General features: G+C 34.6%; 1 long non-coding RNA gene across 2 annotated transcripts; it reads right to left on the bottom strand.

The window, feature by feature from the left end:
* Nucleotides 1–44326: 44326 nt before the first annotated feature.
* LOC149541766 (uncharacterized) lies at nt 44327–45825 on the bottom strand. Of its 2 annotated transcripts, none has more exons than XR_016355161.1 (2): nt 45050–45825; nt 44327–44824 (listed from the first exon to the last, which is right to left on the bottom strand). It is a non-coding gene; the product is annotated as an uncharacterized LOC149541766 (long non-coding RNA). The 2 variants fall into 2 exon arrangements; XR_016355160.1 differs by having other exon boundaries at nt 44327–44833; nt 45050–45823.
* Nucleotides 45826–72089: the final 26264 nt, after the last annotated feature.

Raw genomic sequence — 72089 nt, 5'->3', positions numbered from 1 at the left:
ATGGCGAGGAGTTTATTGCTAATGATGAACTTATTAAAAGTTCAAAAATTAAAATGTGTATTTACAATATGTAAAAAAATAGTTTAAAAAGAAGATTAACATACTCAATAAGGCTAAAAGGGTTGAAGCCATAAACATTTTATGGAAAGAATTTAGGAAATATATACATATAATAACCCTAGAAAAGGGTGGAAAAATATTGAGTGGTGTTGGCTTCCTAAGGTATTCATAATATTGCCAGTTAGCGCAAAACATTTAGTCATTTACAAGGCAAGGTTGGTTAGTCATCATTGTGACCAAGTCATCCTATACAAGCCAAGCCTTGCAAAGGGAGACTTGTACATATTCAATTTTTCAATTTTAACTGAGAAAGTTAATGGTCGCCGAGTACTCTATCATATACCAAGATGAGTATATATTAGTCAAGTAGTATGTATATGGTAAGTTCACAAGGATCACTATACATCAAGTCATTAGAAGGATAGTGTATGTTGAGTTCACACTTATGCCAAGCATAGAAGAAACTGAGTATCAACATATGAGATTAGTCATGGTCGAGCATCAAGATACTTCAAGTGCCAAGGAAGTGAGTTTTGACATAGTTTCTTGAAATTTCACAAACATCAAGGTAAACTATTTTTCCAATTTGGAGATTCCTTTATTCAATTGAGGAGCCTTTTACAGAGTAAAGTACACATTCAATTTAGTTTTACCAATCCCTATGCAAGTAATCTAGAAAATAAAATAAAAAGCAAGGGCTAAGAGGAAAAATAGGTGAATCTAGAATGTTGATCTTGATCTAGAAGATTCGCTAGATAACTATTTAAATAGGGTTTATGCCCTAATTGTGTGTGATGTGTGAATGTGTAGTACGAAGTGTATAGTAGAGATAATGTATATGTGAAGGTGAAACAAGTTAGGATGACCAAGTATTCCAAAATTGCAGTGAAATGCAAAGTAAAGTATACATCAGAAAAATTTACTAATTAATCAGTTGATAGAGGAGATCTGTAACTAGCATCATAGTGCAAACCATAGGATCAAGTACTAATTTACTTTAACATGTGGTCATAGTGTAAATCTCTTAACATAGTGGTCCTAATAAAACTTTGTACATCTCTTAACATGGTGCTTAGCTGTAAGTTGTAAATCCTTTGATCAAGGTAGACTAAATAAGTCTTGTAATCTCTTAAGAGGGAAGAACCCTCACATGGTACATCATTAAAAGTGATCAAAATTGTAGCCCTAATAGGAAAACTTTATTAGTGCAATAGTGACGATTTGTGGGTGCCACCTACATTGCAGTTTTACCTTCACCTTAAGGGTATTTGCAAGACTAAAATATTTGTGTTATGTGTTGATGATTTGTGTACATATTTTTTATTAATTATTATATATAATACATCACTGTAGTGAATTTTTATTTGATTCATGAGATATTGAGATAAGGGTTTTTAAGATGAAATATATTACATGTAATAATAACTTGAAGTGATTAAATTTTATAGATCCTAATTCACCCCCTCTTAGTGTCTTAATTTACCATATGACTTCCAACCATTGGTATTAGAGATTTGTCCTCTTAGAAGAAGCCTAACCACTTGAGAGTTAAGATCTTGGAGATGAAAGCTATAAGTTGGGAAAGATCATTAAAAATAAAAAGCTTGATATATAACTTCTGATGCAACAATTTTAAATGGAAAGAGAAGAACCTAAGAAATCCTTAAATAAATGAAAATAGATTGCAATCTAGGAGAATGAAACAATACTAGGATGGAGAGATTGAAGGTCTATTTGATGATGAAAATTCCAGTGAAAGTGATGCAGCAATAGAAGATCTATTGTAAAGGAACAACATACTGACTGAAGAGATAAAAGGACTAAAGATATGAAATGAGATAAGTGTAATAAAAGAGCTGAATATGAAAGATGTGGATATTGCAAACCTAAGATTAGAGAAAGGTCAACTGAAGAAAAAGTTAAGATCTGAAAAGGAGTTCAATGAAAGGATGAATAAACCCAAAGAGGCTATGAGATACTCTGAGGAGCTACTGAGATCACATAGACTATCCAATGACACCTCTAGACTAGGATATACTAAGAACCTATATCATCTACCAAGGAAGGAGAATCATCAGAGTGAAGAATAGAAGAATGCAAAGCCAAATAATATCAAACCTACATGTTATCATTGTGGAAAACCAAGCGACACAACAAATGTTTACAAAAGTAAGAATGGTAAGTCCAACCTAAGTCAAAATTCAATAGATATTTTTTAACCATAACAAGCATGGAATAAGGCCCATGAGTGTAGATTATGTTGGAATATTCAAATGGGAATAGTACTTCTGAGGGGCGGGGGGTGAATCAGAAGTACCAATTGTTATCCTTTCAAACCCTTAATAACATATAACTGAAATTAACATGTATCAAAGTAAATAAACATAAAATGAGAGCATGCATCAACACATAACACAAGAGATTTTGGTGACCCAAAAATCCTATGGTGGGGATGACACCCACAAAAATTATAAGAAGGTAAAACTAGGGTGGGGATGACGCCCACAAAAATTATTGCAGGAATGAATTCAACCACTTCTAATGGTTTTCCATGTTAAAGGTTGTAACACACTATTAAATGTGACCTGTTGAAAGGATTTACAAACACTTTACATGAAGTGTCACCCTGTTAAAGGATTTACCTGAAGGCTATTAAACCTACCTAATACATAGGATTTTCTTGTCCTTCTCCAAAGGCTCTCCTACCTAGCTGTTAAGCTAACTTATCACCATAGGATTTCAACTTCTAATAAAATTGTGAGAGAGTATTAGAACATTTAACATGATTTAATGCAATATCAAATTTCTGGATTTAAGCACTTGATCTACTCTTTCTCTTCTAATCCTCTCTTGATCTGGTCTTCTCAATATGTCTTCTATTCTATTCTGATCTACTGGATAAATGCTATCCCTTCCACTAAGTATTTTCCTGTTCACACTAAAGTTTCACTATAATCTCCCATTTTTCTAACTTTTCTTGCTCTAATACAATGCTATTTTTGTCCTCCTTATAAAGAATGTGAAGACATAGGGCTAGGTATGGATCTACAATCCAAATTGAATCTCAAATTCCCACTCGTATTTTGCATTTTCTCATTGGTTGCATGCCTTCACCATTTTTCTAATTGGTTGCATGTAGATTTCATAGGGAATACAAATGACTCATCCTTATCCTTTTTCTCCTTTGAAATTTTTCTAAGTCAGCTCCAAAAATGGTTTACATCTTAGTTTGTGCAAGTACAAACTCTTATGCTAATTCTGCATTGCTTGGCACATGAAGTATTACTGATGCTCAACACATACTATTTCTTGATTTCTTAGCATCAACTATGTTTCCTAGTTTGCTCAGCACCTGTTGTAACCTATATCACTTGGCATCTAAATGATTCTATTACTCAACACATGAATAATTCTTGGATCACTTGGCACATACTATAGTGTAATCTACTTAGCACTAACTATGACTCAGAACTTATTAAAATTTTGGCTCAGCATCTATTGTGTACTCAGCATACATAGTGAACATGGTTAAGTGTGTTGACACTCATTTGTCAATACTATTTATTTGACCAAAAATCTCCCCCTTTGACATGAGTGTCAAAAACACTTAACTAAGTATTGATGATCTTAACCTTATTGAGTACACTCTTTACTCACTCAACTTGCATGCAAAATTTCAAAAAAAATGTGAGTAGCAATATTTATGACTCTACCTTGATTGTGCCTTTGAATTTGAAATTATGTGCCAATATGCCTTATCCTTTCTATCCTTTGACTTGTTTCTACATTCTAAGCTTGGATGCTCTATCTAGTTTGTGTGATGTCCCTGTATTGCATATGAATACCAAAATTTTACTTCTTTATTCTTTGTCTCCCTCATTTTTTTTGGCTATATACAATCATTCCACTTTATTTTCAAACTGAATGAATGATCAAAATTTGTCAAAATTTTGGTAATCACCAATGTCTCCCTCTATAATATATATTATCTCCCCCTTTTTGACACTAATTTCAAAGGGTTCTATGGAGTAATTCCATGTTTAACCAAAAATAAGCTATTAACCTCAAGGAGTATCTTTAGAGCTATATCCCAATTGTTTAATGCAATATCCAATGACTTGTGTTGGATTGCAAGCTTTTCTACTAGGCCTACAAATCCTTCATGTGTAGAAAGATTGGGATCTTTCTTCAAGACTATCTCTACATACATTTTCTCCTTGTGAAGTATCTCCAAGTGAGGGGTGATGGAGGATTGAATTTGTATTAACTTAGCTTTTATATTCTCCTCTACTGATAATATAGCTAGTTCTCTTTGAGTGTGAAGTGTCTGAGCAAAATGCTTCTCACTTTGATTTGGATTTGTTGGGAGTTGCATACTAGAAATCTCTCAATTTCTCTCCAAGCTCATTATTTTCTAGCTAGTCTCATGTGTGAAGTTTGAAAAATCAAAAAATTTATTATAAAGGGAGAATATATTCCCTAGTACAATTTTGACTCTCTCTATTTTTGTAGCTAGGTCAACTTGTCCCAAAATGATAGTATTTTCTATCTTCTCATTGACCTTACCTTGAAATTTCTTCTTTGACCATTCCATTAGTTTGGCATTGGTGTCATTGTCCTCATTTGTTACCTGATCAACTATATCTGATAGTTGCTCTATTATTGGTCTTGATTCATATAGAGACTATAGGATGAAGGCATCCATGAATATGTCCTTGATTTCATTCAATGCTTTCCTGTATTTGTAGTCCTTTCTAAGTGCCTCTTCTCTCCTTCTTCTATCCAATGCACTCTAAATTTCATTCATCTTCTCCTCAGTGAGAGTACTAGATTCATAATAGGGTATCTTTATTTCTTCATCAAGCTTAGGAATTCCATAATGAACTATCCTGGCTACCCTAGTGGAGCTTGAGCCTGGTGTTCTAATTTGCAATTCTAATGTTCTAGTGCTTGACTACTGAAGAGTTTTTGTAGGAGTACCTATTTTGGGTAGTTCAACCAAAGTTTGTATTGTAGATTCCTCCTTATCTTTTGTCTCTTCTTTCTCTTCAATTTGCTTCTCTTTTTCTGTCATTCTAGTTGGGGGTGTACCTAATGACTATATTGATTTGACTTTATCATATTCTTCTACTACAATCGGCTCCTAAAGTGCAACTAAAACTACTTTTTGTGGAGATGGTAGTGGACGAAGTAGAAGTCTAGTAGATTTTGTGATCATAGGTGGTTCTTGTTTTTGTAGCTTGATTTCCTTTAATTTTGCTACTGCCTTTTGGAGTTCATCAACACTGACCAATATTGGGCTTGAACATAGCCTAGCTACTTGTGTTGATTGATCAAGGATCTTTTCTAGATCCTCTATAGTTAATGGATTAATGTGTTGACTAGAAGTGTCAATGACATAATTTATCTTGATTGTCTCTATAGGTGTGATGGTGGAATGAGGAGGGCTAGGAGGTGGTAGTTGTGCATCATGTACACTCTATTTTTGTTGCTCACATATCCCCTTTTCTTCTTCTTTGCTAATTTACTCCTCCTTTTCTTCTTCATCCTTCTTTTCTTCCTCCACTTTCTTCTCTTTTACCTTCTTTCTTATTGCTTCTTTTATTTCCTTTTCTTTGGCACTTGCTTCTGCCTTGTATTCTTCATCAAATACATCATTAATTTTCTTGTAAATGATTTTCCATACTTTTGTGGTTTTTCCCACAACCTCTTCAATTTAATTTTGTAGAATAATAAATGCCCTATATTTGGGAGTAAATCTACTACTGTGCCTTTTGATAGCATTTATTATTTGAATTTTAGTCAAATTAGGCAACATCCTTGCTAATGGCAATGAACTGTCTAGTTCAAGAGGTATATGTTTATATTCTGCCATCATATTGTAGACAGATATCTGTAATTTATTTTGCTCATCTTTTGTGAGCTTATTAAAATTTACATTCTTAAAATTTAAAACTTTGGTGGATGACTTACCACTTTAAACTGACTATGATCTTCTGATTCCATCCTTTCTTCATCTGAATCAGGTTGAGCCACAAATTTTCTTCTTTTCTTTGGCTCTTCTTCAATCTTCTTAGTGAGTTCGTTCCTCTTAGCTACCTCTTCCTTTTCCTTTTGTGTAGTAGCCCTTGTAGTAGCTCTTGTAGTAGGCTTCTTAGGTGCAGGCTTTGCCACTTTCTTTGTTTTGGACTGAGGAGTAGGTCATACTTTTTCCTTTCTCTTGGTGACCTTGGTTTGAGTGGATGATTCCTTGGCTTGACCTTCCTTATCACTTTCATCCTCATCTTCACATAGTCCTTGTGTTAATTGAAGTGGCCCTTGTTCTGACTTGTCCTCATAGTCATCTTCTTCTTTATCATCACTTATTTCTTCTACTTCTTCTATAGTACCTATCTGTTCAACACCCAATTTCCTTTTCATCTTCTTTACAAGCTTATCTTTTTTTTTTTTTTACTATTGTTCCTGTCTTGAAGTCTGTAACAACTCTTGATTTGACAATGTCATATGTTCCAAAGTGCTTTGTAGTTTTATCAATTTCCAATACAAGCAATGCTATAATAGCTATTGAAGCCTGATCCACATCAAGTTAATAGCCTAGTGGTCTAAGCCATCTGACTCTAGGGATGACTGCTTGAATGTAGGTATAATCAATGTCCACTAGAAAGAAAATGTCTTTTTCATGTTGCTCCACTAATGAGCCTGGAATTCTCATTCTCTATTTAATGGATTGTTTGAAATCTTCAAAATAACTAGTCATTTGAGCATCAAAATTTTCACCCATCTGCTCAATGAATCTGTTTATTTGTTCAACAATAGTCTTATCTGGATCCCATCTCACTTTTCCTATTGAGGGGAATTCTTTCATAATATAGAAGAACATGCAAATTAATACTACACCAAATTTGCATCGAGCCCCTTTGGATTTCCTTATGGCTCCCAAGTTCTCATTGATTTGTTGCATCATCAAATTTGCAAGATCATAAGTGTGATCCTTTTTCACTAGCTTGTAGGCAACATCTACAGCTATGCAGGGTACACTATTGAACCTACTAGATTGATAAAAATTTTGATATATGATCCTAATAGAAAAATCTAGTATGGGGTCTTTGATGGTGTCAATTGTCATACCCCTATTGTTCCACTTGGCACAGGTGTTTTTTTCAATTGCCTCCCTCTTATCACTTCTTAGGGTTTTGGGCCGATCTAGGGTTGGGATACTAGTGACCCTGTGTACAATTTTCTTTGTGAACTTTACTAGCCTAGTCTCTAGCCAAAAGGCTTCATCATGGATTCTGCTGAGCATAATGCATATCCATTCTATTTTAAAAATAATACAGAAAATTAGGGTTTTGGTCAGTCCCTTCTTTTTGACTATGGAGAATTAGTCCTTAAGTTACCCATTTTTATAGAGCGTATCAAATGCATTCAAAATCTCCAAATCTGCTATGGCTCCTATCTTGTAGTTGTAGCATTTGCGTACATCCTGAACCATAACTACTTTATTAGGAATTATGGATAGGACACCAACGGGATCATTTTTGTAAGCAACTTTAGGGATGGGTCTAAACTCTGCTTATCTAACTTCATTGCTAACCAGTTGAATTTCCAACCCTTCCTTTTCTTATACAAATTTAGAACTAGATGCCATCTTTAACTAAACTAGGGTTTACTATTTACAAATTTTTTTAACTATGTAACTCGACACTTGAATGAAATACCTGATAGATCAATGAAATGGAGATGGGTAGCTGTTGAATTGTTGTAAATTGCCTTTTGATCATTGGGAAATTGCTTAATCACTCATCTTGTCTTTTTACTTTTTTTGAATGAACGAAAAATGAATGATTTTCACTATTATTAGGCTTTAAACCTAGAATTTATTACATTCGTGCTTTACATCTGTACACTCAACTTTTAAAGGATTTTCTAGCTCAACATCAACTATATTTGGCTCACTCAATAGCTACTATCATCTCTTTACTCGGCATCCACTAGACTTTTCAAATCAACATGTGCTAGAGTTTTACTTAGCAACCAAAGGTAGCTTGACATCATCTTCTAATTTTTATCTTGGCATCTTAACTTATGCTGATTTCTTATTTGTAGTGTTCCTATGTTCTTTTGGGTTGATGTATGATACATCTTTATATGTATTAGCCCCATGTTCCTTTCTAGTGCTTAATTTGATGAGGTGTGATCACTTGACCTCTTGGGTGAAGTGATCTCTCCATTCGATGTGTTGAATTCACCTTTCTTCTACCATGTCTTCTTCATATATTCCTTGATGTGTTCCACGTTAACTTTTTCTTTGCCAATATTAACTTTAGTCTTGGGTGCCTTGGTCTTTGTTGGATAGTTCCTGCTATTATGACCAGTCTTCAAGCAACTAAAATAAGTAGTTTGATTTAACCATCTACTATAATTTCCCTTAAAATGTGTCCTTATGAAATTTTTAGGAGTGTGTCCATACTCTTGGCAATAGTGATAGCTATACCTATTGTTCTAATCCCAATTGTAGCGATTTACATGATTAATTCCTCTTGAAGGTTGATTAGGTGTCCACATGGGCTTTGATCTGCATTCAAATGCTCTATGTCCATATTTTTGTAGTTGTCGCAGTGGCCCTCAAATCTTGATGTCCTCGTGGTCTTATTTTTGTAGTCTTGTGCTAAATGTCCTTGTTTTTTGCATTTATGATAGAAGTTTTCATTTTTAGGCTTATCATGCTAATGACTATACTTGCTTCTGCATACATTAGAGGTATGTCCCTTTTTACCATAGAAATGACAAGTAGGTTTAATTTCTTACCTTTGTTTCTTCTTTGTCTTGCAATTTTGGATGGTTCTCCTTGTTTAGTGCTGATATATCCAAGTCCTATAGTGTCACTACTTGCCCTTGGTGATTGTTGTCACAAAATTTTGCACCCATGTCCAAAGTTTTTACCTAACAACAACCTTGTGAAACATGGAAACAACATCCAAGCCATGGGACTTTAACTGTGATGTTGAGTCTCCAGAGAAGGTCAGCTTCCTTTACTATCAAGGTGCACCTAACTACTCTTGGAGAGGAAAAGGGAGAAGGAATGCATAGAAGAAAATCTAACTATTCTAACCTAAGGGGGTGATGCACCAAAAACAGAGTGTTCAAACCAATCTCTACCCATATATGCACTATTGAACCATCATGACACCAAAAGATATACACATTCAGACTTGCTTTAATCTAACAATCACATGCAGATCAGGAAATCCAAATGAATAACACAAGGAAAGAGGGGATTCACTTATATACCATTTGTAGGCCAAAAGAGATACAATCATGCAAGATTGCAGATCTCTATAATACACCAATGAGAGGAAAATATTTCTTGCACTTTACATCAATGGTTGAAGGAGATAAGGTAGAATGTCATATAGTTCAGAGGCAAAGGATATTTACACTAAAGTTGCAGGGCAATATAAGAGAAAATAGAGAAGAGTCGACTAGTACAAAATCTACAAAAATTGCCTTTATAGTTCAAGTATAACTGAGATGTCCTCTAACTGAAGTTACTCAACAACCACTGCCATTAAGTCTCTATACAAAATTTGATCTAGGCACAGATTCAGATACCATGAAATCTGATATTTTGTTAAAGTAGCACCCTAACAGAAATGATGCCATTAAGCCATTCGAACCAAGTAGATGGATAAATTGGGGTGGTGGAGTGTTCTCCTTCATTTACGAAGTGTAGCATTCACTCAAGAGTGGTTGGAATCGATCATGAAGATTAGATTCTACAAGAAAACCTGATTCCCCTTGCTTCTAGCTCATCAGTCAGCAAAGTCAAAAAGTCATCCAAATCCTACCACCAGGATGAGCCACATGGACCAATGATCTTATTTCATTTTGCCACCCCACAAAGTCTCCACATGGTTGACCACATCTTCTTAACTAACTGTGCCACCTTGCAACTCTGATCCTTATGGTCTCATAACTACCAACCCTCACTACCAAAGCCCTAGCTATAATGTATATCCCTGGTCCCATAAGGACACATGTCCTTTAGGTGCTTCCCCAGAATGTTTAACTTCCTCACATCTCCAAAATGCGAGAAAGTGTTGATCATTAATCTCCATGAGATCAATGATCATGGAAGATCTTATCATTCTGTGCTTGCCATGTTAAAGTTTTTGGGCCCACGAACCACTCAACATCTGACTTAACCTGACCTGGCCCCATTTGGCATCACCCTATGGTATACAAAACCAACCTAACCCCACAAAGACACACGACAGTGAGGTGCTTGCCCGCATTCCTTAACATCTCTACACTTTCATGGGGCAGGCATGTACTAGCCATTGATCCTGGGAGATTTGATGATGTTCATAACATGTTCCCTCTAAACCTGCATGAATATCCTTTGTGATATCACTAGGACATGTGTCACTAGGGTGCTTGCCCGTATTGTCAGAATGTTTGACAAAAGACAAAATACGAGAAAGTGGGCACCAATCAAACTGTTAGCTCACCCAGTAGCTTTCCCCTTTGTGGCCCACAAGAAGAACATGGACCCAATTCCCATGTGTCACAAAGGGGCTTCCCCACATTACATAAAGGTAGTGCATTTTGAGAATGTGGGAAAGTGCCCACCGTAGATTGTGAAAGATCTGACGGCACAGAAAGTTGTGGGCTAGCAGAAACAACATAGGAAAGAAAAGAAATAACATAAAGTTTTATCCATTTTTTTTTGTATTTCTAGGGTATTTAAATAATACTAAATATGGCAAGTGACCGTTGGGTGGGTTCAAGTATTCAAATTCAAATTTTTGGAAGGAGGCAAAAATAGGTAACAGTGATTTCAGCAATTGCTTAAAATACTTGATGGCCTCATTGGGTTTATTGTAATTTTTTGCTATTTCCTTTTCTCTCTTCAATTCATTTTGTAATTTCTCATTTTGTATCTTCAAGGTGGAGATCTCAATATCCTTCATATTTATCTCATGATGAGCATTCATCATTTGGCTCAAGGTGTCTAACTGCATGTTTGAAATATTTTCAAATTCAATTGTCTTCTCTTTCATTCTATTGGTGAGATTTCTCTTGTCATCTTCTATCATGGCCTTGTCTTCAATAACTCTTTTCTTTTGTTTAGTTACTTCACAAAGCAATATAGCTTGTCTTTCTTGTTCAAGTTTTAGTAATCTGATTTCTTCAGCTTGTGCTCTATTTTTCTCCATTAATTTTGCTATTGTTACATCAAATTCCTTGGAGTCTTCATTGGAAAATACGTGTGTGGTGTCAATCTCTTTGTAATGTATGTCATTTTCAGCTATGGCTATCTCCTTTCTTCTTTTCAAAGATTTCCTCAGTTCCTCCCTGGCCTCCTATGCTTTGTGTAGAGCTAGTTGCACATCAATCACCTAATTGTCAATGATCTTCCCAAGTTTGAAGACTTCCATCTTCTAACTTTTTTTCACCTAGTTGTTAGGCTTCTCCTTATGAGAACCAGAGCTCTGATACCAATTGTTGGAATATTCAAATAGGAAGAGTACTTTTGAAGGGTGGGGGGGGGGGGGTGGGGTGGTGGGGGTGCGGTGAATCAGAAGTACCAATTGTTATCCTTTCAAACCCTTAATAACATATAACTGAAATTAACATTTATCAAAGTAAATAAGCATAAAATGAGAGCATGCATCAACACAAAACACAAGATATTTTGATAACCCAAAAACCCTCTAGAAATAATAAGGTTAAAATGGGGTGGGGAGGACACCCACAAAAATTACTGCAGCATTGAATTCAACCACTTTTAATGGTTTTCCCTGTTAAAGGCTTGCATTGTTAAAGACTATAACACACTATTAAGTGTGACCTATTGAAAGGATTTACAAACACTTTACACGAAGTGTCACCTATTAAAGAATTTACATGAAGGCTATTAAACCTACCTAATACATAGGATTTTCTTGTCCTTCTCCAAAGGCTCTCCTACCTAGCTATTAAGCTAACCTATCATCATAGGATTTTAACTTCTAATAAAATTGTGAGAGAGTATTAGAACATTTGACCTAATTTAAATCAATCTCAAATTGTTTGATTCAGGCACTTAATCTATTCTTTCTCTTCTGATCCTTGCTTGATCTGATCTTCTGAATATGTCTTATGTTCTGTTCTAATCAACTAGACAAATGTTATCCCTTCCACTAAGTCTTTTCCTATTCACACTAAAGTTTCACTATAATCTCCCCTTTTTTTCTATTTTGTCTTCCTCTAATAAAATGGTTCATTCGTCCTCCTTATAAAGAATGTGAAGAGTTAGGGCTAGGTATGGATCTACGATACAAATTGAATCTCCAATTCCCACTCATATTTTGCATTTTTCTCATTGTTTGCATGCCTTCACCATTTTTCTAATTGGTTGCATGCAAATTTCATAGGGAATACAAATGACTCATCCTTATCCTTTTTCTCCTTCAAAATTTTTCTAAGTTGGCTCCAAAAATGCTTTAGATCTTAGTTTGTGCAAGTACAAACTCTTATGTTGATCCTTTGTTTCTTGACACATGAAGTATTACTGATGCTCGACACATACTATTTTTGGATTGCTCAGCATCAACTATGTTTCTTGGTTAAACCTACCTTATCCATAGTATTTTCTTGTCCTTCTCCAAAGGCTCTCTTACTTAGCTGCTAAGCTAACCTATCACCATAGGATTTCAACTTCTAATACAATTGTGAGAGAGTATTAGAACATTTGACCTAATTTAATGCAATCTCGAATTGTTGGATTTAGGCACTTGATCTACTCTTTCTCTTTTGATCATCTCTTGATCTGATCTTCTGAATATGTCTTCTATTCTATTCTAATCAACTGAATAAATGTTATCCCTTCCACTAAGTCTTTTCCTGTTCACACTGAAGTTTCACTATAATCTACCTTTTTTTCTATTTTTTCTTCCTCTAATACAATGGTGCATTTGTCCTCCTTATAAAGAATGTGAAGAGTTAGTGCTAGGTATGGATCTACAATCCAAATTGAATCTCAAATTCCCACTCATATTTTGCATTCTTCTGATTGTTTTCCTGCTTTCACCATTTTTATGATTGGTTGCATGCAGATTTCATAGGGAATACAAATGACTCATCCTTATCTTTTTTCTCCTTTGAAATTTTTCTAAGTCAGCTCCAAAAATGGTTTACATCTTAGTTTGTGCAAGTAAAAACTCTTATTTTGATCCTTTGTTGCTTGACACATGAAGTATTACTGATGCTCAGCACATACTGTTTCTGGATTGCTCAACATCAACTACGTTTCTTGGCTTGCTCGACACCTCTTGTAACCTATATCACTCATCATCTAAATTATTTTGTTACTCGACACATGAATAATTCTTGGATCACTCGGCACATACTATACTATAATCTACTTGGCACTAACTATGACTCGACACCTATTAAAATTCTGGCTCGACATCTATTGTGTACTTGGCATACATAGTGAAAATGGTTAAATGTGTTGACACTCATTTATCAATACTATTTATTTTACCAATAGATCAAAGGGTAGTAATAGACCATTTGCTTCTAGATTTGAAGGATATTGTTACAATTGTCAAAAGTATGGACATAGAGCACAAGATTACAAATCCAATGCAAACCTAAGTAGACACCAAAGAAGCAAGGCAATGCACCTAAGAAAGGTAATACAATAAATTGGGATTAAAACACATGGTACAATTATAATTTATGTTGTGAATACATGTTCTTGTTACGGATATGTGTAGGATCATGAAGGGCCAAAAAGTGGCAATATGAAAAAATCACCTTTCAATTGAATTTGATGAAATGAAAAGGGTTTTTTAAGGACATTATCATCTTTGAATCATTATAATTTTTGTCAAAGTATGAGTTTAGTAAGTATTTTTTACTTATTTTCTAATGGAGTTACAAAAAATGTGTTGATTTATATGTTGATTGCATAAAATTTATAACTTAAAAATGGTATAACATTTTCAAAATACAAAAGATGTGTCACATTTTATTCTTTTCCTACTATGAGGAAAAAATCAAATTTTAATTTTGTATAGTTTTGAATGAGTTAAGGTGGTCAGAAACGAGAATTATTTTATTCTAATAAATTTTGTAGCAAAAAATTTAAAATTAATTATTTACTTGGAATAAAATTACAAAAAAATATGCATCACATCTAGGTATCAGTCTACTTCTTATATGTAGAATCTTTAAAAAAAATTATCATTTTATTGTGACTAAGTTGGTTAGACATACACCTACTTCTTATTTTCCCCCAAAATTTTCATACTTTTGCATTAAAATCCCAAATTTTAACCAATAATGTTTTTAAAAAAAAATAAAAAAAGGGATAGTATTTTCGAAACTAATTTTAATTTACTATAATTTATATTCTTACATTTTTTTTTATAGAAGGTATATAACTAGTTCAATATTTCATATCAAGATGACTAACACTAATTTCATAATTTTTCATTGCCACTTAAGGCCATAGTTTTGCCCACCGCAATCCTGCACATACCCTTAAAACAAATTATATAAGGACACAGTTCAGAAATAAATCCAAGAGTTGGAAGAATGGAATCATAGTATGTTATAGTTGTCTTAAGATTGGTCATTTAAGCAAAAATTGTAGCACCTGAGCACCAACACCTACCAATGGACAAAATAAAGGTAAAGAAGTTGTTGATAGTGTAGAAGTGAGAAACTATATAAACAAAACTTGGAGAAAGAAGGAAGAAGGTAGAAGAAGTGTCACAAACGAGACTAAGATCATCCAATCCATTGGATCACATGATTCCTCTACTAGAAACTAAGAAAAATGAAGGTATTTGGAACCATCATTTAAATTTCTAAATCTCACAATAGTTCCTAAGTTTGAATATATTAAAGTCCATATCAACATGATTAAAGATGCACTAGGAAAAAAATTGATGTTTTAGTATTGATATTAAGAAAAATGCTAGTATTGATTTAGTGTCAGTAATGACCATTAAGAGGCTAAGTGGTAGTGTCGACCAAGCTATGATATTGATTGAGAAATGGAATGAGGGAATGCATTAACCAATACATTTTTTATGGCTGAGATAGTTGTACATCACCCACTATGTGTACAGAAGATTTATGAGGCCCTAAAATTAAAAATTTGAAGTATATATCAAGATTATGAAGTTATTTTTAGCATAATACATTCAATTTCTCATAGAGTGAAGTGAAATTGAGCACTTTTAGCAATGATTGAAAGAATGATTAAAAGCATGTCATTGGCAGATGTTGCAAGATTATGAAGAGTTGTTATTGCCAAGTTATATAAACTATGTATTCAAACCCTAATTTACATAAATGGAAGAAAATACTTCATCAAACATGAAGAAGCAAGGAGTAGAGGTAAGGAATGTTCAATTGGTTAGGAGTGATACATGTCCATCTCCTAAATTCAAGGAAGTACCAGAAATCATGATGAAGGGTGATCCCTTAGGTGTCCTGTCATCAATTCCACCTAAGATACTTATGATCCATGATGTTAGGTCATGTTATGTGTGGAAAATTAGTGAAATAGGCTATTATAAATTGAGGGTAGCTTATGAGAAGCTATGTATAGATGGAGTACTAAAGGGGGAACATAAATATATTTCCAACAAATGGTTAACTTGTGCCCTAAATTTCCTTTGGAATTTCAAAACAAGTGGTTTAAGGTAGTTTTAAGTATATTCAATGACATGCATTTGTGGTGGGAAAATAAAATACTAAAAATCACCAAGGATATCATTCATCATGTGACTGGTTTCCCTAGTATCATTGGAAAGAAAATAAGGAGATGCAAGAGCAAAGATGTGATCAAAAAAAATATATTGGTTGTATGGAATAAGAGGGGGATAACAGTTTCAATGATTAGAGATCCTAAAATAGAGTTTGGAATGAGACTAATTACTCAAAAATTCTACCAATCAAGCAGATTGGATAGCGTCCCATGCATTGTAGACAACCAAGCTTAGAAGATAGTTAAGAAAAATCATTCTTATGATCTTTTCAAGCTTCAATTTCAACACAATTAGTAGAGAACTTATCATCATAAGGAAAGTGAAGAACACAATGTCTAAGTTTGGATCCCTAATTGTGTGTATATTCTTCTATGTGCAAAATTATTTTCCTATAATTGGAAATGTTGTTTGGGAACAAGGTAGACTGATGACACAATAGATAAATGATTTCATTCACTAGTTAAGAGAAAAAATTTACAATATAATGGATGTTTATTTTGTAGAACTCAAATAGAAGATGAGAAAGAGGACTAAGATTCCTAAACTTATAATTGAGAAGTTCTATGATGGTGTATGTTTTTTGGTCAATGCTGATTTCACATATGTACAAGCTATAATACATAGCATAGGATGGTTGAGACCTTTACCCTATGAGGTTGATATAGATAAAGTGTCAGCAACTATCATAATATTGTTAGCAGAAGAAGCAGATAAGAAAGCCAAGTACTTTGGAAAAACTGAGGATGCCAAAACCAAGATCACCATTTGATTGAAAACAACTATACATTAGGCAAGACGAGAAAGAAAGTGTTAAATAATTTTGAGAATTCAAAAAGGAAAGGTTTAGAATAAGGGATCCCATTACAAATAACACAAGGCCAAGGTGAGGATTAGTCCAGTGATGATGAAAGTAGTGAAAAGGAGGAGGAAGAGAATGCAGAGAAGAAAGGGAAATAGATAGTTGTGGCCAAGCCTATGGCCAAGAAGGGAAAAAAAATTGTGATTACTGAGGGCAAGTTCAAGGAGATTTTTAAGAAAAAACATTGTTAAACCCAAGCCTACTTCACCAAGCCAAACTAGACCAAGAACCAGGGCTACCACCACTGTAGCACTAGCTAAGCCACAAAGAAGAATGTCTTGAAGAAAGTTGGACTAGGTGAAGAATTGAGCTTAGGGAAGAGTAAGAAAATAGCAACAAAGATAGAGTAGATCTAACTAACTAATAAAACTAGAAGAAAATAGTTATGTCAAAAGGAAGAAGAGGATGAAGAAATGATTGACTCTGATGACATCAGCTAGCCTTGAGGGATTATGCAATAATGACATGTTGATGTATAATTATGCCTTGGAAGGATGTGGCTTATTTTTTTCCATAAAATAGAAAGAGTAATGGGATAGTGATGTGACAAAGTCACATCAATTAAAGGAGTGATAGGTAGGTCAGTTTCTTCATAAAATGAGAAAAACTATACAACCAAGATCATGGCACGATCAAACCTCTTAAAGATTCTATCAAAACTAGCTCAATAATTACACCATGTGTGCCATACCATATGTGGGTGATGGTAGTTCATATTGGGATCAAAGAGACCCAATTTGTTCCACATATAGTTCCAAGTTTCCCATTAACCATCTATCCATCAAAAAGGAAAAATCCATCTTTATCAAAAGCTAACTCCACCATATTAAAGTTCCCATAAATGAACCAAGTAGCAGGAGGCAAGTTATCAACAAGACAATGCCAAAGATGTGACTACTCAACAACATCATTGGGAGCATAATCATTAACATTCCCAAAAGAATGATTATTAACAGATAATAAAATCTAAACCACTCTTGGCATAGGGTTCAAACCATGATTAACCACAATAGATTACCACTATGATGAGAGAATAATAACCAAACTACCTCGACCATCTTCATGCTGGGAAGAGCAGAAAAAAAAAGATAGGAAAAATCACATCAGCAGTTGCATTGAGTGGAAAACCTATGATTTTGACTTCCTAAAGGAAAAGAACTTCTTACCAATTCTTTGACAAGTATCATGACCATAACACTATAGGTCTGTGGATGTCAGTAAGATCCCAAACATTCCATGAGAGGAATTTCATCATGAAAGCTATTTCTTGTAATCGTCATCCCCCAAGGAGAAGAAACTATTATGTGAAATTGGAGCCACCTAGTAAAGTTGCTGGAAACATCCTTACCCTCAATGACTTGATGATTATCAGATTTATTATTTGAAGACTTTGTATGCCCATAATGGCTATGAGGGTGTTTTAGAGAAGTAGACAATATAATTGTAGAAGTTGCATGAGGTGTACACACCCATGGTGGTCTCAAGTCTAGTTGTGATGAGCCATTCCTTGCACTAGAGGCTGCAAAAAGAGGTATAATCCCATATTGGACATGGCTTGAAATAGTAATTGGCTAGGAAGAAATAGGTTACTCAGGAATTACGATAGTGGTCTACATAAGAATCATGTTCAAATTAGGAGATGAAGTTTGTTTTCCTTTGTGGGCAACAATCATCCATTCTTCTTTCTTGATAGCCTTTGCAGGTCGAGGACCCAAATCCTTCACATCCTATAAAGGAGGTTTCATTTAAGGGGTAACCAATGAACAATCCTTGATCTTATTGTCAATTGATTAATAGTGATAGGAAGTGTTAGGAAGATTAAGATATAGTACTTTCCAAGTGAAAGTGTTGTCACCAACTTGAATCTTAATAAAATCTTTGAGGTCAAGAGAAAATTCAACCTTAATGAAAACCCTTCTTTGGTGACAAGTGTTAAAAAAGAGTTTGGTTCAACACAAACCACCTTGTCCATAGATTGAAAAATGTTCTACATGAATGCCCAATAAGACAATGGAAGACTAGGAAACTCTATCGACATAGGGACTTTACATCTGTTTTTGTCTGACATAGTGATGTCTCTACACTAGTGCTAGAAAGCTAACAAGGAAGTGTGGATAGACCATGGACCATTTCCAGGAACAACATTAACATGAGAAGGATTTAAGAAATAGAAAAGAAAAAAACCCTTGGTAAGGTTTTGCACAACCTTAATGCAAATGTCATGAGGTCATGTTTTGGAAACCCATTCTTGCAACATGCTTTTAGGGGGGATCCTACCCACAAAATAGCCTATCAAAATAATTTTTTCAAGTCAATCATAGGCTTTATCAAAGTCTTCTACAAGAAGCACAACATAAGGGGAAATAAGTTATGAAATATCTTTGGGACAAACTTTTAGGGATGCTTTTTCGGAGGAGGCATCATGTGCATCTAAAGAAACAACTCTAGCACCAGTACCAACAATGGAGGTAAAGCTAGCTGAAGTCATGATATAAACCTAAAAGTCCCACAATAAATTTAGAATGAAAAGGAAAGGATGCAAGCAGAAAGAGACAGTGCAAGGAAACCAAAAACCCCTAGTAGAGTGCAAGCCATTTTTTCCTTGTTCCAATCATCAATTTTACTTTATATGAAAAGTAAAAAAAATGTTTTCACATTGAAATTTTCTGAGATGATTTCCACATGAACAAAAAATAATCATTAAGTTCAATAATGAAAATAATAGTTTGTAACACATATTGAATTTCCATGAATAATAATATTACACCATTCTAAAATTTACATATTTCCAAAAGATGCCATTTTTCTCTTAAGTTGGAAGGAAAAGGAGTTATCCATACTACCTACATAAGTATCATTTATAATATTTCTTATCTTAAGTAATAGTTACATACATTGATTCACTTATTACAAAATCAAACAACATTGAATAATATATTGTTCTAATGATTTAAATGAAATAAATTAGTCTTTTATCCCTCGAAACATATCATTTTTTCAAAAGACAGAAATAAATAAATTCTAAATAAAAATATACAATCCCATTGAAAAGTATCTTCTAGGCCCATATTATTATCCACTAAAATAACACTTGCAGATTTTGGATGCTATTCATTTTATATATGAACATTTCATTTTATATTCAACATTGAAAGAATCACCATAAAATTTAATTCCCCCTTCCTAGTTAAGATGTTTCACAAAACTCATGAGACCAAAATAATTTAGGAATAAAATCACTTGAAAACAAAAATATGAAAGTTAGCTATGCCTCAACAATCCATTTAACAATTAATATTTTAGGCCAGAGATACAAGGAAATATTCAAACTAACATGTGCACCTTTGAGGGGTGGTGCAAGTGTTAAGCCCATAATATAATATATTAAATGGTCAAATAATAAATATATTTATGAATTTCTATTTCTCTGTAATCTCTTGTATATCATATCTATTTCTATCTCTATCTCTATTAAACATTATTATTAAATTTATAGAAGAATTCACTATGCCCTTGTATATTTATTTTTTCAGTTCGAAGCCTTGGCTTATATAAAGTGGATTACAAATTAAAATTACATGTTTCTATATTCAAATGGCCACTAGTAGGAAAGAATAGAGAAGAAAACCTCTAGTCTTACCTAAGATTTTTGTCCTATATGTTTTTACTATTTGAAAGGGGCATACCCCAGTTTATCTATACATCAATTTTATTTTAAATGTTCACATATTTTTTAAGAAGGTGGTAGTCCTCCTTTTCCACCAATATTAGGGGGTTTCAGAGGTGCTTGATATAATTTGTAATGACTATATCCTATCTCCTCAGGGCCTCCCATGAATAGGATCTTTCTTTCTTCCTTTCATCTATTGTCATAGTGTTGAAACTCATTTCAAACATTAGTACTATTTGGAAAATTTAACTATAGCCTTGCATTAATCCCAATATTTTCTTATCTAATGTATACCCTTGTCTAGTTTTACTAAGAAGTAAATTATAGGGTAAGTGCACAAAGTTGTGGTGCCAAAAGGGGGGTATAAGTGGACACCTTTTTCTTGAAATCTGCTAATTTTGAACTTCAACAAGAATTTGAAGATAGTTACGCTCAAAATTTTTAGATATGACAAAAAAAAAGTCGTAGTCCTTTGAATCTAGTTTCTAAACTGCTAATTTTTTTTCAAAATGGTTTAGTTTTAGGTCCTCAAAAAAGGGGGTCACAAAAAGTGGTACTGTTTATTCCAAAAAAACATAGCACAGTACAAAGTGTGGCCCCCCAAAAATTTTAATTTTTTTTTGAAATTTTTTAATCGCTCTAGTCAAAAGTTACTTAACACTATGTAGTTTATCCCAGATTTTTCAAGTAATTTTATAATGTCTATTTTTTTTTTAACGAATTTTTTAACTAGAAACATCCCAAAAATGTGAAATATCTATGTGCTCCCCCTAGAAATAATTGAAAACTAATCTAAAATCAAATTTTTTTTTTTCAAAGTGTGTAGAATGGAGTCTAGTTTTTAAAAAAACTAAGTTGTTATGAAATTCGATGAACGAGCTAAAATCTATAGCCCAATTAGTACGTGGTGGTTTTTGACAAAAAGTGAACATACATTCTAAAGAAATTATAGATGAAAGGCTTGAAAGAGTTCAAATTAAAAATAAATTATATGGTTAGATAGCTAACAGAGAGACCTATAATGCTATGTAACCTGATCTTATCGATACCCAACCATGGGAAATCTTGAAGGGGAGCACAGAAGAAAAAACAATCATTTTTTGTATGTTTTTTGGAAAACACGTCTCAGGCCTATTCATCAAATCCAAACCTTTGGGTTGGATCTCCAAGGTAAAACCAAGCCTTAGGCTTGGGTTTGATTAAGGTTTAAATAGGACGTGTGCCTTATAGTGCACATGCGCTATAGCGTGCATGTGCTATTTAAATCTCAGCTCTTAATAGCGCGTTCACACTATAGGGTGTAAGCACTATAGTGCGCACACACTATTAAGATGTAAGTTGCAAAAGAGAACTAGGTGGGTGGGGATAGGGGAATGGATATGTGTGTGCATAAAAGAGATAGAGAGAAAGTAGGGGATAGGAGAGGGGAGAGAGTACAGGATGGGAGAGAGAAAGTGAGAAAGAGTAGGGGTGGCAAAGAGAGGAAGTGTGAGAGAGAGTACGGGTGGAAAAGAGAGAGTGAGGGATTGGGGAAAGAGATTTAAAGTAGGGGATGGGAGAGAGAGGAAGTGTGAGAGAGAGTATAGGATGGGAGAGAGAGATTAAGAGTAGGGGATGGAGGAGAGAGAGAGTAGGTGATGGGAGATAGAGTAAGAGAGGAAGAACTTGAGAGAGAGGAGGATGGGAGTGCATGTGTGTGAAAGAGAGAGAGTATGGAATGGGAGAGGGGGAAGATAAAGTAGCTCAAGAGAGAGTAGGGGTTGGAAGAGAGAGTAGGTGATGGGAGAGGGAGTGGGAGAGGGGGAGACAGGGGGGAATAGAAATGTGTGTAAAAGAGAGAGAGAGAGAGAGAGAGAGAGAGAGAGAGAGAGAGAGAGAGAGAGAGAGAGAGAGAGAGTAGGGGATAGGAGAGAGTGTGAAAATTTAAGAGAGACTAGATGATAGCACAGAGAGAGAGAGTGGAGAGGGAGAGAGTAAGAGTGAGAGTGAGAGAGAGAGAGTAGGCAGTGGGAGAGGGAGTGGGAGAGGGAGATAAAGTGAGAGAAAAAGTAGGGGATAGAAGAGGAGAGAGGGGGGATGGGTGTGTGTGTCAAAGAGAGAGAGTCAAGAATGAGAGAGGGGAGAGAGATAGAGAGAGTAGGCAATGGTACTAGGATGGGAGAGAGAGAGAGAGAGAGAGAGAGAGAGAGAGAGAGAGAGAGAGAGAGAGAGAGAGAGAGAGAGTAGGTGGTGGGAGAGGGAGTGGGAGGGAGAGAGAGGTGGAATGGAAGCATTTAAGAGAGATAGAGTAGGGGATGGGAGAGAGTAGGTAGTGGGACAAGGACTCCGAGAGAGAGAGAGAGAGAGAGAGGGGAATGGGAATGTGTATTTATTTATAAGAGAGATAGAGTAAAGGATGGGAGAGAGTGTGAGAGTTTGAGAGAAAGTAGTAGGGGATGGGAGAGAGAGTGAGAGTAAGGGATGGGAGAGAGAGAGAGAGAGAGAGAGAGAGAGAGAGAGAGAGAGTAGAGAGGAAGAAAGAGAACTTGAGAGAGATAGACAGTAGGCAATAGGAGAGGGAGTGGGAGAGGGAGAGGGAGAGGGAGAGAAATAGGGGGATGGGAGTGTGTGTGACAGATGTAGAGAGTAGGGGATGGGAGAGAAGAAGAACAGTGGGGGGACAAGAGTGTGTGTATCTATGAAAGTGAGAGAGTAGGGGATGGGAGAGAGTGTGAAAGTGTGAAAATAGGGGTTGGCAGAGAGAGTATGATGATGGGGGAGAGAAAGTAGGTGATGGGAGAGGAAAATAGAGAGGGGGGATGGGAGTGTGTGTGTGTAAGAGAGATAGAGTAGGGGATGGGAGAGAGTGTGAGAGTCTGAGAGTAGGGGGTGGATGAGAGAGAGTATGACAATGGGGGAGAGAAAGTAGGTGGTGGGAGAGGGAAAGAGAAAGGGGGGATGGGGGTGTATGTGTAAGAGAGATAGAGTAGGGGATGGGAGAGAGTGAGAGTGTGAGAGAGTAGGGGATGGGAGAGGAGAGAGAGAGTAGGGGATGGGGAGAGTGTGAGAGTGTGAGAGAGTAGGGGATGGGAGATGAGAGAGAGAGCAATGGATGGGGGAGAGAAAGTAGGCAGTGGGAGAGGCAGAGAGAGATTGTATAAGATGGGAGAGAGAGAACTTGAGAGAGAGAGATAGTAGGTAGTAGTAGCGTGAGTGTGAGAGAGAGTAGGGGGTGGTAGGGAGAGAACGATGATGGGGGAGAGAAATTAGGCAGTGGGAGAGGGAGAGAGAGGGGGAATGGGAATGTGTGTAAGAGTGAAAAATTAGGGGATGGAAGAGGAGAGAGAGAGAGTAGGGGATGGGGGAGAGAAATTAGGTGGTAGGAGAGGGAGAGAGATAGGGGGGATAAGAGTGTGTGTGAGAGATCTAAAGAGCTAGGGATGGGAGAGGAGAGGGGGTGAGAGAGGTAGAGAGAGTAGGTGGTGGGAGAGGGAGAGTGAGAGAGAGTAAAGGATGGAAGAGAGTAGGAAGAGAGAGAGGGAGGGGATGGGAGAGATAGTAGGGAGGATGGGGAGTAATGTGTTTTGAGAAAGTAGGGGGTGGCAGAGAGAGATTACGACGACAGGGGAGAGAAAGTAGGCGGTGGGAGAGGAAAAGAGAGAGGGGGGATGGGAGTGTGTGTGTAAGAGAGATAGAGCAGGGGATGGGACAAAGTGTGAGAGTGTGAGAGTAGGGGGTGGCAGAGAGAGAGAGAGTATGACAATGGGGGAGAGAAAGTAGGCAGTGGGAGAGGGAATGAGAGAAGGGGGGATGGGGGTGTATGTGTAAGAGAGATAGAGTAGGGGATGGGAGAGAGTGAGAGTGTGAGAGAGTAGGAGATGGGAGAGAGTGAGAGTGTGAGAGAGTAGGGGATGGGAGAGAAGAGAGAGAGTAGGGGATGGGGGAGAGTGTGAGAGTGTGAGAGAGTAGGGGATGGGAGACGAGAGAGAGAGAGAGAGCAGGGGATGGGGGAGAGAAAGTAGGCAATTTGAGAGAGAGTGGAAGAGGCAGAGAGAGCTTGTACAAGATGGGGGAGAGAGAGTAGAGAGGGAGAGAGAGAAGTTGAGAGAGAGAGAGATAGTAGGTAGTAGTAGTGTGAGGGTGAGAGAGAGTAGGGGGTGGTAGAGAGAGTACGACGATGGGGGAGAGAAAGTAGGCAATGAGAGAGGGAGAGAAAGGGGGAATGGGAATGTGTGTAAGAGAGACAAAGTAGGGGATGGGAGAGAAGAGAGAGAGTAGGGGATGGGGGAGAGAAATTAGGTGGTAGGAGAGGGAGAGGGAGAGAAATGGGGGGGATAAGAGTGTGTGTGTGAGAGATCTAAAGAGCTAGGGATGAGAGAGGAGAGGGGGTGAGAGAGGTAGAGAGAGTAGGTGGTGGGAGAGGGAGAGTGAGAGAGAGTAAAGGATGGGAGAGAGTAGGAAGAGAAAGAGGGAGGGGATGGGAGAGACAGTAGGGAGGATAGAGAGTAGGGAGGATGGGGAGTGATGTGTTTTGAGAAAGTAGGGGGTGGCAGAGAGAGTATGACGACGGGGGAGAGAAAGTAGGTGATGGGAGAGGAAAACAGAGAGGGGTGATGGGAGTGTGTGTGTAAGAGAGACAAAGCAGGGGATGGGACAGAGTGTGAGAGGAGGGGGTGGTAGAGAGAGAGAGTACGATGATGGGGGAGAGAAAGTAGGTGGTGGGAGAGGGAAAGAGAGAGGGGGGGATGGGGGTGTATGTGTAAGAGAGATAGAGTAGGGGATGGGAGAGAGTGAGAGTGTGAGAGAGTAGGGGATGGAAGAGAGTGAAAGTGTGAGAGAGTAGGGGATGGGAGAGAAGAGAGAGAGTAGGGGATGGGGGAGAGTGTGAGAGTGTGAGAGAGTAGGGGATGGGAGACGAGAGAGAGAGAGTAGGGGATGGGGGAGAGGAAGTAGGTGATGGGAGAGAGAGTGGGAGAGGTAGAGAGAGCTTGTACAAGATGGGGGAGAGAGAGTAGAGAGGGAGAGAGAGAACTTGAGAGAGAGAGATAGTAGGTAGTAGTAGTGTGAGGGTGAGAGAGAGTAGGGGGTGGTAGGGAGAGTACAATGATGGGGGAGAGAAAGTAGGCAGTAGGAGAGGGAGAGAGAAGGGGAATAGGAATGTGTGTAAGAGAGACAAAGTAGGGGATGGGAGAGAAGAGAGAGAGTAGGGGATGGGGGAGAGAAATTAGGTGGTAGGAGAGGGAGAGGGAGAGAGATAGGGGGGATAAGAGTGTGTGTGAGAGATCTAAAGAGGCAGGGATGGGAGAGGAGAGGGGGTGAGAGAGGTAGAGAGAGTAGGTGGTGGGAGAGGGAGGGTGAGAGAGAGTAAAATATGGGAGAGAGTAGGAAGAGAGAGAGGGAGGGGATGGGAGAGAGGGTAGGGAGGATAGAGAGTAGAGAGGATGGGGAGTGATGTGTTTTGAGATAGTGCGTATGCATTTTATAGTGCATACGCACTTTATAGTGCGTACATGCTATAGTCTATATACACTATCTCAAATCACCAAAAAATGGTCAAAAACCAACCTTGGGGCCCATTTCATCCATTTTTAACATTTGGTCTATTATGCTCTTTGTTATTCTAATAGAAAACACAGGTTTCAACATCTAGCAAACACTATTTCAACACTTTTGGAAGCTAGCAAACACCAAATTCAATCATTGGATACGTGATTTGAAGAATTTTTGAATATTCTTTTAATAGAAAGGGTTAGTGCAATCCATTTTATATATTGTTTGTTGATATATCGATACAAATTTGATTATAATTTGATATGTTATGTAATATATAGTGAATTCATTAAAAATTGTATGTTTGAATGAAATGTTATTTCGAAATGGTTAGAAATTTGACAAGTCATTTGATATATATTGTGTATTAATTCAAATAATTATAATTTTTATATGTAATTGAGTAATTTGTAATTTACACATTTTAAGTAATTTGGATGTTTGAATAATTTGACATGTAGAAATCATCATCATGCCAAGGAAGAAACCAAAGATTCAAACAAATGCAGATAGGGAGAGAGATTTGACAATTAAAAGAGATAAAATGAAATTACTACGTGAACAAAGAAAATTGCAAAGCAATGATGAAGAATTAACTTTCGAAGAGGATCAAGAACCACCAGTACAAAGAAACAAGGAGGAAGAATTAGAAAGACAAAGAGAACGAATGAGATTGTTACGCTCAAGAAGACAATTGAATTGTGAAGCTACACCATCCTCCAATGTTGGAGTCATATCGTCTGCTCTACCATCTTTGAATGTTGGAGTCATATCATCCACTACACCATCTTCCAATATTGAAGTCATATCATCCTCTCATGTTGAAGAGACACTGATTTATAGATCTGACGATATACACACTCCATCATGTCATGTTGAAAGCACAACATCAACACATCAAGTAGGTGATATTCCATCTTTTACATCTTATTGCCTAGGCACATCATCTTTAGTTCAAGGTATGCAATACACTCAACCTTATATTGATGTTCAAAATGTTGAGAAAATTGAAGAGATTAGAACACCTTCTAGAATTCGTTTTAGAAAACCAAAATATTTGATTGATATTGATACTAACATTTTGAAATCAATGCCTGACAAGATTAGCAAGCGTACTTGTCAAAGAAAAGTTAATCATATGTGAAGATTATTTTTTGAAGAATTAAATATTACAGGTCAATGCCAATTATTTGTTGAAATGATGAAGAATTTAAAATTTAGGCCTATCATGAAGATTCTTGGGCTAAGAACGATGGATGATTCAAATGAAAGAAATATTGTAAAGAATCTAATGAGTGCTTATGACAAAGTGGGTTCTAAATCACGCACCAAAGATAGTAATATCACAAGACGAGTACTCACATCAACAATAATAAGTAGCCAAATGAAGATATCTTGACTCATGAGAAAGACAAGCAAAACATTAAGGCGTGAGAGATTAGAAGATCCAACAAAAAATGAGTTATGGACATTTAGTGGTAGACTACCGTGAAAGGATAAAAAAATTAGTGAAGCCTTGAAATCATTGATCGAAGATTTTTGGAAAAATAACACACGTGTTTCTCCTAATCAAAGAGATGTTGTAAGAAGGAGGATTGGTAGCCGAAATTGTGAGCCACATGCAAAACATTTTTTGGACTCAACTTAGACACAATTTTTTGCAAATTTTATTGGTATGTATCCTCAAATTTGAATAAGTCAAATATTTTTTGAGATGGGTAAACCTTTTTATGTGAAAATAAATCACACATGCACAACTTGTTGTTGTAGGATACATATTGAATTTTCTAACCATTTTGATGTTTTTAGGCACATATGCATAGTTTTGCATTCTCAATTTGTTTTGCAGGATTGTGATATAAAAGAGCCACTAAGATCTCCAAGGGAATTCATATCCAACATTTTATGTGAAATATGGGATGGCCAAAAATTTTACAAGACATCATGCTTGGATGGTACATGCTTATTTTGTGGTTCTTTGAAACTTTTATCAACTTGTCAACATATGGATAGTACACATGCAATTGAAAATGAAATAGTAGATTACAGAAAATTCAAGACAGTGACATATGCTCTAAAAGATGGGAAACATGGTAAAAGATGTGATCTAGTTATTGAAAAGTTTTTAGTGTATGAGTTCATGAAGATTTTTTGTGAAAAGATTATGTACGAGTATGCAAGGCATACCCATAGAACTCGATGGTTGGATTTACAATTCAAGTTGTGCAAGGATACATTTCCATTGGATACCATTTTTTTAGTTGTAGATTTTGTAGAGAACTACACACTACAACCATAAAATGAGGTGCAAGCAAAGTATTATACATCTCAACAGGTTTCTATATTTGTTCACATAACATTCATGCATTCACCTACAAGTATAGAGGATGACAGGAAGATTTTGAGGGAGTACCATTTTTACATCAGCGATGATCGATCACATTCTACGAAGTTTGTACATGGTTGTTTTCAATTATTTTATGGAGATTTGGCTAACAAGGGCATATCATATTGTCAACACATTATTTGGTCAGACAATTGTTCATCTCAATTCAAGAATGCATGAATGTTCTATTGGTTGAGCAGGATGCACAGGTTGTGTAGAATTCAATATATGTGGAATTTCACAGAGGCTAGTCATGGTAAGGGAGAGCATGATGGTGCAAGCGCATGCATTAAAAGAGCCTTGGCTTGTGAAGAACTAAAGTACAAAGATGGAGCAATATTGATGGATGCAAAATCCATTGTCCAATGGTGTAACGCTACAATGGGTCCAGGTAAGGAAGGTGAGTCTACAGTTCGTAGATTTTTTTGGTTGATAGATAATACTAACATTGCACCATATCAAGATTGTTGCACACTAACAGGATCTAGTGAGTTACACTCTTTTAGAAGCTCTGATGCAGGTTCATGGAGTATCCACACACGAAAAATGGCATGCTATTGTCCATCATGTGCAGAGGAAAATTGGGATGACTGTGAGTCAACTGAATGGGTGGACAAATGGGATATACGGGTTTTGGACCCAATTGACACCTATCGTCCCCCACAAGCACTGGAAATGGTAGAGATGGATTCATCTATTGACTTTGACCGCTTGTCAGATTTAGTGCAACCTGGTTATATATATATATATATATATATATATATATATCTTTGTAATTTCAATATGTAACTTTATAACTTTTACCCAAGTATTTTCTGAATTAATGACCGCATTTTGTACATTTGTCACTGCAGGCCATGTTTTTGCTGTTATTGCACTTGAAGACAATGAAGAAGGGATAGATTATTATTTGTGTCATTGTGTTGAAGCCAAACAAAAATTGGATCACTCGGTTATAGATGGTGAAGGTTTAGAGTACCATGCCGGTGCAGTGGTTGTAACAGGCACCTCGTTATATACACTGGTCATCTCCCACTTGTTGGCAATTAAAGACAATTAGGGATTTATTTTGTTCCCCTAGTTGGAAAGAGTATATATCAAATGATGTACATTTTACACCTATATGGAATTATTGGGAATATGTGTTGTATAATTTTTTCTATGTATGTCATTTTTTACATATATTTCATGTATGACATTATTAGACATATGCTTATGATGTTTCAAATTATTGATAAATGAATTATATGATATTGTTAGACCTTATGGAATCAACTTTGATTTTTTGTTATCACATTGGTTTGATGCTTGTATTCAATCAATCAACATATTTTCCTTTTAATTCTTCCACATTTGGCATATCCATCTATCAATGAACTTATGATACTCCCATCAAGAAGTGCATGATTGCATGGTTTTATGGTGGATGTCCCTCTCTTTTTTAAATTCCAATTTTATTCATCTACATGAGTAAGGGAGATCAATTCCATTTCTTTCAATTATATTTAAAGGTCATTAAAGTTTTTTCAAACAATGTGATTAAATAAATATTATTCAGCATTTACCTCTACCATCAAGGTTGATTCACTCCTCCTCTTATTTTACCAAATAATTTGGATGAATCACCCATGGCTCCTTACATTTCTTGAAGAAAATTTTCAATGACTTTGCAACATGTCTTCTCTTCTTCCATATAGTTCATGTTCATTGAAGACATTTGGTCAAACAATATATATGCTTTGTATATTCTCACAACACCAATGGTCATGGTACAATGCTTACAAGCTTCTAGAACCATGGACCTATACTTAATTTAGTATTATTGCATCCATGTCACTTATGAAATTGGAACTTTCACAGAGATAAGTAGGCAAACCAAAATTGAAAGCCAAACTTAACATAGAAAAGTAAACCAAGCCTCAACTATATTCTCATTAAACACTATGAATTCAAATATCTTTGATGGGGCATATCTCAAAGCTCGTGCAAGATACGAATGAGGTTCCAATTCCTACAAGACTGTGCTGTAGAGACCTACAATAACCTCTCTCACTTTTTGGAGATCACATTCCGTTTTCATTCTACAATGCCATCTCAGGTGATGTTGAAACTTGCAGTGTTAGCAAGTACAAAGTCGCCAACTGCCAAATCTCTCTCATCTTCCATCATGGGATCAAACTGTCTACTCCATTAGCTTTGGGTGGCTAGGTAAACCCTATCCCCAACCTCATCTTGTCCCCTTTAGTGCTTGAACATTCTCAGGCACGCTGAACTGGAATGTCCCTAAGGGTCACTAAATGCTACAGGGCTGCAATCTTTGACGGGGCATATCTCGGAGCTCGTGTGAGATATGGATGAGATTCTAGTTCCTATAAGACCATGTTACAGAGACCTACAATAAACTCTCTTTCTTTTTGGAGATTGTATTCCATTTTTATTCTACAATGCCATCTCGGGTGATGTTGAAACTTGCAGTGTTGGCCAGTACAAAGTTGCCAACTGCCAAATCTCTGTCATCTTTCATCGTGGGATCAAACTGTCTACTCCATTAGCTCCGGGTGGCCAGGTAAACCCTATCCCCAACCTCATCTTGTCACCTTTAGTGCTCGAACATTCTCAGGCACACTGAACCAGAATGTCCCTAAGGGTCACTAAATGCGACAGGGCTGCAATCTTTGATGGGGCATATCTTGGAGCTCGTGCAAGATATGGATGAGATTCCAATTCTTGCAAGACTGTGTTGCAGATACCTACAATAACCCTTCTCACTTTTTGGAGATCAAATTTCATTTTCATTTACAATGCCATCTTGGGTGATGTTGAAACTTGCAGTGTTGGCTAGTACAAAGTTGCCAACTGCCAAATCTCTCTCATCTTTTGTCATGGGATCAAACTGTCTGTTCCATTAGCTCTGAGTGGCTATGTAAACCCTATCCCCAACCTTGTCTTTTCCCCTTCACTGCTCGAACCTTCTCAAGCACGTTGAACTGGAATGTCCCTAAGGGTCACTAAATCCCATAGGGCTGCAATCTTTGACAGGGCATATCTCAGAGCCCGTGTGAGATATGGATGAGATTCTAGTTCTTATAGGACCATGTTGCAGAGACCTACAATAACCTCTCTTTCTTTTTGGAGATTGCATTCTATTTTCATTCTGCAATGCCATCTTGGGTGATGTTGAAACTTGTAGTGTTGGCCATTACAAAGTTGCCAACTACCAAATCTCTCTCATCTTTCATCGTGGGATCAAATTGTCTACTCCATTAGCTTCGGGTGGCCGGGTAAACCCTATCCCCAACCTCATCTTGTTCCCTTCAATGCTCAAACGTTCTCAAGCATGTTGAACTGGAATGTCCCTGAGGGTCACTAAATCCCACAGGGCTGCAATCTTTGACGGGGCATATCTTGGAGCTCGTGTGAGATATGGATGAGATTTTAGTTCCTACAAGACCATGTTCTAGAGACCTACAATAAAATCTCTCACTTTTTGGAGATCGCATTCCATTTTCATTCTACAACGCCATCTCAGGTTATGTTGAAACTTGCAGTGTTGGCTAGTACAAAGTTGCCAACTACCAAATCTCTCTCATCTTTTGTCGTGGGATCAAACTGTCTACTCCATTAGCTCTGAGTGGCCAAGTAAACCCTATCCCCAAACTCATCTTGTCCCCTTTAGTGCTCGAATGTTCTCAGGCACGCTGAACTGGAATGTCCCTAAGGGTCACTAAATCCCACAGGGCTGCAATCTTTGACGGTGCATATCTCAGAGCTCGTGTGAGATATGGATTAGATTCTAGTTCTTATAGGACCGTGTTGAAGAGACCTACAATAACCTCTCTCACTTTTCTGAGATCGCATTTCATTTTCATTCTACAATGCCATCTCGGGTGATGTTGAAACTTGCAATGTTGGGCAATACAAAGTTGCCAACTACCAAATCTCTCTCATCATTCATCATGGGATCAAAATGTCTACTCCATTAGCTTTGGGTGGCTGGGTAAACCCTATCCCCAACCTCATCTTGTCCCCTTCAGTGCTCAAACATTCTCAAGAACGCTGAACCTGAATGTCCCTAAGGGTCACTAAATGCCATAGGGCTACAATCTTTGATGGGGCATATCTCAAAGATTGTGTGAGATATGGATGAGATTCTAGTTCCTATAGGACCATTTTGTAGAGACCTACAATAACCTCTCTCACTTTTTGGAGATCACATTCTATTTTCATTCTACAATGCCATCTCGGGTGATGCTGAAACTTGCAGTGTTGGCTAGTACAAAGTTGCCAACTGCCAAATCTCTCTCATCTTTCATCGTGGGATCAAACTGTCTGCTGCATTAGCTCTGGGTGGCTGGGAAAACCCTATCCCCAACCTTGTCTTGTCCCCTTTAGTGCTCGAATGTTCTCAGGCACGCTCAATCGAAATGTCCCTAAGGTTCACTAAATGCCATAGGGTTGCAATCTTTGACAGGGCATATCTCAGAGCTCATGCGAGATATGGATGAGATTCTAGTTCCTACAAGACCATGTTGTAGAGACCTACAATAACCTCTCTCACTTTTTGGAGATCACATTCCGTTTTCATTCCACAATGCCATCTCGGGTGATGCTGAAACTTGCAGTGTTGGCTAGTACAAAGTTGCCAACTGCCAAATCTTTCTCATCTTTCGTCATGGGATCAAACTGTCTACTCCATTAGCTCTAGGTGGCTGAGTAAACCCTATCCCCAACCTCATCTTGTCCCCTTCAGTGCTCGAACGTTCTCAAGCGCGCTGAACTGGAATGTTCCTAAGGGTCACTAAATCCCACAGGGCTGCAATCTTTGACGTGGCATATCTCGGAGCTCGTGCGAGATATGGATGAGATTCCAGTTCCTACAGGACCATGTTGCATAGACCAGAGATCAGCCAAGGATAAGGATAGCATAGTAAGAAAATGATTATTTATCTGGTGGATATAAGTCTTTTATATAACAAACCATTTATATGCATAGTAAAAGAATTGAATATAGATTTGAGACATATTGATCACCTATAGTTTGATCATCTTCAAAAGTATGCAACTTTTGTTTCACTATTTCATGCAGGTTTATTGAACTTTCTTTATGAGCTCATTTATAGATGGGATGTTCAAAGGTTGAGTTCCTATGGGCTATCAATACTTTGACTATACTTTAAGTCAACGATTATCAATATGGAAAAAAATGGAACTCGTTGTATTTTGAAGTACTGAGAAGATGGCCTTGCCCTTCCCCAGGAGTTTCAGAAATGGGAGACATTAGGTAAGAGAGTGAAAATGTTACTATCGCTTCAACGCACATGACATAATTGGAAATGCAAATTTTGATGATAATCATTTCATGATAAAGGAGAGACTAGGGATGATCATTGTTACTATCTCTTTAGTAGTGGATTTTTGTTTTCTCTTGAATTTTGTGGTGGGGGATTAGTGGTAATTCTCCTTGGATATTCCTTCTTATGATGTTAGTGACAAGTGTTGCTCTTTGAAAATAATTGTATAATCTTTTTTAAATTATTAGATAAAAACAAAGAATTGTAAGTATTAAACATGATTAGCCTTTAGTTCCTAGAAGATCTTTATTTCCCCATTAATGCATTTAGAAAGTTAAGTTTTAAGAAGATAATTAATAGAAAAAACTAGAGAAGCAATTTAAACATTTATATTGATTGGAAACATGTGAGTCTTGAGTTTCCTCTGCCTTTTAAAGAATATTCCTTAGCTAGCATACCTAATTCCACATTCCATAAGAGTGTCATTGTGCTAAAGATTTAGGAAACCAACTGCTCTAAGATAAAGCTTCTCGATCAATAATAATCTAGCCTATTGAGGTACATAATACTTCTCAATTAAACTTGTGTTAATTCAGTATTAATTTTGTAATTAACTACAATTTCAGTATCTGTGTACAGGGGGTGACTGAGAAAACTATTTGAGGTCCAATTTGAAAATATATTTGTAAGGATCTCGACCAAGGTTCACAACTTCAATGATTAATACATTCATTCAGGCTAGATCCTCACTACAAAAAAATAATATATAAAAAAGGTAGTGAATAATGTCATGTCTAGACCCAAATCAACCAACGAAAGTCAAATCAGCATAATGTGGAACAACAATATATGCATTGAGTAGGTTGTCATAGAAAAGCTTGAGAATAAAATTCATGTCTAGAATTAAAAGACCTTAAAGAAAATTTATGCTTGTAACAAAAATGGCCATTCAAAATTGAATATGATTACAATATGTGAAATAGTATTACAAGAACTTGTAATGCTCTTGTGAACATCGTGTTAATTCTTGTAAGAATCCCTAAGATGCTTGTTATACTCAAAATTTTGTTGAAATTGAATTAATTTTTATCCTGTTTGTTAATTGGCTTAGGGTGATATATGCTTCTTGGATGGAATAATGAGTTCGTGATTAACTCTGTATTAAGATTCATAGCATCTTCTAGTTATTTTCAAAGGAAATTTATAAATTAAGCTAATGTCATATGGCTTGCTTGAGAAAGATGTCCGTGTTCTATTGATGGGTACTAATGACTATCCACATTTAGTTCTTCAATATCCTATTTGACAAGCTTTCCATACACATTTCTTTGCCATACTAAGTATTTTTGAAAACATATTTGAGTAGAAGCACTATAGTAGATACTACATGATGTTTTAACAAATAAAGTAATGGGTTAAAGACTATTATTTCCAAGGTATTATGTCATAGTATTTTAATTGTAATGATCTTAGACTAATGATATTCTTGAAGGTAACTTTGACTTAGACTAATGATATTCTTGAAGGTAACTTTGACATGTAGTAAGAAAGACAACCTACAGCCAAGGCTCTATTGTGCCTACAACCAAAGCCATAAATGCTCATAGCCAAAGCCACTAGTGCACATAGCCAAAGCCATGGATGCTTATAGCCAAAGTTACGAGTGTTCGCAGCCAAAGCCATGAGTACATGAAGTCGATGATCACAATTGTTTACAACTATTCACCAGAAACAACTTCTTTGCAGTTTTTGAGAAATACTAATAAAGCAAAAAATAACATCTACTAGTTGGTAGACATAATGGCAACTCTCTAGCAATTGAATTTAATTTCATACATGCACATATCTAATTTAATGTCATACACGAACATATCTAATTTAACGTCATACATGAACAAACATATAATATAAAATGATAACCAATAATGTCATACATCAAATATAGAATGTCATATGTACATCAAATGTACTCTCTCTCTCTCTCTCTCTCTCTCTCTCTCTCTCTCTCTCTCTCTCTCTCTGTATATATATATATATATATATATATATATATATATATATATATATATATATATATATATATATATATATATATATATATATATATATATATATATATGTATGTATCAAATATCTTAACTACATCTTTTCCTCCCCACGAGGGGAAGGAAACAAGTCTCTCAACGTCCTATGCCATTGTGTGGAGGGAGATAGTGGAGATGACGGGGGCCTCCTAACATGCTCACTTGACCTCTTGTTGAGGCTCTTCTCTAGGTCCAACTGATACAAAGAAAGTAGATATGAATCAATATTTATTATACATTGAAATGAAATATATGTACACACAAAATCAATTATTTTCTTACCGCCAACAAATAGTCACTCTGTAAGTCCACCTCAAATGCTCGTGGACGATCAGGCATGACAAGACCCTACAAAAATTCAATAAATATAATCACTTATAAATAACATTAGAAATTTTGAGATTAGCTATTATAAGCAACAACTAAAATGAAAAAAATTCTTTCATACCTCCGTTAGTGGCTATGAGCTAGCCACAGCTGTGGCCACTCCACTATCAATAGACTGTTGTAGATGAGGAGGTATGTCCGACATCATGAGCTACATGTCATACAATACACGTTATATCTAACATGAAACATGGAATAAATATAATCAAATGAATTAAATTAACATGAAACAAGTGTACCTGTGTGAAGCTCGTATGATGTCTCTACTCTGTGTCTGTGGTAAAGGTTGAGGGTCCTGTGGAGAACTGAAGCACATGCATAATTTTTTTTGTCAATCCTTAATATGATTACGTAATAAATATATGTATTAATTAAAATGATTAAATTGATACATACCTCAGGACTCGTCGAAGGGACAAAAAAGGGCCTGGAGGATCGCTGCTAGGCCTAGCAACACTTTGACCCTAAATTTTGAACAATGTCAATAAATTCTAATTAATTAATAATTCACTATACATATGAAATGTGATCAAATTAGTAATTTACCTATGTGTCAATGCCAAATGTCTCATTCAGGAACTCATCGATGAGAAGCCCATCATCCGTAGCATCTCTGACATGAGTGCCAAATGTGCATAGGGATCCGCATGAAGTGCACATGTGACCACGATGCATAGAAGGCTCCCCCTCAACTAATGGGCTTGTGGAATGGATGAGGGTCTACGTCAAAGCATTAATGGTCCCTAGAGTGCTGGCCTCTACATGTTCCTTCACAACTGAAGGAATAATCACATGCTCGTGTTGTGGATGGACCACAGGTGCCCTAACTACATTAGGGTCATGACATGCTCCTGGCCTCTCAAATGATGACCCCCCACCTCTACCCTGGGAGTCTAACATATCAAAATAATTGGGGATCTCCCCAAGGACAAACTCACAATATAATTTCTTCAAAAAATACATGGGGACCTCGTCATTGTTACAAGGAGGGGCATCAAAAAGCATCCACCATCTATCCCAAAAATTATTTCTAATAGCATCGTGTATGCACCAATGGATGGGGAATTGTTTAGTACCCTCTCTAACAGTATTTGGCTCACCATGTTTGCTAAATAATGCACATATACTACCTTTTGATATTTCTTTTTTTTTAACATCTTCATATGACAATTTATTTGCATAAAATATTTTTTGTTCATCCCTCTTAGCCCACCAAATATCTAACTGACCACTAACTAAGGCTATCTAAGTGTTAATGGATTCGAGGGATGATGCCAATTGAGCCCTCATTGGATTGGTTTGTCTAGATTCTTTCAACCGAGCAATGAGTCTTTCTAATTCAGTTTTACCTCTCTGTATTTCATTTCTTATATTTTCTTGTGTGCCTGGCGGAGGTCTTGCAATTGGTTCAGGTTGTGGAATTTGTTGTTCTTCTTGAGGAGGGTTTTGATTTTGAGGTTCTTGAGGGTTTTATGGATTTTTTGGTTGATTATGGACATTTCTTGATAAAAAATCAATTGAAATCCAACTAAATAAACAAATCTAAATGAAATTTGTAAAAACCCTACAAAAGAATATAAAAAACCAATAAAACAATATGGAAAACATATTAAACAATGCAAAGCTAAGTTTATATCACTTACTTCGTTGTCCTGGGTGTGCTCGTTGTCTTGGATTTCATCGGTGAGGAGGCATTTTGGCAAATGGTGGTGAATTTTTGCTGTCAAACTCGTGTACGCACTATTGGAGAGCCAAAAAACAAAATGAAAATGATGGGCCGTGGGTCTGCAGTGCATCATATAACTTTTTGGACATCAAAATAGCGCGTACGCACTATGGCTTGGGTGACCCAAGCCATAGCGCGTACGCGCTATTGAAAATTAGAAAAAAAAAAAAAAACTTGTCATCTTTTTGGCACCACAGCTCGGTGCATATGCCCTATATAAGAAAGTCAAGGTTCAATGCCTCTGACATAATCATCTTAACAACTTTCAAAAGGTTAGCAATTAGAATAAAACAAATAAAACTTATTACTTAGTTTCTTATTCATTTTCTATTATCAATCTTGGAATGGAGTTATATATCGAATGAGTATAAAATCCCTTCCTGAAATTGTTTAGCTGAATATGGTCTCTTCCCTCGAAGGTTGAAGTAGTATCATTAGAAATGAGAAAAATAGTAATGTGATGACTGAGGGGAAAGATACCTATGGTTTGTGAATTCAAGAATTTAAGAAGGGAATTTGAAGTAATCTGTCTTAAGTATCTAACACATTTTATCAAAAGGTAAAATAGGAAGGTCATGCTTGTTAAGATCAGTTCTTAGGTCTCTCAAATTTTGAAATGTTACAATGTGGTTAAATAAATCAATGGAGAGTTCTAGTTTTTGATGTTTAGATGAATTCTCAAAAAATCTATATACCTTATGAAGAATTAAAAACTGATGATCTTTGTAGCTCCAAGAGTTTAGTTTATATATACCTTTCTATTATAATTTGAAATCTATCATTTTTCTTAGTTATGCTTAGTCTTTGTCTTTTCCATGTTACTAGCATGGATCCAAAAGTTCCTAGATCCAAGGGTTCTCAAATGTTAAAAATATTGCTATGATAGGTGCTATGGGAAGGTCCAAACCTATCAGGGAGCTAGTATCCAAATTTGTGGAAGACAATACATATTGAAATATATAGTAATATATTTATGGATAACTATGTTTGTTGCAATAATATATCCTCTCCATTTGCTCCCTTGTTTGCAAGGTAATCTTCCTCTATGTTGCCTTCTTAGTAGATATGTTGAATCCTAATTTCCTCTATTTGGTCTATTATATTTACCACTTCTTCAAGTTTTGAATTCATTACCCAGTTTGGTGTTTTTCTTTTTCTTATGATATTCAAAATGATTTGGGAATCCCCTTCTATTAGCAATTTCTTTACTTCTAAATTTAAGCTAAGTTCAAGCCCCTCTTGGAGGGCTTCTAACTCTACTATGTTATTAGTTATAATGACCATGGGTTTTTCTCTTTTGATGATCCATTTTACAATATCTGAATACTATGCTCTTGTATTTTGTAGAGCCATATAAAATAAGTTTAATTATTTTTTATAGGTAAAAGACCATGAAGCCGAAAGTTAGAAATAAATTTGATACCTATTTTTTGTGAGGTATCCAAGATTAGGGATGAATAATTAGATTTGATTAAGACTTAACTAATTTCATCATTTGATCGTGTACAACTTTTGAACTTCCATATTTCTAGTACAAAATAAGTTTAATTTTAACTCACAAAAAATAAAATAAAAATTATTGATTAATATACTATCATAAATATGAATATATTGAATTTTTTCTCTTAACTTACTAATTTAATTATGCGAAATCTTATATAATTGCATATTACTAAGAGGGGTTGAAAGGTAAAGAGAGGGGTATACATTATACATCCTTATACAAATAACCAATCTATTCACCTACCTTCCAATCTATCTATTGTCCATCTACCAACTCATGCATACTTATCATTATATCATTTCATCTCACACTTCCCCCTATCCTCTTCATGCTTCTCCCCTCCTACTCATTTCCTCTTTTTCTCTCCCATAATCTCTCTCTCTCTCTCTCTCTCTCTCTCTCTCTCTCTCTCTCTCTCTCTCTCTCTCTCTCTCTCTCTCTCTCTCTCTCTCTCTCTCTCTCTCTCATTATTCTCTCTATTTTAATCTCCATTGATATTTTCACCTCTCTATCTCTTTGATCCCTTTCTATTTTACACCTAACTCATTTTCCCTATACTATCCCCTGAGCATTAGAGTCTTATGTCCCTATCCCTCTAACTATAATTTCTTCTATGAAACAGACAACTTTCCTTTTTGAAATTGATAATTGAAAACTCTCTCTCTCTCTCTCTCTCTCTCTCTCTCTCTCTCTCTCTCTCTCTCTCTCTCTCTCTCTCTCTCTAACTATAGTCATATGTCTATTTGCATCTATATCTCCATCAAAATCCATATCTATTCTTCCATTTAACCATTTTTCTCATTCCATTATTATTTTTTTCGCTTCACACCCCCTTCTTTTTTTTCTTCTCCTTCCCTTTTTTTCTTTTTCTTTTTCTCTTCTTATTCCTTTCTTCCTTCTCCAAAAGTCCTCCTCCTTTTCCTTCTCTTTCTCCTCCTCTTTCTTTTCCTCCTTTTGCTCATTTCTCTTTTTCTTCTCCTTCTCCTTCTCTTTTCTCCTCCCTCATCCTTCCCTATCTTCTATTTATTACTCTCCTCCTCCACCTTTTCCCTCCTCCTCCTCCTTCTTTTCATCCTCCTTTCCCATTTTACTCTTCCTTCTTACCATTTTCCTTGTTGTTTTTCATTTTCCCTCTTTCTCCTTCTTCTCCTTCAATTCCTTCTTGTTATTTGTTACTACTTTGAGTTCTCCTCCTTATTTTTACATTTCTCCTTCTTCTTCTTCCCTTTCCCACTCTTCTCCTCATCATCCTTTTCTTCTCGGTGGTTTCGTTCTCTATCCTATATCCTCCTCCTCATCATTTTCCTCATCCCCTTCTTCTTTTTCTTCTCCTTCACTTTTTTTCTTTTTCTTTTTTTCCTTCTTCTTCCTCTCTTCCTTCTTCAAAAGTTATCCTTCTCTATTAAAGACAATTATTTCTAAAATTTGATTGAATTTCTCATTCTATCTAGTCTACCAACTGTAAAGTCTATCTATTGTACTATATTTAGATAATGTAAGTATTAAGGAGAAACATTAAAATTAGACCTCAAAGAGTGTTCTGACTCTAGCTAGTTATTCTTATGCTTCTTTTCCTTCATCCTTTTTTAATTGGTGTTCTCCTTACCTATCTTATCTTACTCTCTTTAATGTTGTTTATGTGAAATATATGCACTAAAGTGAAAAGATTGTACAATAATAATTGTCTTGTGTAAGATGAAGTAATTATACCTTTTCTTTTTCATATATGTAAAATAATTTCATTTTTCTCCCCCTCCTTCCAATTATTTTCCTTGGCCTTGTTTTCTTGTTCTTGTTCTCATTCTCTTCTCCTCCTCCTACTCCTACTTGTCTTCTTCCTCTCCTACTATTTTCTCACATGTTAGCTGTTAAATATTTATTATGTAACCCTAATTGATATCTAAAATGTTGGTTGACATCCATGCCAGTTCTAAAATATTTATTGTGTGACTATAATTGATGTCCTAACATTGAATCATAACTAATAATAGCTTGCAAATTTCTATTATATAATTTTAAGTGAACTCTAACCCTTGTTAAATGAAATTATTACCCTTTTTTTAATTCTATCCCTATTCCTTATCCATTTTAAATCCTATTCTAAATAAAACCATGATGCTAATCTTATCAAACCCTAACTCTATACATTGAATTGTAATCCTATCATAATTCATTAAACTTGTCCTAAACTTAATAATTATCTAAGTCTTGACCATAATTATAATTTGAAATAGTTTCAAACCTGATTGATTGCCTACTCAAAATTGTATGTTTTTCAAGCTTAGACAATTCAAGCTTTAAAATATTATATGTAAAAATGTGTGCATACCCAGTATTATAGAATAAGAATCTTTATTGAATTATACACATATTCCTTAGTCTTGTTGAATGCTCTCCAACCTAATCAAATTGCAATCATAACTAATAGCAATAAATATATTTTATGATAATTATAACAAATTAACAAATTTTTACCCTCTATAAGTTGAGAGGTTTCCTTATAACCAAATTTAGATAGATAATAATATGTTTAAATTACAATAAATTTTTCTAATTTTTTTAATTAAAACATGTAACTACTTTCAAATCAAAAAATTATATGAAGAGAGCTCATTACAACTCCAAAATAAGTTAGCAAATATTTAATATGTTTATAAATAAAAAGATGTGTTTTGTGTGCCTTTTCCTTAATCGATTCTTAGCCTATGAGTTGGACAACATGTGCACTACTCACCAATATATATTTTGACATTGAAAAGATAGAAATCACAATGTGAGAACATGAAGTCATTAACTATTCCTAAAACATAAGTCTGATTAGCTTGTAAATTAATTGATTGATACATTCAAAAAGTCATTATATACTATTCCTAAAACTTAAGTATGATTAGCTTGTAATTAACTTATTAATACGTTTAAATAATAATGAAAAAATGAAAAATTTATATAAAAGGAATGAAAACCTCAAATCAAAAGCTAATGTAGTCTAACCTAATATTGATATATTTTTAGAGTAGATGTGAACATTTTCCTAAGTAGCTTGTTTGGCCATCACCAGTCTCATTCACTGCATTTAAATAAATATTAAATTATAGTGTGCATTTTGAGAGTGGAGGTGCTGCATAGAAATAATAATCTATTTTGAAAATGGTAATTTATTTTAAATTTTGAAGCTAGATTATTCCATTTTTCATCTATTTATTTTGCACAGCTACAATTTATCTCACACCTTTCTAATAAATATTTTACTTTTAAAACTGTAGTCGTATTCATTAATAGTGATGCACTTTTTTATCTTTCTCATTGCTTAGTATGAAAATATAATAGAACAAACAATAAAATAATTGGGAAAGGTAGAGGTTAACAAATGTGAGGAAAGGTACATTATAGAAAATGCAAATGGTTTCTCACACACTGCAGAGTTGGCAATTTGAGCAACACTTCTTGAAACATTCATACATGCACCATTTCCACATTTCTCGGCATCTATCATCATCGGAGTGTCATAACATTCCCACAACAACTCTCTGGATGCCTTAAACATCACACACTAACACTAACTTTCATTCCTACACTAAAAGTGTTAAATAGTCAAAGTTGATTTATTTTTTCCAAACTTATTTTTCTCCTTAGTATGTGATGTTTAAGGTTAGACCAAATCTCCTAATAAGCCTATCGGCTTAAAAATTGAGCTGATCCAATTTTCAAGAAAGCGGCCCTACTTGAGATGTTTGTTACCAATACAAACCGCCATTCAAGATTTCTTGATAGAATGCACCAAATAAACCAATAAATAAAATCTGGCTTGGGTGATGAAGGATAGGAAAATAAATTACTTGTATGGAAACATTATAGTTCTATGGAAGTTTTTCTATTAAACTAGATGAACATGATAATTCAAAATAGATTGTGTTTCTCTTTTACTAGAGTCAAAAATAAAAATCTGTAATAAAATTATATAGTAACAGAATAAGATGAACAGACCCATTTCTCTCACAATATACAAACTAATCAAGTAGATCACTAAATGGCAATAGAAATTTTAGAAAAATCAACCATCAGAGGCGTACTTGTCAAACTTGATAAGAGCAAACTAAAAAATATATTTTAAAAATCCTTAAACTTTTCCATTGGAGATACGCTGACAACCATTGATCTCCACAATAGGTCTAGGTAATAATTTTCTGACATTTTAAAAGAAAGTTAAAAAGGTGGCAATGTTGGTTTTGAGATTAATGGTTGGTTTTGAAATAATAATAGCAATTATAGTGAAATATAATAAATCTATATTATTTATATTACTCTCCCTTAACAAATTACACAATACTACTATAAATTTAACAAAATGCTAAAATGAGGTTTAAAATTCTTATACATATTTCTTTTGATCTACTAAACTACATATATTAATTATTAAAATAAAACAAAAGCACAAATTAAAAAATAAAGATATTGGTCATCATTTAGGTACCTCTTGCAAGGAATATGAGGTAGTCCTATACACTGTCACCATATGTTAATCCATACACCTATGGCTGGTGTCGTGGACTATAAAACAAACTTTCCTTTCCTTTTTTAATTTCTAGATTCAATTGTTTAATCTTTTTTTATAGATTTGAAAATAGGGGAGACGATCTAGTAATCATCTAGGCCAACTTTTAGCACCTAGAACTCCTAATTCATATGTCAAAATTTGCCCTATTTTTAGCGAACCTCTGGAAGTGAGTGAATAGCTTAAAGATAACCTTTCAGGTTCTTCCCCCCCCCCCCCCCGCCACCACTCCCAAACCCCAATAGCCGCTTCCAAAAAAAAAGTACTTTTTGCTCAAATGAACCTCACTAATTAGTACATGTGCTATTATTTTATATGTGGATGGCTATTGCCTCGTCTCCCCTATATAATTAAAGAAAATGTAAATTTTTATAATCCTCACATACCATTTACAATTTTAATATAATTTAAATAAAAATAAAAATTATATGGTGTGTACATTAAACCAGCTTTTTTCATCACATCTTTTACCAAGAAGCTAGTAAAAATGAACATGAAAGTGGTGTAAAACTGAACACAAATATAACAAGTAGTAAGTCCAATCGTTCATCCATAACAACTTAGACCAACACATACGGCCAAGTCAAACAATGTCTGTAACCGAAATAAAAGTGTCAACAAGATGGGTTGTGACAGAGCACGCATAGATTCATAAGAGACGGACAGACAGAGACGGACAGACATAGAAAAGAACATGAAAGTGGTGTCATTGACTGGCTGGTCTGGTAGACTTTATTAAAATACATTCATTCAACAAGCAACCCCGTATTGAGTGGACAGCTCAACACAGATAGCAACAAGAAGCCAATATAGCTATTACAGGTGATGAATTACCGGTAAATACATATTTATTTACTCACACAACACACAGCACACAGCACACAACACATACTTTAGCGGACTTCATTATTTTTTTGACCCTCCAGTGTTCAACGGGGCATGTTCCAGCTGCCTCTAACATCTTTATTGCTGTGGAGTGTTCATCTCCAGAAAATTGCGAAATCTGTTCAACCTATGTCATACAGCATTCAAGGCATGGACATTGCATTAAAATAATTTAATGATGTCATACAGTAAGAATGAGGGCCAACAAATCACTTAATCTGTTCTTCACCAAAGATCTGAGCAAAATAATAATGCACACATGAAAAGCTAGAATGAAGAGAGGAAGGTAGAAGATATTAATATCATACTTGACTCGTGCAAAATGGTTATTGAAAATTATTACCTCTTTGGCAAGTATTTCAACATTTTCTGAGACGCCTTCACAGATTTCAGCAGCAGCAGATGCGTTGTCCGAAGCAGAATGCAGCCGATCTCCTTTTTATTTGCCCTTTTTCGATGTTCCATCCTGCAATCGCCCATACTCTGTTTTCCCTGCGGCTTGAGCATTGCCGTCTCCCCTGCTGATGACGGCCGAGTTGTTCCCAACCCCTGCGTTGTTCAACACGCCCGTGTTATTCCCTACTTCGGGTGATATGTCGAGGGATGGCATGTTAGGAGTGCTCGTATTATTCGCTTGAGAATATTGTCTTGGAGAAAGCTGTCTAACAGACTCCTGTAGCAAGTTAATTCTAGAAGCAAGTTCCTTATTGAGAGAGCTACTAAGGCTTTTACTATTTCCGAGAGAGCAGCCAAATCATGACTAGCTTGTTGGGTAGGCTGATACGTGGTTTGGAATAGGGGTATCCACACAACACATACTTGAGAGGACTTCATTCTATGTTCAACGGGGCATGTTCCAGTGGCTCGACCCATAATCGGTTTTCCCTGCGGCTTGAACATTGTTGTCTCCCCTGCTGATGACGCCCGAGTTGTTCCCAAGCCCTACGTTGTTCAACAACCAAACCACGGATGCCAAATATAATAATTGGATCACAAAAACGTGTACATTGAGTGGGAAGCAGGCTTCGAATTTGATGGCAGTGATGGAAGTTTTTGCACCTTTGAAATTTTCTTGACGACACAAGGATTATGTTAGCTCTCTCTTTTGAGAAGCTTTGATTCCGCCCATCCCGTCATTCATTTCATTTGATTTTCCATGTGTATTTATTTATTTATATATTCTTAGTTTCATATGGAAGGGAAGAATATGTTTTCCGCTTCCCCAATAAACGAATCATGCATGTGAAATGTTTTCCACTTCCCCAAATAATAATAATAATAATAATTCATGCTTGAGGAAGGACTGACTTTTCTTTTTATAATACTTTCTTTCATTTCTTTTTATAATAAGACGATAAAGGGAACGTCTAAACTAAAACCTAAATCTTATCTAGCTGATTTTTTTTTTTCAAAACTTCCTTTCTCTTTTGGTATGATTTACATCTTAGTTTAGGATTTAGCCAATCTCATATCCCTTTACCCTGCCTATTCTATGGTTTTTTAATTCAGCGATTATTCCTATACCCATGTCTATTTGCAATTCTAGACCATGGAAAATTGCGTCAGTTCAATGTTTTATTGTTACCATTATTTTACTAATCATTTTCCTCTTCTCTTGCCACCTAGGCTCAATCTAAGCTCAAAATATAAATTTTAAATCATCCTAGTCTACCAAAGTAGGATCAATAAGTAACTTTGGTTTAGTGAGATCAATATTATAGGATTAGTATTCAAGCTCTAAAAATATGATTTAAGAACATGGGGTCAAAGCTTGCAAACCAATAAATAATGGGAATTTGTAGGACTCATCATAAAATGGGATGCACGATTATATAGGTAAATAAGGAACCATGATGAGATGTAAGAAAATAAAGTGGTAATTTAGTGTCACCATATGTAAGAACCCATATTGGATATAAAGCCTAAAAGGTGATTATGTGTCAACTTAGGTGGTGGATGAAGGCAAGAGGAAAATATCAATAAATTAAATACATGGAAAGAAAACATTAAATTAAATAGGAATGGGTAGATAAATTTAGCTATAAACCATCCCCTAAGACATTTCAAATGGGGAAGACCAAGTGTGGGGAAAAGATAGGAGGTGAAACGTGAAATGAAAATGAATTGACAGAAAAGTTTAGCTATAATCAACCCCTCTAAGACATTTCAAATAGGGAACACCAAGTGTTGGGAAAATATAAAAGGTCAAATGAGCATTAAAGTGCAATAAATTGGCATTAAGTTAAAAAAGAATCAGAACAAAAAAGTAAATAAGAAAAATTAGGAATATAGAAAGGTGAAAACGTGGATATACACCTTACTAATGCTCATAATTCATCAATGTAGTGTTTTTGGGTGTACCCTTCAACACACAATATGTCGTATCATGATATGAATCATCTTCTCATAGGCAATAAAATAATTCATCCGCTTTGTCAACTCATGTTCCTAATATTGTTCATTTTCTTTAATTACTCTATAATCCATTCATACTTCTTAGCTTATCATTGTGGTCAAATTTTCAAAATTTGATGCCCCATAACCTTTGTTTCTTTCAACTTATTTATTCACAAACTATATATGTTGGATACCTTCATAGGATTAGTTTGATTGATTCAATTCAAAAATATGAAATATTTAAAAATATTGATAGCATGGAATCCTAAAAATCAATAAGAATCCTATGGCTCTCTAATTAGAAGAACTAAAAAAATATTTTTAGATCTACGCAAGTATTCCTAAAGTCACAACCTCTAAAATGAGATGCAAATATTTGCTAAATCATGATCAATCATTAAGAATTTGATTTAAGTATGCTCAAAACAAGACTAACTACAAGCTATATAATCTTAGAATGATTCCAAAAGTTGAATTCAAAAGACTTAATGTGGATGGAAATGAGAGTGGGTAAAAGTAGATGATTTTCTCTTAGAATTCTTCGTATTTATAGATTTTTCCAATGCTAGGCGATAGAGCAAGGATAAGCATGGTTTGATGAAGGTTGGATTAATGGATTCAAATATTAGGAAAAGAAGAAAAAATGAGTGGTTGACATTCAAAGCCAATATTAAGGATAGAGAATGAAGTTTTTTTGACCCATGTGAGCTCAAATCTCTTTTTGCATTGGTTAATTTGATTTCAATATTTAATGATTGTTGAGGGAAGATAACAATTGCTAATTACCACAATTAGTTAAATTAGCCATGTGTGGCATCTAATTGGGTTGGATTTATTTATTTTATATTGATTAAATCAACTACATAGTTTTTTTAATTAAGGGTTAAACAAGTTTTTTTATAGGGGACCCTAAATCTGAAGAGTTTTACAGAAATTAAATAAGCATTAAGTCATCAAAAGAAAAAAAAAAAACAAATTTGGCTAGCAGATACACCCATTATGAAAGCTAGCCAAACTTGGCTAAAGCCAACACTCAAAACAAAACACAAAAAATCTAACTAACAACAACGACCAGAATAAACCAACACAAAAAGAAGCAACCTAGGTCGCATCTTGGACCTTGTCTTTTAGCTCTTATAGTTGAATTCCTTTTATCTTCTTTGTGACCTTAATGTCATTCTGGTCAATCTAAACCTCCTTCTATTTATTTTTAGCATGTGAGCAAGTCCATTTTCTAGGTTCAACTTCTTCATTGTCCTTGTCTATTTCCTCCAAGTCCAACCCTAGTTTGACTTCATTGCCATGTTCCATGACATTCAAAACCATACTCAAGCAATCCATAGAAGAGTCAGGTAGTTCCTATCATTTTGATAACACTTCCTTAGTGATATTTTCTATTTTGTCTATATTCCTTCTAGTTCTTCAATAGCCTATTAAATCTTCTACTGCTCAGTCATTATGTCCTTTAGCAAGCTCTTGATCTCGATATCTTCAATTTTCCCCTCTAGAGCCCTACATTTGAGATTTAAAACTTTGATAGAATGGAAGTGCAATTTTTCCAACCTCAAGAGCTCAAAGAAATAGCACTAGAAGTCTCCAATGTTCAATGACAAGGATCAAAAGCTAGATCTTTGATATCATCTTCTGAAAGTTTTACATTGAGCTCATCATCATACACTATTTGAAGCATAGGGATTCTTGCCTTCTTAATAGGAGTAGTCTAGGATAGTGAATATAGTTGATATACACTCCTTTATATCCCCTTCTTACACAAGGCCAACCCTAATCAATTAGAGATAACTTTCCCTTAGGCTAACCTTCCTATTCAGGCTTGCATACTAGCTTGAAACTTCCTTTTAGGCCTCTTTGATGACTTATCTAATCTTGCAAGGGTTGGAGGCTCTTCTTAGCGTGTCTTAGAATTATTTATATCCATCTACCATAATCCATCCATTATATTTCTATGCAATCCCTCAAAAAAAATGAAAAACTCCTATTAGGCCTAATAGCCCTGAATTAGACCTCCTAATGGACTAAATTTGGATTTGTGTAAATTTTCCCTTAAGAAGGTCCCAAAAAAACTTTAAATTGAGATACTATTTTACAAATTCCTTCAAAATTATTGAGATCTTAGGTTTTCAACATCTACCATATGCCCTAACCCAATTTTTGAGAGTTTGCTAGGGCTTACCAGCAATTTAGACTAGTTAGTAGTAAAACTAGTCTTGCTCCTTCACTAGGGACTTCCACAACTCCTTTCATATATATAGTCTCCATTCAATTCTCTATCCTACCATAACACCCTTCTATTCAAAAAAATTCACCCTTGTGAGAAATCTAGTTTCCTTGGATCAATTTCTAGCCAAGTACAACTCTATCTCACCTAGGGCTTCGAACGAAATGGCTCAAGTACCTTTCATTCTTGATCCATCCTTCCTACTAAACAATTTTCAAGGTGTCTACTAGAATTTTTCAAGGTTTCAACCATGGGGAATGCTGGTAGATACCATTTTCCAAGTCAGCCCCAGTACTGGTCAACAAACAAGCAATTTCCTAAAATAATTATTCTGAACACAAACTGAATGCTAAGAACTTCTACCTAAACCAAGAAGCAATTATAGAAAATGAAAAAACTATATTCCAATGCAAAAGAACTGATTGAATCTCATGTCAACCAAAATCCCATTCTTTCCTTCAACATGTCATTGATTTCCTTGACTGTTGTATGCATCTGTACAACTCCAAAACTTCCAACTATACAATAGTGACTTGGAGGGCTTTAAAAACTCATTTCCCAACTAAATGAACTAGCTCTGACTAATTGGTAACTTCCTTGTGCTTCTAACCACCTTTGCAACTTTTGAAAACAAAAATTACAAAATGTGCAAAAATTTTAATGTGTTATTTTTTGCAAAATAGACATTTTTTACATTTTGACACATTAGACTTTGAAAGACTACATATTGAGACTCCAAATCAACCATGGAAGTTTTTTAGACCATGTTTTGGTCATTTCCATTCCTAACTATCCTTATATGCTTATCTATCCTTCTAAGATAACTTTTTACACTTTTCCCCTAATTGATAACAATACAACATTACATCTAGTTGCCTATTAGGCACTACATTGGTGCTTCACATGCATGAGCAACCCTATACCAAGGACATCGTTATTCATCCTATGTCTTATCAAGACTCCTATTTCTTCCTAATGACTTATCCTAGGTGTTCCTACACCATACTCCACCAATGAGTTGAAAGTCCTTCTAGGACTTTAAGAGGGAATAAGATAAAGATCAATGACACGTTCCTTGAAGTCTCCTTCTACAACCCAAGTGGCTTCACTATCTAGCTTCGCCTACCATTTCACAAGATTCTTCATGGAAGTCTTGTTCCTAGTTACCTTATGCACCTTAGAACTCAAAATTTTATCTGCTTGTAACTTTCTTGTAGATGGTTTTGGGAAGGTAGCTACAATGTCTTGAAGGTTTGTGTCCTCTATTGGAATGGAAGATGTAATAGGACCTCGTAGGATACGAAATTGGCAATGTTAAATGTAGTGGATAAGCCCATATCTAATGGTAGACCAATTTGATATGCATTGTGTTGGTGTTTGAAAAACATTGTAGGTTTCCAATTACCCTGATGAGAAGTTGACACATCTAGGGGCGACTAACTCCCATCTTTAACACATCATTTCAGACACTAGGCCAACTATAAGGCTTTGACCCTTCTTCACTTCAGGCTCTGCAAGACCTAGGTAGGTGGACCTCATATTCAATCAATATGGTACGAGTGCAAAACATACTTCTGAATCTATCAAAGCAGATGAAAACCCTTATGTCTCCTAATGACTTATGCAGTAACAAAGGAGTGCAGTACCAAATTACAATTCTATGGAATGCACAAGCTAAGTGAGGGTTAAACTATTCTAGCTCTTCAACATAAAATGTAAAGATGATTTGAATTTGATTTTGATTTTGTGTGGGTGGGGAAAGTGGATGAAAACTAGGTATGAAAAAAAAACTTATGATCTTGTAACAGATTAGTGCCTCATTCACTGGGCAATTCATGAATCTCCTTCATGCATTTTGGATTTCTAGAACACATATCATATGCCAAGACTCCATATCTATCCATTTACCTTGTAAATTGGATATCCATGTTTGATCTAAACCTCATTCTTACCTGATATCCTCCTCAATAAACCTACAACCCTATTGAATCTCTAAAGTATTTACATAATTCCTTGAATTACAAGAAACAATGAAGCAACATACAGCCTTAAGGGACTGCAACTATGATCTAAGCTCTTTGTTCCAAGACCATAAAACATCATATCACAATTGAGAAAGTAGACAAGATTTAAAATGAAACTAAACAGTTGATGTTCCTTATATTGATTTCCTTGAAATAATACATTAAAATGCATGCAATTAACTCACAAATAACCTAAAAAACCAGGCTATACAATGAACAAATGCTATCATACAAGAGAGAAAATGGTGGGAATGAGAAACTGATGGGATGGGAAGGGGGTATCACAGCCAAAGCAAAGCTTCATGACCTAGAACTAGCAAATCCTAGATCTTCCATTCATACTTCATCAATTCCAGGGCCAGTTCTACTAACTGTCTTCATTCCAGAGAAAAGTTTCCAAATTTTCTAACCCTCACAAAAGAGAAGAAGAAAGCATATATATCAAGAGGGAAATTCCTAGATTGAATTTGCAATTGACATGTGTCCCTTTATAATTCTCCCTCAAGAAGTTGGAAAGAATCTCTCTACCTTCTCTCTATAACTGCATATCAAATCCTTGCATTTTACCTCTCAAAGACATCAAATATCTCACTAACCTGATGATGAAAGAATCTAACTAATTTTGGTGTTAAAATGAATTCATGGTAAAAGTGAAAAACGAATTACAATATGACCTCTAGAATAAAAGAAAATAGTTCAAAGATAATTTTCTCCACATTCAGATCCTGACAAGCCTTTAAATCTATCCTCTAACCAACTTTGATGCTCAATGATGAAAAACTCCCATTCTGCTGAGAACGCCTCAAAATTTACAAGTTGGCCTATAGCACGAACCAGTGAGCACCTATGCAAAACTTGACCTCATATTCAAAAAGTTCATCTCTTCTTGGTTCTGGTGGTATATTGGACTGCCATTTTTGATAAAAATAGCTCCAGTTATGGCCCTTTGAATTTATGAGTCCTGTTCATGCCTTTGCATTTAAAAATCCAAATTTTGAAAACATTAAAAAGTTCTATAGTCAAAACTATAGGATATTCACTTTTTAACATTAAACTTTTTCAAATCTTGCATGAATGCTCAAGTAAAGAGGATATTATTTAATCCTTTGAAAATAGCTCCTTTTCCCCTCAACCAATCACATGATGCCACTTGTTATTATCCTACTAGCCATGGTCTATACAACAACACCACATGTCACACTAAGATTGGTTGATGACCTCATCCTTTGCTGCCACGTGTTGTTGCCACCTCAATGCTTGCTATGGTAATCCTTGTGCATCTTCCCCTATGGTGAGGTAGTGACGATTATCAGATCTGCCACATGTCTCTCCCCAGTTCACTACTTCATATCCAAGTGGGACCCACATTTCTTATTTGACCTTAGCCAGATTTTAAAGGTTTTCTAGTGATTTTCTATGTCGCTAGCTGGAAAACCTTGGATTTTTTGGCTAGTGAGGCAGCGAGTTGCTAGATTTTTTGACTTTTCTAGCGGCTTCACATGATTATGTCAGTGATCTTATTTGTTCATTGGTTCAAAATTTAACCTTACGCTCCATGTTAGTCAGATGAGTGGTGCCCTTGCACGAGCCACAGCCTTTCCAAAAGGCTCTTCTCTTAATACACTCCACATTGAGTGTGGAATAGTATTTAAAGTATCAAAAGACTTCATCACCCACTTAAAGTGGGATAAAGGTTTTGACTATTTTCACCCTCGGTATGTCGAGTTTGTTTAGCTTCCAACAACACTTGGTGTCAACATCTTCTCAAACAGGTGCCTCCACTGGTCCTCAAGCTTCATCACATATGTAGATCCCTTGTAATAGTCGTGGATATTCTCTTTTCTAAAAAAAATCCAAGAAGCAACTGCTCTTTTATTTGCTATGAACATTTTCTTTCCACATTGGACCTGGTAGCTTCTTGTATAGGTGTTCGGAGGGTAAAAGCATAGATCTGTGTCACTGTTTGTGATACAAAAACCTGTTTTGGTCAAATCTCATTTCTCTATCAAAACTCAATTTTAAAAAAAAAACTAAAAATACCCTTTTATAGATTTCAGATTCAATATCATCATTATATAAATTTTTGAGTGTTTTGATTAGTTATAATATGCTATAATCTAAAAATATTATAAGTCGATATTTTAACATTTCAAAAGATGCTCTCTCAAAAATGAAAAAAAATAGTAAATCATATAAAAAAAATTAAAAAATAATATTTATCACTAGAGAGAATCCTCTTCATGAATATGTAATTTTTTTTTCAAGAAGGTATAGATTTGATAGGGAAGTTTTGACGGGAGGATAAAACTGTTGGATTCTGACAAGGTCAAACTTGAGTACTTATAACAAAGAAAATATACATCAAAAATAATTATTTCTTTTTTTGTGCACTAGCTATACATGTCATCTATAAAATATTTTCAAATCATAACAAAAAAAGATGATTTGCACATACTTGTATGATGGGAACTACATCCTATATTTTTTATAGTTAAAAAAGGGACTTCAAAATAAAATAAAATGAATAAATTCTTAGTCAAAAAAATAATAAAAATTATAGGCATAAAATTCATACAATTCTACACATTTCATCAGTTTACATCATCTTCATATTTTAAATGCAAATACCATTTTTTTTGTCATTAATGTTGAACTGTCACATTCTGATATCACTTCTCTTTATAAAAGGTGACACAGGTTTGTGCTTTTACCCCGGATGCATGAGCTTCCTCATTAGTGCAAACCTTTGACAAGTTTGCCCCTACTCTAGCATTGAAGCTCTCCCTTTGCTACATAGGCAATCTCCTTGTTTACGTAAGTAGTTTCCATTGACTTGCCTATGGATTGGAGTCTTTGGCTTGGGACGACTCTCCTACCATTGTCATGCTCCAATGGCATGACACTTGTGGGCTTCCTTGCCCCTTTTTTAATTGGCATTAACCTCCCCTTTACTTTATTTAGTCTACTGCTCTAAAAACTGTGACTTCCTTTCTTTAATTGCCTCTGTGGACTTGTTTTTAGAATGTGTGAAGTTTGCCTTTAGAATGCATGGAGTTTGCCTTTTCAATGGTGTGAGCTTCTTAGTAAATGTCTCTACCCGTCCACGATTTTTGTAGACTTTGATTGACGGCTTCTTTTTCTTTGCTTACATATCTTGATACTCTGCCTCCTTAATGCAGGTTACTCCATTTATTGCCATGGCCTCCCATGCCTCACATCTTCACGTGGATTTTGTAAGATGCCTTCCTATTTTTTACATTAAGAGCTCTTTCCCAATGATTTTTAAAGCAACTCAACAAAGTTGTAGACATTAAATCGATCACATGCCAATGTGCATCCCCAATTTTCTTCACCTTCTAAGTCTCTTTATGTGATTTTTGAATGATGCTCCTTGATGGAAAACCAAAGGATGACACCTTAGCATGCTTTCTAATAGTCTTTTCAATTCCTTTCTTTCCATGTAGTAACTTTGAATCATCTGTTGAGCATATGATCATACTAATTCCACACTTCCAAAGTTCAAGTATAGAAGCCATCTTAAATCCTTACTGGCTGTCACAAATCTGATGAATTTAGTCGGGCCCCAAAGTGGGTCCGACTTAAAAAAATTTCATTTTCGAACAACTGATAATTTTAACTAATCCATTCATCACCTCATACTCACTAGAATTGAATTCGAGCACTAACTGATCCTTAAAACTCATTTTTACCTCTTCTTGCAAATTGTCAATTTCATGCCAGGAGGTCCTTTGACTAGCCTTAAAAACTAATCCAAACCTATGACTAGGCTTTGAAATCTGACCCATTGATTCTCTATGCCACACACTTGCACCATGTCAAATCTTGTCTCATGAAAAATTTGAGGTCAAAATACATTCACTGTCAAAGTGGACCTGTCAGAACTGCCTGCAAGAAAACATGTCAGAAAACCATAAATTGTGTTTGGATTTGGCTTCAAATACTAGGTAAACTGATACTTGGGGAAATGAAACTTGGGGCACTGATTCTTTGTCACAAGGAGAATATAACTCTAGTATTTGGGCTCATGACGAATAATAGGATGCAAATGAGTAGTGGTCAAAGTGGGCTACTCTGAATTTGTAGATTGAAACAATGGCAAAAAAGTGATTTTTGCAAATGGAATTGACCTAGAAAAGTGTGCAAATGGATTTGCCAAAACTTTCAAATCAACACACTTGAAGTATTTTTAGAGGACAACATAGTGGTACAATCCATTTGATCTCACCTATCATGGATTAGAAGTTATAATGTAACGAACAAGGGTTCTGACAAATCTACAAATGCTGACACCAATGAAAGGATAGAAATTGCGTTTGAAACTGAATCAAACAGATTCGTCGTGAGCTAAAACTTGAAACATAATAAGCCTCTAATGTCTACAACACAACGCAAAAGTAAATTTAGCATCTTGGTCAACCGGTCAAAAGTTATAACTTGTCAAATAGGGCTTCCAAGAATTATGAACAAACTGTATTAGCATGACAACAGTAAACTACCAACTTTGAGGGATTCAAAACCTAGGAAAATGGACTCAAAATATGAAACATAAGCTCTTAGGTATGGATGTTAAATACTCCCAAAGTGGTGAATCATGAAACATATTTGGGTGTGAGACATTCACTTGCAAACTTAGGTGAAAATGCAGATTTTGAATTTCTTCAAAACGAGATTTCACAAAATGGCTCGAATCATCAATTTAACTTCATGAAACAAGTGGACAAGCAGAATGGAAGGTGTTAGACACATTAAACACCTCTTTGGGCTCAAATGTATAGTCGGGTACAATTTCATCTATAAGCACTTATAGAGCTCAATTTCTTCAACGGTGTTCAAAATTGGGGTTACCATTTTGAGCACCAACACGTTGGACCCATACTTGGGTAGAATCTTGCATGGAATGACCTTATTCATTTGCAACTTGTTAGATCTTCCTTTGGATAGCCTACACTTGTTAAGGTGAACCATGACATAGTTCACAATTACAAATTAAACATCTCTATTCCTTATATATGCCCATTGCTTCATCTTTGTTGTATTCTACTCCAAACTTTGCTTGACCATATCATGAACTTCTTTCATGGAAAGAGCAAAGTCTTCAACCACTCCACTGACCTTTGCACTTACCTTCATGTCCCTTAGTTCAAGAATGCCTCTAGGATGCACTCCATAAACCACTTAAAAAGGACCCTTCCTAGTAAACTTGTTTATACTGTCATTGTAGGCATACTATGCTTGTGGAATAATGTGGTCCCAACTCTGACCAAACTCCTTGGTTAAATAACTCAAGAGGTTTCCTAGGCTCCTGTTGACCACTTCTATCTATCCATCTGTTTGAGGATGGTAGATAAATCCAAATGAGAGGTTTCTCCCCAACTTGTGCCGTAGAGTCTTCCAAAAATGACTCATAAACTTAGTATCCCTATTAGACACAATGATAAGAGGTAGTCCATGTATCCTTACTACTTCCCTAAAGAAAAAAATAGAAATGACACATGCATGGTTTTATATGGCACAAAGTGAGCCATTTTGTTGAACCTGTCTACAATGCAGAGCATCCTATAAATCAACCAAAAAATGGTATACATGTTGGTACCTTCAATATCTATTAAGTAAATTTCATTTTTAGGCATCTCATGAGGCAAAACAAAGCACTTTCCAACACAAGTTTACCAATACTTCAACATTTACATAGTCTGATTTCTATTCCATAAAATATCATTCATAACTTTCATTTCTGATAGTTTCTCACAAAACCCATTAAAGCAATGTTTTAGAACTAGGCATATTAAAACATGTCAAAATATCAGTTCATCCAATAAATACTACAAGTTATGGTCTTTGTGCCAAGACCCATTTTTACTATCATAAGCTAGTAACAAAAATTGTAACCCTACCTAGTTTTAGGCCGCCCCACCACAAAGTCCATGCTCAAAAATTCCCAAGGTCTTTAAGGTATGGGAAATGGTTGGTATAGTTCTATATTTGTGGCAACTCCCTTGGCTTTCTATCAAACCATGCAAAATTCAATATACCTCTTCACATCTCTGCTCAGGGTTGGCTAGTAGTAGAACCTTCAAACCAAATCCACTATCTTATGAACTCCAAAATTCCCAATCAAAGCACCATTATGCTTCTCTTGAATCAAGTTTTCTCTGATGGATCTCCTTGGGACACATAGTTGATTGCCTTTGAAGAAGAGGCCTTCCTACAAGGTGAGATTAGAATACTCATGATGGAAATGGTTAGTATAATTAGTACACACATGATAGGGCTTGGAAAATTCTGGATCATCAGGATATAACTACTTGAATTTTTCAATTCGCACATTCCTAATATGCACTTCTTGTGCAAGCAACAACCTACAGCTAAGTGCATCTACAAATTTGTTTGCAATGCCTTTTCTATGTTTAATGGTGAAGGTATAGGCTTGAATATATGAACACTCACTTCATGTGCTTGTGAATCAGCTTATCTTGGGAATTTAGAAAGCTTAAGGCTTGATTGTCTAAATACACAACAAACTCTTTGTGCAATAGGTAATGCCTCCATTTCCTTAAGGTGTGGACTAAGTCATACATCTCAAGGTTATAAGAAGAATAATTCCTCTTGGCTTCATTCAAATTTTCACTATGGAATGCAAATGGTTTACCCTTTTGGCTAAGGACTACTTCAATGACAAGGTTACTTGCATCACATTCAATAGCAAACAATGTCTCAAAGCTAGGTAAGACCAAAATGGGTTGAGTGGCTTAATCTATTGTTTCCACAATTCAAAGTTCCAAGTGGCTCATTTAGTCCACTTGAACTTGGCTCTAATCCCACCTTTAATGGTCTCCAACAAGGGTGCACAAATATGACTACACAACTTAATAGAATTTCTATAAAATTATGCTAAAACATGGAAGATCCTTACCTTTGAGGCAGTCTTGGGTGTTGGCCAACTAAGTATGGCCTCCACCTTGCTAGAATTCATCTTGATATGACCTTGTGAGATCAAAAAACCCAAATATACTAGTTCTTGCTTCATGAAATAACACTTTTTCAAGTTTATTGTGAGCTTAGCATTAGACAACCTTTTCAAGACCAAACTCAAATGCCTTAAGTGCTCTTCTGTTGTGGTATTGAAAATCAAGATATCATCAAGATAAATGATAACAAAATTACCAAAGTAATAAACAAAAACTTCATTCATGAACCTCATGAATGTGGAGGGGGCATTTGAAAAACCAAAGGGCATCACTAGCCACTCATAGAACCCTTCAGTAGTTTAAAATGTTTTCTTCAACTCATCTCTCCCCTTAATCCTTATTTCAGGATATTCGCTCTTTAAGTCAATTTTGGTGAACTAGTTTGCATTGCCCAAATAATCAAGTAAATCTTCAATTCTTGGGATTGGGAATCTGTACCTAATTGTTATCTTATTATTTCCCTTGAATCTGTACACATCCTCCAAACTTACCTCTCTTATTCGACACCAAAATAGTTGGAACTGCACATGGGCTCACACTTTTCCTTATCAATCCATGATCTAGAAATTCTTGTACTTGCTTGGCTATTTCCTCATGGATATGTGTAGGATCATGATGTACCAGAAAGTGACGATATGAAAAATATGTAGTTTTGTAATGCCTTAAAGAATTTCAAAGTCTATTCCAATTTTTTCCCACCCATCCTATTACTAAACTAAAATAACTGATACCTTTATAAGGCCTACTATATCTTTTTATACCAACCCTATATGTTAAAATTTAAAAACATCTCGAAAATGTGTTTTTGGCCTATTCTTGTGTGTTTTTTTACTTCAAACATGTAGCTGATGACTTTGTTTTCACCAAAATTTGATGAAATGAAAAGGGTTTCTGAAGAAAGTTCTTATCTTTAATTAAATGTAAGGTTTGTCAAATTATGAGTTCAATAAGTAATTATTACTTATTTTGCAATAGAGTTACATATAAGTGTTTACTGACACACCACTTGAAAAATAACCATAACTTTCAAGTGGTACAACATTTTTGAAATCCAAAAGATGCATCACATTCTATGCTTCTCCTACTATAAGGGAAAAAAAACCAAATTAAATTTTTCAGAGTTTAGAATTAGTTAAGGTGGCCAAACACGAGAGTTTTTATTCCAAAAATACTAAAGTAAAAAATAGTAATTAATTTATTATTTAGAATAAAAATACCATAAATATGTGTCACATCCAAGCATAAGTCTACTTCTTCTATCTAGAATATTATTTAAAAGTATATTATCATTTGATTTTGATTAAGGTGGTTAGACATACATCTACTTCTTATTTTTGTTCTAAATTTTTTGTACTATTGCAGTAAAATTCAAAATTTTGATGAATGAATTTTTATTTTTATTTTTAGATAAGGCCTAGTAGTTTAGAAACTAAATATTCAATTACTTAGAGATTAATTTCTCTCAACTTTTTGATATACATTTTATAGCAAGTAGAAAATTGCACATCAAGTTGACATAACCCTGATTTGCTAATTTGTTATTGCCACTTATGAGCATACTTTAGTTGACCATGATCTTGCACATACCCTCATGTTGACTAGGTTACATATTATAGGCTACTTTATTAGGCAAAGCTACTCTAGGGATGAAATCTATTTGATAGCTAATAGCTCTCTTAGGTGGTAATATTGGCTTCCCATCACTTATAGTGCCTTCAAACTAATTTAGTAGGTCCTGCACTTCCTTAGGCAATTGTGATCTAATTGTGCTTTGTGCATTATGTGGCTTGACAATAATGATATGCCCTATACCTTCCCCTTCCCTCATGATGTTTAGGAACTCTTTCTCATCTACAATTAGGACATTAGGTCTCACCAATTGGTTTCTTTCTCCCTCTAACAAAGATTAAATGATATAAGAATCTTCTCCTTTCTTGAACTTGGAAACATTCTTCCCGTCATCATATTGGGCTTCTTTTTCATATTTCCATGGGCTCCCTAAAAGGAGATGGCATGTATACATTGGCAGTATATCATAGAGAACTCTATCCTTAAACCTACCAATATTGAAGTCAATCCATGCTTGTTCCTTTACCTCTACATGTTGACCCTTTTTCAGCCATGTGACTCTATAAGGGCTATTATGAAAGAGTCTTTTAAGTTTTTATTTTACTATTTCTTTTTGTGAAATTATGTTATTAGTATACCTGAATTCAATGATAACTTTACATACCTTGTTTTTCACCTTGCATTTGACCCTAAACAAGGCTCTTCTTTGACTTGGGTCCTCCTTCATGGGCTCCCTTTTGAGTGTTCTTCTGAACACCATATTCTCACCTTCTTTTGAATCAAGTGGGAGATTAGTTGCCTTATTTCTACCACCATCTTCCTGAGCATAAGTTTCCTTTCTTTCTCCTAAGGTAGAGACCACCTTTGGACACCTTTATAAGAGGGATACACTAGTTGGTTACAATTGTAACACTTCATGGTAGAAATGTATGGAGCTCCTCTATCTTGAGTATTATTTCTACCCCTAAAGCTATTGTTATATGTGCATCTTTGGTTAAATCCACCTCTTGGAGAGCTTGAACCACTTGGTTCACTTGGTTTACTATCCCCTTGCGGTCTAGTTGATTGGTGTCTTGCACCAACAAAGTTATCTTTGAGATTGCTCTACTCTCTTCCTTTGCCTCTACTTCTATTGTTGAAGTCTTGCTTCTTCTTTAACTTCTCCTCTACCTTAAGTGCTAGTTGGTAACACTTTTATACAATCTTAGGACTCCACAACTGATGTTCCTCTTGGATGTTCCACCTCAAGCCATTAATATACCTAGATATCTTAATGCTTTCAACCTCTTGCACCTTGGATCTTAGGAAAACTTTCTAAAGCTCTTTAGTATAACTTGCCACATCATTTTCTCCTTGGTTGATATTCTTCCTCTTGGTATGTAATTGCACTTCAAAATCTCTGGTGAGCTAGATTTGTTGAATTTGGCTTATCTTACTCTTCCAGCTTGCATAGGGTTTCTTTCCTTCTTTCACTCTTTCATCTTGAGTGAACTTCCATGATGTGAGAGATGCTCCTCTCATCCTTGCCTTTGCTACTTTCACCTTTTGAGCTTCTATCACATTCTCACTCTCAAAATAGTTTTCCATGCCTTCCAACAATTCTCAAACATGGTTTGTATCCAAATTTCCACTAAAAAGTGGCACTCCTTCTAAGGCTTCCTGATTCAAAATGTTGATGTCTCTAAGAAATGGTTCTTTTACTAGTTTAGGATCAGGTGTGGGTGCCTCCTCTTTGTTAGACTGCTACTTCTTCTTGCAACATTGTACCTACTGGTTAACCTTATTGGTCACTATATCAATCTTCAAAGCTTCTATTTCAAGTGTTGTCTCCAACATTGTTATCTTAGGCTTCAACTCTAAGATTTCCACATCCTACTCTTGAACCTTCTTAGCAAAATCTATGTTTGTCACCATGGTGGATCCTATGGAGGATTCTCTTTTATAGTTAGACATGTGCTTATATCTCCCAAAATTAAATTTTCTCTATACCTATTTGGTAGGAGTAGTCTAGTGTAGTGTAGATAGTTGATATGCATTCCTTGATATTCCCTTCCTACACAGGGTTAACCCTAATCAATTCAAGACAACATTCCCTTAGAAGTTAACCTACCCATTAAGGCTTGCATACTAGCTTGAAACTCACTTTTAGGCCTCCTTGATGACTTATCTAATCATGCAAGGGTTGGGGCTCTTCTCAAGGTGTCTTGGACTTCTTTCCATCCATCATCACAATCCATTTATTATAGTTCTATGAAATCCATTCAAACCAATGAAAAACTCATATTAGGCCTAATAGTGGTTAATTAGCCATCCTAATAGAATAAATTTGGATTTGTGTAGATCTTTCCTAAAGAAGGTTCCAAAAAAAATTCAGATTGAGACACCCTTTTCAAATGCATTCAATATTCTTGAGGTCTGAAGTTCCCAACATCTACCTCATTCCCTAACCCAAGTTTTGAGGGTTTGTTAGTGTTTATCAACAATTCAGACTAGTTAGTAATAAAATTACTCTTTCTCCTTCACTAGGGACTTATATCACTCCTCCTTGCATCCATAAAGTCTCAATTAAATTCTTCATCCTTCCATAACATCCTTCCTATTCAAACTTCTTCACTCAAAATAAATTTGGTTTCCTTGGCTCAATTTCTAGTAGAGTACAACTCTGTCCCGCCTAGGGCTTCCAAGGAAGTGGATTGGATCTTTAATTTTTTCTCCATACTTCCTACTACACAATGTAAAATATTTCTACTAGAATTTCTCAACGTTTTAGAGAGTTTCAACAATGGGGAATGCTAGTAGACACCATTTTATCAAGTATGCCTGAGTACTGGCCAACAAACAGGTAGTTTCATAAAAAAAAATATTGGGAACACAAAATGATTGCTAAGAACTTTTAACCAAAACAAGAAAAAACAATATAAAAATGTAAAAAATAGATTCGAATGAAAAAGAACTGATTCAATATCAGGTGAATCAAAATCCCATTCTTTCCTTCGAACTATCATTGATTTCCTTGTCTGTTGTACACATCTATACAACTCCAAAACTTCCAACTATACAATAGTGACTTGGACGGATTTAAAAAATTATTTCCTAACTAACTAAACCAAATCCCACTAATTGGTAAATTACTTGTGCCTTCTAACCACCTTTGTAAATTTTGACAAGAAAAAATGCAAAAACTACAAAATTGTCAATGTGCAATTTTTTCAAAAAAATGACAATTTTTGCATTTTGACACTTTACAGATTAAAAGACTACATATTAAGGATCCAAATCAAATATGGAAGTTATTTATACCATGTTTTTGAAATTTCCATGCCCAACTACACTTCTATGCTTATCTAGCTCTGTAAGACAACTTTTTGCACTTTTTCTCTAATTGACAACAATGCAACATTACATCTAGTTGCCTATCATACACTACATTGGTGCTTCACATGAATGAAGAACCCTATACCAAGGACCTCTTTGTTCCTCCTAGGTCTTCTCAAGAATATTATTTCTTCCTAATGATCTATCCTAGTTGCTCCTTTACTACTTCCTCATTTTTCTCTTCTCTAAGAAATCTGTTATCCCTTTTCTTAGATTGATATTCAAAACCATTTCTTTCAACATCAGTAAGAAAAATGAAAACATCATGGTCAATGGAATCATCAAAGTCAACCATCATGATGGATTCTCTTGGTTCTTCACCATTCTCTTTTTTCTTCTATAAACCTTTATCTTTTACTTGGTAATAAGGGTTAGCGGGGAACAAATATCTTCATAGTTGATTTGGTCATCTTTATCTTTGTTAACCAAGGAAATAAAATCATTATGCAATAAAATTGGAAAATTCAAAGACTCCATTCCACTACGAAACAATATTTCTATTGATTCATAAGTTTCTTTTTCATCGCAAACATCTATTTCCATCTCCACTTTCCCTTTCTCCTCATTCTCCTCTTTCTCACCTTCATAATCATTGTATTATCTAAAATAAAATCCTAATTTATCTTATGTTTCTTCCTTTTATTGGAACCAAAAATATAAATCCAAATATCCCCAAAAATTTTAGCACTTTTATCAACAATTTTCTTTAGGCTTGGATCATAAACAAACCTTTTTGTGTAGTTATGAATCAACCTCATCAAAACCTTATGCATAATGGGTTTATTAGGGTGAGACCTTATTGCATTGATACTAAGAGATAGTGAATATAGAAGATAAAAAGGGAAACATACCTTTTTCTTTTATCCAAAATAGTTTAATTACACAAAATTGTAAGTATGGCCCTTGCCATATCTCCCATCTAAGGTAATATACTCTATTGATGTAATGAACACTCGATGCCTTAATAGTTTAATGGAAGATGTAACAAAGATTCCCTCCTCCCCTTTAATAAGATGACCATTTGAAACCTTAGGGAATTTATTAACTACCAGTTATGAATACTTAAGGTCTTGGAAGAAACTCTTACCTTGTCCACTAATCCCTATGATTTATTGCAGTTTCAAGCTTCATATTTCTCCCTCCAAGGTTGATCTCACCATTGTTCCAACCATCGATGAATACTTTTGTCACATTTAGTTTCACAAGTTTGAATCTTTTCATAATGGCATAAGCTCTCCCTCAACTACTTTGTACCAAATTACTTTTTCCTTTCTCCCATCCTTATAGTTATTGGGTTCCCTTTTACTCATGTTACCACCAATTCTCACAATTTTTATAGTTGAATATTTAGAGAAACACATAGAGAAATAAAGTTTGAGAAAAACATCAACAAGAAAAGAAAGTAGAAAAATAATCCATGTATTGTATGGCTTAATAATTGTCGCACAACTCCAGCTCAAAAATATTAGAAAATAATTACACTTCATTTGCTATAAATCTTCCATCCTATACATTATTACATATAATATTTCTACATTTACTAGATGTCTTTTCATATTTAATAAGAACTTTGTTTTCATTGTTTACATTGTCCTCATGACTCCAAAGATTGGAAGTTCCCTTCGTAACCACCACATTAGGAAATGAGCCAGCAACTTTGTTCACTTACCGATACAAATGAGAATTATTAAATTTATTAAAATTATTAAGAAGGCCTTTAACTTCTTTAATAATATTATCAACAGTCCACAATGGGGTAAAATATTTGGTTAGACAGTTGAGAATATTTAGGGAATCCTCTTCAATCCAAAATACCATAGGTCTTAAATTCCTTGCCATCTTGAAATTCAAGTATGAAGAATTTGTTATTATCTTTAGAGTCTATTTAATCTCAGTGGCTTAGACTTAAGTTATTTAAAGGTTTAAATATTCAATTAAAAAATTTGACTTTGATTAACTAATTTAGGGTTTCTAAATGCCCATCTTTGAATTGATATTGAAATGCATCAATTTAAAGAATGTCTGATGTTTAATTCACTAGTATCTAATTCAAACTTGACTACCAATATGATTGGTGATAGATTTATTGATTACATTATTTAATGGTATAATACCTCAATATGTTGCCTTGATTAATAGAAAAAACTAGCTGAAATGCCCCATCGATGATCTCAAAGATTTATGTCTAAAGCCCTTGATTTGAAAATGTTCTCTGATTCAATTGATTTCATTATTTTTCATGTAATGATAGATTTTGCATTGTAATGATAGTATGTATGCCTCATTAGGAAATGGATAAAAATGATATTGAGTAGTTTAGATAATTATTGGAATCTTTTTCCCAATATAAATTGGATTTGAAAGATAATCACCCTATTTAAGATGGTTTTCATGAAAAAAACTTTGATAGATAAAATATTATTGATTCTTGAAATAGGTTGATGATATTTTGAGATCTTTTGATATTAGTAAAATTATTTGGTTGTTATTGTGTTGATGCCAATCTAATAGGATAGTTGATGTTCTTTGTCCTCATGATCTAGATGAATCAAAGTTGATGCACTCAAGATGAAAAAGTAGAAGATAATATAAATTGATAGACTGATGTTTGACAATTAATTAGATGATTTGACTGATTCATCCTTTCTTTAATAGGTATGGTAAGGTCTTTTTCATGATACAGGATTAATTTGACAATCTCATGATACATAATCATGGACTAATAGAAAATAAGGGTTATCCACAAGTACAAGAGAAGATAAATGTATAAGTAATAGATGGATTTAGGTTTCCCTTAGTTGATCATATTTATAATGATGATATGATTGATATAGCATTGATAGTTTTATGAATCAAACATTTGATGACATTAATTAGTGGTGCAAGCACACCAAGGCTATTACTAGGACCATGGAGAAGTTATGAAGAAAAAGAAGGCAATAGGAATACACAACGAATCAGTTATAGCCTATTTAATCTTGTAATGGGTTTTCATTGTAATGATGTCAATGTATTGTCAAATTGTTTAAATGGTACAATAAGGACCATTGGACCTATAAGTTGTAATAGGTAGGATCAATAAAAAAATGGGGTCAATCACCCTCAAAATATGTTAGGGACTTAGTAGGAGCCAAAATATCATAGATTTGGAAGTTAGATATTATTTAGAATTGAAAAAAAAAAATTTACAAATTTAAATTAAAAAACCAATGGTTATTTCCCAATTTGTGCAGAAAACTTATTTTGGGCCTTGTCAAGCATTTCTAATTGCCAAAATAATTTGCAATTGGTTGGAGGAGTTGTATTTCATGTTATAAATCTTTTAAAAGACATAAAAATGTATCTTGAGACATGGAAGATAATTTTGTATTCGAATTGGGGTATATTTTATTAATAAAGATAATCAATTTCTACAAATACTTGGTATATATGTGTTTGTTTAAAAATTTCTCAAAGTAGAAGTTGAATTGTGATGATAAATAAGTAACTATTTCCTCCATCTAATTATTGGTGCATTATTTACAATATAATATTTTTTTGTTTTTCCAACAAATTAGTCCTAATCAAGTTTAGGATATTGCTTAATTTTTAATAGATTACTAGTACTCTTATGGGTTTGATGGTCATTTCATACTTGTTAACCCTGATACATATGAGATGACATTCCTTAGCTATATATTATACAATTCTCACATTTCTATGCATAGATAAATTGAAGAGTATCGGTGATCACAATATTTAGTGTTGGTAAAGAGAATGAATGTGCTTCGTAATGTATAACAATAGATGATCTACCTAAAGGAGGACCATATTTTATGTTTGAAATAGTGATATGATGCTTTTCTGATGTTTTATGAACTTTTTTTGAGTTAGACAACCTTCAGGAGATGATAGATTGAGAGGCCCTACTTTTAGGAGGGTTTGAAACCAAATTTGAGCATTTCATAGAAAATGAGTGACTAGGTCAAAATTGGTTGTGATTTGGCTAATTGGAGACATGTTAAGACTCTTTTAAAAGGTTTTAGGGATTGGAATCAAGGATTTCAAATACTTTCTTAAGAAAAGTGGCCTATTTGAGGCCTTAAATCTATCAAATTCCCATTTTGGGATGGTTGATCCAAAACACCTTGGGATAAACTTTGGATATGTTGAAATATAAGAAAATAGGTATCTAATATTTCTTTTGGTTTTGGATTTTTTTTGGAAAAATATTTTAAAAATAATTTATTGTGGCACACTTGTTGGAGGCCTAATTGGACAACTAGGCCTAATAAGCAGGGGTATTTGAATTTTATTTATAATTGAGAATTTGGGGTTTTGAAACCTAGTTTTTTGGGTTGGATAGAATTATTGGAGATGTTAGGAACCCTTAGGGCTCATAAAGGAAGATAAAAACAAGGTTTGGGCTACTAAAGCTTTATAGTTACATTGTACAGAATTTGAGAACAAGACAACATTTGGCGCAATTTTTAGAAGTTTTTACATAGCCTTAATTGGGACTTCATTCACCACCCAATTCTCTACATTAGGTGGTATCACATTACAATATACTATATATTTTAAGAGAGTAGATGTTTCATTAGCCTTTATATGACATGGATATCCATTGCTAGCCAAATTTTTCCAACCTAGACATTAGAGAAAGAAAAAAAATATAGGATTACAATAATAGTAAGATAACTTCATCTACAAACATTGGATCAAGCTACAAATATAGACATATGATCTTCATGATTTCTAGATCAAATCATAAATATAGCATAATATAACAAGCCAAATAGACTATTTGATGCTTAGAACATAGAAAACAACCCAATTAGAATAGAAAACACACAAATAAAAAGGAAATATTTTTGGGTGATGTAGGATTTTTGATGACCCCAAGATGCTCCTTCATCAAGTATTAAAATTTTTGAAACTTTGCAATGGTTATGATACTTTACCATTTGTGTTATTTTGAATTTGATTGTAGATATTAGATATGTGCAACACAAATATTCAACCTATACATTTGCTTCTAGATTTCTATAGGTTTTGTCTTCATAATTCCAAACTAGAAAAGTCACCCAAAAAAATGTGTTTTGAAAATGTCCTTGTGTTTCTAGACATTGACTATTTAGTTGATGACAATTTTATCCATTGATGAAACAAAAAGAGTTTCTTGATGATATTCTCATCTTTCCATCCATATAATTTTTTCCAAGTTTTTATTTTAATAAAAATGTTATTATTTATGTTTTCAATTAATTACATGTAAAGACAAGTTGAATGAAAAATGTTAATAGATTTTAAATGGTATAAAATTTATTAATTCTAGAAAACATGTATCATATTGCATGTTTTGTATACTAGAAAAGGAGTATTAATACCAATTTTAATAAGATTACTATGAGAAAATAAGAAATGAAAATCAATTTGCTATTGAAATTGCTATCACCAATAATCAACAATATAATTTAAATTATATAATAGCCAACAAGTAGTTTCACTAAATCACATATACATAAATATGCAAGTCCTTTTTTTCATATTTAACAATCACGTTAGGTATAACTCATACATTTAATCCCACATCAACAAATAGAACCATCACTCTTATATATTTCCCTATTATAATGGCTAGACCAGCCTAATGAAATTTGTTATAGGAATCACCAAAGCATTCCTATTGTTGCAATACATTTAATCCCACATCAACAAAATGAAATTTGACATAGGAATCACCAAAGCATTCCCATTGTTGCAAGGAATAAAATAAGGACCACCTTGATCAATATGGCATGTCACTCTCATAACAACACATTACACCCTCACAAAGATCCGTAGTGCTAGTAAATAGTACATATATTTTACTATGCAAATATATTAACATAAGAACAATTACCACTTCTAAAATAGAACAAGGCCCAAAGAAAACCAAACTATACATTACAAGATGAATGAGATCAAAGTTGACTTTCCTAAATGTAAATCTTATGGCACATAATCAATAAAGCACTTCAACCAAAACACCAAAACATCCAATCATCATTCATGAATAAGATACATTGACATTGATGATAATAATTAATTAGGAAAATAAAATGATAGAATCAAATTCACATTATAACAATATATACCTAAATATGATAATGAAAGTATCATGTCATAAGAATCACTAGAAAGAAAGAGTGCACAACCATCGATAAAGTTATATCTGCACTAAAAATTAGGATGAGTAGGTCCTAAATTACAAGTTGACTTAAAAATTACCTAGGCAATTAAGATTCAATTTAAAATTTATGGAATACTCAAGAAATATGGGAGAGAAAGGAGTTTAAAATTACTCAATTGGAAAGGAGTGAGAAGAATTTAGTGACTCTTTTCTCAAAATTTATGATAAATGTTATGGTTTCAAGGTTAACATACACATAATTAAAGTGAGGTTAAAATGAGGAGTGTAGGGTGGTAGGAAAATGTAAATGATTTTTTTCTTTAATGGTGTCCATGTTGTTTACTACCACTTGGCTACCATATCCATTTGGTTTGGTACAACAAAATGTTTTCATGGTGTTCCAACTTAGGTATACATCAACACACCAAAATATATTGAAATCATTACCTAGAACATCTACATGCCATATGCATGGGAGAATATCACCAAAATTGATTTAAAAATATTGATTATTATAGGTCAATTGATAATTGACTACTAAGAGGAAAAAATACTATAGCCCACATGGAACCCAATGTGGACTCACAAAGTTTGGGTGTTACCTTATTAGCTCCCCTCCCCTAGTTAGAATTTTATTTACATGGACATTATTACTCAATATTAATTTCCTATTGTTCATCATATATTAATGAGAATTCATAGTGTTGAACCCTTTATCATGGAAACCTATAGCCTACTACCTACTCTAAAATCTTGCATAAATCCAATGGTGTTCCCACTACCATCTTTTCTTTCTTTTCATGGAGTCATGAATTTATAATTTTCATGTTAGGAATACATACAAAAAGGAATTTCAAATTAATTTGAAAACCCTTTTGGCTCACATCAAGAACATTAGGTAATCTCTTTTCAGGCATTCTTGACTAATTTGGGATGCAAAATAAAAATAATTTTCTTCCTTATATATAGTTTTATAGCATCAATCGAGCAGGAAGATGGATATCCAAAAAATATAGATTAATTCATTGTACCTTTCATCTTCTAAAAAAATATGTTGGTTTGGGAAATCTTTAATTTTTTGATGGATTACTCCTTTTGTGGATATAATGGTCATGTATTGTTCTACCTATATCAAATATAGGTATATTTTGTTTGGTTGGTCTATTTTGTCTCCTAGGACAAAGAAAGAAGAAAAAGTAAAAGAAGATGATGGTTGGTTTATCCTAGATCCTCCATAAAACCCAACTAACTTATGGGGTTCTAAGGATAACCAAGACCACCTCCCTCACCTGATACATTTATTGTAGCCTAAAGAAGTTATTACTATCTTTTCATCTATAGTTTTATTTTTTGGCCATAAGGCCATGTGGGCATATGTTATGTAACCTCACATTTCGTGAATTAATAGAAAAAATTTAGCGTAAATTAACTTAACTTTAACAACACTAATCAAATATTTAGATTAACACAAACAATTATACAATAAAAAAAGACCTAGCACAATTCTTCTCTTATTTGACTAAGGACATGGGATGAACATGCTTACAAGGTCATTGGACTTTCCTAGCCCCATAGTCAATTCCCATATTGTCACAACTCATTTTTCCATAAACTAAATAAATCAATCATCTTAGTGCCATATGAGTTTTCTCAAAAATGTTCTTTTATAAAATTAATGAATAGAAATACTTCCTTGAATATAGTCGGTGGAAAATAAAGAATTATATGTATGTATGTATGTATGTATGTGTATGTATATATATATATACATATATATATATATATATATATATATATATATATATATATATATATATATATATATATACATATATATATATATATATATATATGTATATATATATACATGTATATATATATATATATGTATATATGTGTACATATATATATATATATATACATGTATATATATATATATACATATATATATATATACATATATATATATATATATATACATACATACATATATATTTATATGTATACATGTATATATATATACATATATATATATATATATATACATACATACATATATATTTATATGTATACATGTATATATGTGTGTGTGTGTGTGTGTGTGTGTGTGTGTGTGTGTGTGTGTGTGTGTATATGTATGTATGTATGTATGTATGTATGTATGTATGTATACACATGTATGTATGTACACACACACACATACACACACACACACACCCACACTAATTTACTAATTTTTCATTGCCAATCAAGGGCATAGTTTGTTTGACCATGATCCTGTATATATAGGATCGTGGTGAAAAAAACTATGCCCTTAAGAGGCAATGAAAAATTAGCAAATTCATGTTATGTTAACTGGACGTGCAATTTTAAACTTGTTTTGAAATTTGAATCAAAACATTGTTAGAAAAGAATCTGTAGGAAATTGAATATAGATTCTGAAATACTAGGCCTTATCTAAGTTAAGAAAAACTTGATTGGTCAAAATTTTGAATTTTAATGCAATAGTACAAAAGTTCCTAGACAAAAATAAGAAGTAGCTGTGTGTTTGACCACCTTAATCACAATTATATGAAAATATTTTTTAATAAGATTCTAGTTATAAGAAATAGACTCATGCTCAGATGTTGAACACATAT

The sequence above is a fragment of the Cupressus sempervirens genome, chromosome 8 (assembly GCF_028749045.1).
Source record: "Cupressus sempervirens isolate cs-2001-9-10 chromosome 8, ASM2874904v1, whole genome shotgun sequence".
NCBI classification, from domain to species: Eukaryota; Viridiplantae; Streptophyta; class Pinopsida; order Cupressales; family Cupressaceae; genus Cupressus; species Cupressus sempervirens.
The sequence above is the reverse complement of the archived record's forward strand: the minus strand, read 5'-3'. Positions and strand labels throughout refer to the sequence as shown.